This window comes from Mesocricetus auratus, unplaced genomic scaffold (genome assembly GCF_017639785.1).
Source record: "Mesocricetus auratus isolate SY011 unplaced genomic scaffold, BCM_Maur_2.0 Super-Scaffold_100030, whole genome shotgun sequence".
Classification (NCBI taxonomy): Eukaryota; Metazoa; Chordata; class Mammalia; order Rodentia; family Cricetidae; genus Mesocricetus; species Mesocricetus auratus.
In genome coordinates this window covers 3260726-3332814 of record NW_024429211.1, presented here as the reverse complement: position 1 = coordinate 3332814, position 72089 = coordinate 3260726, and the positions used below count along the sequence as shown (strand labels likewise).

General features: G+C 36.6%; 2 long non-coding RNA genes across 2 annotated transcripts; one reads left to right on the top strand and one right to left on the bottom strand.

Moving 5' to 3' along the window:
• Positions 1–7610: 7610 nt before the first annotated feature.
• Positions 7611–14450, bottom strand: LOC101834952. Its single transcript, XR_005871901.1, has 2 exons — positions 13848–14450; positions 7611–13272 (listed from the first exon to the last, which is right to left on the bottom strand). It is a non-coding gene; the product is annotated as an uncharacterized LOC101834952 (long non-coding RNA).
• Positions 14451–50338: 35888 nt separating this feature from the next.
• LOC101835475 lies at positions 50339–57937 on the top strand. Its single transcript, XR_001197538.3, has 2 exons — positions 50339–50923; positions 51531–57937. It is a non-coding gene; the product is annotated as an uncharacterized LOC101835475 (long non-coding RNA).
• The last annotated feature ends 14152 nt before the right edge of the window (positions 57938–72089 follow it).

The window sequence follows — 72089 nt, the reverse complement described above, 5'->3', positions numbered from 1 at the left end:
ACTAGCTTGTTTCAGATGTCAGTCCCAGCTCCCTCTCTCTCCCAACCACCCATGCCCCTCACTCCAGAAACCACCCTAGCCCCCGGCCAAATCCCCACTCTGTTCCCCCGGGAGGGGGCTTTTGGCCTCCTTCAGACCCTGGGTCCTTTTTTTGGGTAGTCTTTTCTGCCTTGGCTTGACTCTCTGGCTGACGAGTTCTGAAGTGCTGATCTCACCATTTTTTTCTTTCTTTCGACCTGGCTCATGGGTAACAAACTGACAAAGGAAATTGACCCATCCTGTCCTCTGGGATGCCTCTTGGAGAACCCAAAACCCTTTCATTTAATGCCTCTCGTTAAGGCATCCAGACTCACTTATCTCAGTCCAAAGTACCTATTAGATAACAAATCCCACTGGTCAACTAATGGCTTTCTAGATCCAGATATTTTATGTTATCTTTCTAATCACTGCCAGCGATCTCATTGATGGAAGGAGTTATCTTATGTTCAACCTTTTCTCTATCTCTCTACTAAACATTCTCTTCAACATTCTTTCTTCCTCTAAATCTTATTCTTCTAGCTTTAAAAAGCTAAACCTAGAAAAATTCCTGCCGGTAAAAAGGCTTCCCACAACATCCCATCATGGCTAAACCTGTTTCAGGGCAGCAGCATCCTTCCAACTGGGAGTGTCCTACTTTGTCTCTCCTGTTCATTCAGCTTGAAATGACAAATTCCTCTTTTCTATCCAGCTTTGCGTCCACTGTATTTATTATCCATATAGATGCCAGAAGCTTACAAAGGCCTGACTTGGGTTAGAGTCTGCACAAGATACTCTAAGAGTTTTTCATTTTTTCCCCAAGAGTGAGGTTTGAGGTTTCCTGCACAGACCCATGAGGGGTTTCTCGAGTTTTGGATATACGGTGGTCACATATCTTTCTTCCTCACTCGTGGAGAAAAAAGATGCTTCTGCCAACAAATGGGAATGTGTTATGGAGGCTGCCATTTTGACCATGTGACCTAACCTGGGAGCAGCTATCTTGGCAAGTAACCTAGCTGTAGGCACATCCACTTTGTCTAGCCAACTTCTGCAAGCAAAGCCTGCTGACAGATACAATTCATTTACTTTTTGTCTCTTTTGTGCTCTTATTTTTGTCTCTAATTTCATCTTTCCCTTGCCCTCTTACGCATAGCTTGTTTATATATTATTGTACCTTTCCTGGGTACCCTGTTCTATCTGCAGCAAATCCTCCTTTCTTGTCACTGACTATCTCTTTAAATCTGTCTGTTTGCTACAAGTGTGGATCAAACATTTTTACCCAATCATGTTTAATATATCTATTCGTATGTGTAAAATATAAGGTAACAGTGTATACAATTTAAATTCAACTATGTAAATACCAAATATTTCTAAATTGTTATATCTTTAAGAGATGTTAAACATTTAAAGTTATAAGGGTCTATTTCAAATGACCAAATTATAATACCCAGTCCTTCTTGTAAGCTGTTTAGAAAGGTAAAGCTACTGTTACCTCTATTCTCTAGCAACATATGTGCTTTAGGCAAGTCACTAAAGATGCATTTTGTTTACTGAGATATGCTAAACAGACAGATTTACTTCAAGTGCTCAGAGATCTAGAGAACATGACATTTAAAAGTTTTATTTAAATGCTTTTTATAACAGAGAGACAGGCCAGTTTCTGGCACCACCCCATTTCCTCCAAGAAGACTGGTGGACACTAAAGAAACTCTGCCCACAAAAGTGACAATGCTGGCCACTAAGCAACCCTGCCCTTCACCTCACCTGCTTCAAAGGAATCTTTAGGCCAATAACAAGAGGACAATGGAATCGACTTTTTCCACATTGCTTGGGTCAGTGGTAGGAATTCCTTCCTATAAGTTCCCAGTCCACAGGTCTCACTCTCAGTAAAAGGCAGGTGTCTTAGGAAACTAGGGCTTCAGCAACTGTGGAGATCCTTGGGCATGGTTATCCATGCAGTCAGATACTAAGTCTCTCATTTTCCAATCTCATGTGAAACGTTATCCTGATCAACAATTCTGATGCTTTAGGCAGTTAGTAGGTTTGTCAGCTTAAAGTAATACACAAGGCAAGGCTCTGTCATAAAACAGATTTCAGGAGCAGGTATTGTAAGTTTTATCTATATAAGATGGTAACAAAATAAAGTAAGTTGTTACATTAAAAAATAAAATATTTCCCTGGTTTCTCTCTTACATTATACTACTGTTCATAGTCTTACCATTAATCAATAAAGTTCTGATAAGCTACTAATCTCACTCCAACAGAGTATTAAACAAATATACCGCTATAAGATCATAACTAGAAGCTCAAACTTAAGGTGTTTTTCATTGTGCTAAAAAATCTGTCAATTTTTAAAATGTTAATGCTTTCATCCATATGTTTTCTAACACATATATGCTACTGATATATCTAATAGTTAAGTTTTCACAAACTCAAAGATTCATGTAAGTTCCAAAAGGCAAATTGGACCCATCCAAAAAGGTCAGACTCACTCCAGATATTATTCAACTTCTTGTGGCCCTGGGACATCTTTCCCTCATAATGGGTCTCCTTGAGAACCCCTCCCTCATCTTACAATCTTCCCCTCAAATACCAGGACCCAAGAAAAAAATGTAACCAACCTTGTCCTCTACTCTGCTAACATCTTGCCATATCTTCAAAGGCACCAGAAGGTTCCATACAGCCTGGACTGCGATGGAGTAACCACCTACCCCATAGCATGGAAACACCCTAGCTTTCTCTAGTTCACCTAAAGATGCTCAACCCAACCCAGGTCAGCAGGAAGCAGTCTTAAGAACTCAATGTCCTTATTCCCTCACCTGCCACATCTAACACCCTCATCTCTTTTTAATCATAAATAAAGGTGGGAATGAAAGGTTCAGGCATTATTCTGGCCTGTACTTTTCCCTGGCAGGATGCAGGATGCAGTCAGGAAGCACTTTGTGCAGCCCAGAGTTCTGTGAGAAACACTCATATGCCAAGGACCCCTTTAATGGGTCCTGCCTACTTATGCTCTCTTTTACTCTCATTATCTCATCCTCTCTTTTTACTCTTGACTTCCTCTCTTATTTTTCTCTCTTACCTCCACCCCCTCTCTCTCTGTATCTCTCTCTCTCTCAGCTCTGCACATGTTGGTTACTGCTCACCCCCTTTTTCCTCCCCTGTCCACCAATAAAACTCCAAGTGGGTCCTTTGACTCATGGATTGTGTCCCGTTACTAGGTAAAGATAGACATTTTAACAACAGTATCATCCTTGTGGATCGCTGTAAATCTATCTAGAGCGGGACCTCACCTCAAATGTAAAATGACTCCCTCTATTCGGGTATCTCTCATCCTGCTCTTGTCTATTCTTCCCCTGTCTCAACATTGCTGCTCCCCCAAGTCCTCTCCCCTACTCTTCCCACTGTTTCTTTTTCTTGGCTCCCTCTCTTCTCCCCACCGTGCTTGCAACCTGCTCAGGAGATCTTGCCTCATTCCACCTTCTCTGGTGTACCCTGCATAATTCTTTCTACTGTAATTTCTAAAATATCAAAATTGCTGAAAATCCAATGCACAAAGTTCATTTACAAAATACAAAGCAGATTGATTCAGGAATTAACACAGGAGTAACAAAGCAAAATTCTCTTCAGGATTTATGTATAAAGCCACATCTACACACAAAAAAAGCTTAACAGAAAAACTCCTGTCTTGTAAATTATGTTCAGTCTTTAGTTAACAATGAAATCCTTAAACTGAAAATGTAAGAAGAAAGGAACTCAGTGCCCCTGCCCTGCCACCTGTGTTTGCTTCTTGGGAGAAATGGAAAACAAACAGAAACAGCCATTTAATCAAAGAAATCCTGCTCTCAAGTCACTCTGCTGCAACCCGGGACCGCGACTGTTTTCGGTACTCCGGGGAAATCGCAAATAATCAGATACCATTTACAAAATGAAATTCCGTTTTCTAAGCTATTCCTGTCCAACTTGGAAGTGCGACTGTGTTTGCTTATTGGGCAAAATCTCAAATAAAGAGAAGATTTCATTTAAACTATTAAACCAATGCTCCAAGTTTGTCTGCTATAGCCTGGAAGTGCGACTGTGTTTACTGCTCTGAAGGAAATCGCAAACAAAGAGAAACTTTGGTTCCTTTGGTTTCCATGGCAGCCAGGTCCGACCCCTGAATGGGATTCTGAGGCACTTCCTGTAGTGGTTCCTAAGGCAGGGTCGGGGGAGGGGCAACGCAATAATTCTTTAGCTTTAATGTGCGTTTTACAGTTGGTAATGCCCAGAAGGGTTTTTCACGAATGCTGTGTTTCTAAATCCATTCCTCAAGTAGTGTAGAATTGTGTTTTAAAAATAATTTTACAAACGAAAGAACACATCGCAATAAAGCACTTCACAATCTTTTATGGTGCACCCTAAGAGGCTGCAGAGTTAAGAGGACACACGTTAGGGACTGGTTTCACCTTGATGATTTCCCGAGCATCACTCTCTCAAGATATGGTTTATCCAGGAATAATTAAGTTATCAATGAATAAAAATTATTACACGTAAAATAAAACATTTTAATTTCCAAAGAAGTTTACTTATTTTGATAATGTAATGAAAATTTAAGACTTTTTAAGGCAAATTTAAAAAAGCACATACTTCTCACTTTAACAAATACTTTAACACGATTTAACCCTGTAAAGGTTGAACATTCTACACAGTAATTCAGAAAAATACATGGAATCTAAGGAAAAAAAGAAACACAGATACCTGTCTCCTGGTAAATTTGAATCATATCTTCACTCAAACTAAGGAACTAGTCTATGACTGAATTATATTTCCATACACTTTGGTATAAATTTTAGATTTGGATATGATCTGAGATATTATATATTACTAAGTAGTAAGTATATGGATAAGCAAGCTTTGGATAGTCCTCATAAGAATTAATTTATTATTATTTTTGTGGAAAGAGTAGTCTGTTTGTCCCAAGACTAACAATACATTGTAAGTGTTAGTGTATGAGTGTGCCTAAAACAGACAGAATATCATTAGAATCTCCCTAAAGTTATCACGAGATTTTAGATTTTAGTTCTTCTTTCCAGGGACTTAAAGGAGGACATGACATGTACTTGTCACGTTTTCTTTCCTTTAGGCTACATGTCCCATGTATCAGAAAGAGCTTAATGATATTTCTTCATATTCTTTATCGTTACAGCTTCTAAAAGATCTACTATTCCATGCTCTATGATGATTGCCTACAATTTTTAAAGATAAATTGTCAGAGGTATCAGATAATGTAGGTTTGCAATCTTAGGTTCTTTGGGAGGGTATGAAAATTACAACCCATATATTAGACTAGTCTGAAACCACAGATAAAATTCAAGGCTAGTCCCTGAAAGTTGGTTAACTTCATAGTTAAAACTGACAATTGATTTTCAGATATGTGTGTTCTACTTGTAGTAATTAGATAGACCAGAAAACAAGTAAAGGACCATCAGGGTGTATTTAAAGAGAACATAAATTTGGGAACAATTGTATAATGGACAAAGAGAAAATCATGTTACATGCAGGGTTAAATGTTGAGAAGAATGGAAGAGGTAGGAACAGGAAGGGATATGATGGAGGATAAATAGCACTGAACTCATTTTGCATAATACATATAGGAACCTTCTACTATAAACATGTCTTTTATGTGTAGATATATGTATCAGCATGTAAAAATAGGGTCAACAGACAATAGGACAACAGTTTCTCTACTGATATTATAGACTACCAAATACAAAGGTCAATGCAAGAAATGTGTTATCTCCTTGTTGTTGGTTCAAGGGATGGGACATTCATTACAGATTATTGGTAATATTCTCGGTTAAACTCTAGAATTTCACAGTAAATTGCTATTGCTGAAAACACCAAACACTTAAATCATAGGACAGTGAGAAATCAACATATATTGAACTGAAAGTCTGATCCCTACTAGATCGGTTTGGAAATGCTGGGAGGTTTCCTACATGCTATCAGAGATAAAATAAATTACCAATACTCTTGAACTTTGAATACAATGTATTAAAATGACTGATCTGTGAAAAACTGCCATGTGATAAAACAATGGCAAGAATAAAACTGGAATAAACTGAAGTTTCCTAATAGCATTTAAAGTCCATTCCACAAGATGAAACCAATACATGGTACTGTTACTAGGGCCAGGAGCACGTGACCAGGCAGGCCCTAAGTCCTAGGAGGAATTCACTACCAGCATTGCGGTAATAGCATTTAACTAGCTCCTAAAAATTAATATTCATTGTCATAGATAGTACATCATTCAGTCTCCCTCAGAGAGGAGAAATTACATAAAAACATACATCAAGTGGTTAGGCCTAATTACTTTCCCAGAATGGAGGCAAAAGTATTTTCAGTTCATATTATTCAGATTAATATATGTTAATTTTGACATTATGTTGCATAAATTTTCGTGTGTCAAATGTTATATGATAAACAAGGAACAGCTTTTATGTTCTAAATACCTCTGAGGTCCATCTTCCATGCATTTATATTTTATAGTATTTCAGAAAAACCTTCATTGTGTTTTGAGATGGGCTTGTGAGAACTAAGGATTTTATTTATTACTCAACAAATTCACATGCATATAGAGTTATCTGGGTCTTCTCAAACTCATTTTCCTGAGTTTTCTCAACACTGCCTTTTAACTTGGGCATATTTTATATATTTCATAAACAACTAAATATTATCATATCTATCCCTACCTACATGACACAATGCATCCTGTGTTTGCACCAACATGATGCTTTCCCAGTTATTTTTGATGCATTTATCTGAGAGTAGCATTATATGTATTTAATTAAATTTCTGATTACTGTCTATGAACAGAGCACTTGTAAAGACGAGGTTGAAACATGTTTGTGAAATTACAAGTCACCATGTCCTACCAATTGAGTACTAAATCTGGCTGGGTCCCAAAGTTAGACTATAGCTTAAAATATACAAAGGAAAATACAGGAAAGAAACAAAATCACAACTCAGTATTCTTCAAAAACAAAGGATTTTTAGAACTTTTCTGGAAACAATACTGAATGGCTGACGTGGTATTACTTAGGTCTCTCGTGTTGCTGAATTCAGTCAACTCTCAAATCAGCCTTCCGTGTGCATTTACTCAAACACTGTATAAATGACCTATCTATGAGTACATATGAATATGCAAATATGTTTACATTTGACTTACATGAATACTGACTTCTAAAATTTATTATATGGACAAATCAAGCACTAAGTTAATTGTTCCACATTTTAATTTTCAGTAACATTTCATAGCACTTGTATGAAATTTGGCTGCATTAAAAATTATGTGTGACAAAAATATGTTGAAAGCTGTAACAAAATCATTCTTTATGGGAACAAGGAAACATTTCTATTAAGTGAAAAAAGAGTAATAACATATCTAGTTCTAATTTTGTATGATTCCTAATGTATTATTTAAAATTCCAGTTCAGGTCCTTACTCCCTATACATGACTTCAGTGATAATCTATGATTTTACTTATACATCCACACATACCCAGACAGTCACACTGCCTCATCTGATTGCCTTACTGCAACCAACAAAACGACTGATTTTTGAAAATGCATGCTCACATAATTTATTCATTTTTTTATAAATTTCTCTAAGACTTTTGGGTCTAATAGTACAATGCACAACGTTTAAGGCAAAATTCATGAAGGAATACGTAGTTAATATAAGATCATAATTTTTCATGTCCTTTGGGAAAGGAGGCACATGAATTTGAATGGTTTAAACATTATTCTTAGAATATTTGCCATTGCAACATAGCATAACTTGATACAATAGGACTATATCTTTTCCAAATAACAAATTTGAATACTGATTTTTATTTGAGAGTTACATTGTAATAACATTTACACTTATACAGCCATGTGCAACAATAAGATTTTAGGTTCTGAAAAATAAAGAAGTCAGAGCATACATAACAATTTAACCAAAATAAAAGTAACATTTCTTCAGCCACATTTGTTGGTACTTAACTGCCAAATCATGAAAGTCTAAGACTGGTTATGTAGAAATTCTTCCCCATTGTGTTGTTGCTAGCAAACAACAATTGGGAACAGGATGCAAATAAGAAAACCTCAATGCAAGTTTGCATATGACATTTAGAATGTGACAATTGGGGTCAGCACTGATTCTCAGGAACACATTTCTAACCATGTGAACTATGAGAATAGGAATTCTCTACCATCCATGTTCACAAAACAAAGCAACTCAGTAATTTATCCAGTAAAAGCAATGTGTAGGCAGAAGTTAGTGTTTATCTTGATTCTGCCACACTATAGTGACAAATAAACACACAGAGGGTTACATAAATCATCAACTATTTGCCTTTTAGCAAAGGCTACTCATTGGCTCGCTCCCTCTAATTACTAACCCTTTTGTATTAGTCAGTGAATCTCAAGAAAATGACCAGGTCATCTATTTTCACAGAAGCTACATAGCATCTTTCTGAAGACTTGCTCTGCATATTCCTCTCTGAGAATTTCCTACTCTGGTTGTATTACTTGTACTTTCTCCCTTGCTATATCCTGCCAGACATTTGGCCAGGACAACGTTTTTCATCAATGAAGAAGAGAAATATATACTCACATCACACAGAAGGACATCCTGCATCATCTCCTCTTTCTGTCTGGATAAGCAATGAAGTTTAAAGTTAAAATGGTACTATTAAGCTTTAGAAGACTTAATAAGCAAATATTTGAGTTAACAATATTTAGTCGATTAGCATTTGGCAAATTTAAAGAAAACATTCAATTCTCTATCCTATTTTTGGTACTTTAAAGTTATATATGCAACTTATTTACTACCATAACTAAGGGAATCCATAACCATAAATATCTCCTTAAACAACATGAAAGACTACAGAAGGTAATGTATAATCTCTAGAATTGACAGTGAGATCTTGATGCCTAGAAGGTCACTCAAGGATCATCTTCAACATTGTGGAATCCCTCTTCATCTTATAAGCCTAGAATGTCTGGCAGACTTTTTGATAAAGCAGGTTAATGAAGAATCATTCTGTCCCTTGAAAGTTCAGCAGTCATTTTTCTTTGTAACCTGCTGGTCCAGTTTTGACAACTTGCTGTGAAGTCATCCAAGAAGTGAAGTTTCTTGACCAAAAAGCTAGTCCTGCCATGTCAAAGGCAAACTCCACAATGACTTTCCTTGATGCCCATCTTCCTCTTTGATGTAATATGCTGTTTTAAGAAGATGATCATATATAGAGATGACCAATTCCTGTCTTATCAAGTAATGTCTATAGTCAGTTCCTTTTTTAAAATGAAAAGTGTGAAAAGGAAGAAAAAAATTTGGCAATCATTGGTAGCTTAGGTAAATGTTAATGCCAAACTGGATAAAAAAGAAAAAAAACAACAACAAAAGAAGTAGAAAATATACTAGGGAAGATATCAATGTTATGCATACAATATGGCTTTCTCAACATTTATAACACCCTGGATCTGTCTGCATAATCACCATTTCTGGCAAAACATCTGATTTGGCTCATGATTTACATACTTTTAACCATAAGCAAAATAAGCCACAATAAACACTTTGTTGAAAGACCACTACATCAAATACTTATATGCCATGGCCTGTAATATCTACATTTATGAAAGAAGAAACAGTACACCTATTTCCAGGATGTTGGAAAGGGTATGTGTGGTGAAATGCTCTACTTACAAGGCCATTTACACTTAATTCCTAAAAGACTATTCACGTTATTACTTAGATCAGGAAGATTATCAATCAAGAAAATACAGGATTTAATCCAGGAGTGTACAGCCCCATCATTCTGAATATTTTCCAAGAAAACATTCTATGATGCTTAACTAAAGTCATCTAATTACAAAATATTTACAGTTTGATACGTGGGAACCCGTCAAGTCATCTGTGCCTTTCCTAATTATGGAATAGGCAGCTTAATGTTGCTCAGTGTGAAAAAAACCTTTATATCTACTATCATAAAATTACATTCGTAGTAGAAACATCACTTTTATAAACACAGAAAAAAATCCCTAAAGAAAAGTAAAAATGATCTTACTACACTATTCTGAGGAAAAGGTAAGGGGACTCACTATAGCAGCGTTTCACAACTGCAGTCATGAAACTCCTGTTTCATGAAATAACACAAAACACACACAAAACCTGAATTACCATATAGTCTACTAATAAAATCTCGTAAAATAAGGAACTAAAATAAAAATTATATACACATAATAAACCTAACATACATACCTTCTCAGCATATAACTGGATTCTAACAAAGCATTCTTTAAAGGATCACCTGATGACCTATACATATACTTTTATTGGTAACCTTGTATCTACAGGTACTCATACTGAAAATTGAAGATTAACCTTGTATTATGTATGTAATAGGCTACTACAGCAATTTAATGTGTAATTTTTTAAAGGCAACCAAAAGGTACACTAATGCTATGCTGCTATATTATGAACGAGGCCAAAAAAATACTTTCCAATAGGAACTCTGGGAAGAGCAAGATTGAAAGAAAGCCTATAGCTGGCTTGCTCTTCTTTGTAGGGAGCAATGGAATAGCAGAGATGACTCAATAATGTAAAGCAAGCTATTTAAAATGGAAATAATAATAATAATAAAACATAAAATGAAATTAATAAACTTATTGATAAGTTTTCCAGATAGTAGTAGTAGGAAATTTGGTAAATCAACTTAAGATAATTTTTTATTACTGTACAGGGCTTTACTAGATCATTGGATTACCTGGCAAATGACTTCTATTATTCTCTGCTGCCTTTAATGATTTATTTTAATTAACATTCCAGCAAACAGCCTCTATTTGAGTCTTCATTTTTACCCTATATTTCCAGTTTGTTGAAGCCACTCTGCAATAAGGTCTTGTCTTAATGAGGACTAACTGTATTCTTTATTGTTATTTATAATACCCAAATTTCTCATATTTAAAATAAATTTGCAATATATAAATTTTTTGGAAAGGTTAATTTAGAAATCAATACTTTTAGCAACAGGTACCTTTGGTACATTTCCTAAAAGGCTATTTAGCTGGGTTAATGGTTTACACTTGTGATTCCAATGGTTGGGAAGTCCACGCAAAAGCATTCCAAACATGACAGAATTGTGTACATGTCCAGTTCAAGGCTAGCACTGCTCTGTCACAGAAAATAAAATAAATAACTGTATTATGAAAACTACCATTTGGTGATTGTGAAACTCTAAAGATTTCTTTGTTGGATAAACATGGGATTTGTAACTAGCCAGACACACTGAAACTTAAAATACAATACATTCTGTTTACTTCGGATGTCTAATTCCTATCTCTCCAAGTTAATGTATATAGTCAATTTTAAAAAATAGAAAAAGTATGGAAAAGAAAAAAAACTAGCAAACAATGGCAGCTTTTGTAAAAGATATGGCCACAGTTGGGTTAAAAAGATAAAACCAAACCAAAAAATAAAGGAGAGGTAAAACAACTAACAATGATGATTACACTAAGAAAAAATTCTATGCTATGTTCTTGGACTATAGTTTGCTCTGGAGTTACAAGGTACTGCATCTGTCCTTATAATACATATCTCTGCCTAAACTACTGATTTGTCACGCTATTTACAGATTTTAATTACAAAACATGTAAAAAAAACACAATAAACACTTTGGGAAAGACCACCATAGGATACATTTGCATGTCACAGGCTGGAATATACACATTTACGAAAGAAGTAACAGTACACCTCTTTCTATGAGGCTGAAAAGTGTATGTATGGTTGGTTGATAGTGTATGTATGGTGAGATGCTCTATTCACAAGGTTATTCACAAGTAATTTCTAAAAGACTACTCACCTTATGATTTAGGTCAGGATATTAATTAATCAAGAAACTACAGGATTTAATCCAGGAGTGTACGGCCCCATCATTTTGAATGTTTTCAACAATAACATTCTATGTTGCTTAACTAAAATAATCTAATTACAAACTATGTACAGTTTGATACGTGGGAATCCACCAAGTCAACTGTGCCTTTCCTAATTTTGGAATAGGCGGCTTAATGTTGCTCACTGTGCGGAAATGAAAGACTATATAACTAATATCATAAAATTATATTAACAGAAAAAACATCACTTTCATAAACATAGAAAAAATCTCTAAAAAAAGAAAAGTAAAAATGATCTTATTACACTATTCTGAGGAAAAGGTAAGGGGACACACTATAGCAGCGTTTCACAACTGCAGTCATGAAACTCCTGTTTCATGACATAACAGAAACACACACAAAACATGAATTAACATATAGACTACTAATATAATCTCCTAAAATAAAATAATATATGAAAGCAAACATGCAAATATCCTCAGCATACAACTTAATTTTAACAAAGTACCCTTTAAATGCTTGTGCAGTGCAAACTAAAGCTTCCTTTATTTCTTTACCAACCAGTCTTAATGTTATTACTGTTCTGTTATTTAATCTTCAGCACTGAGAGATAAGTATTTATTTCTTAATGCCAAGTTATAGTTTTAATATTAGTTTTTGTTGCATAATCCATTAGTATAAATAGTTAATATTCCATATTAATACTTTGTGCTACTGTTATTCTCCTACACTTTAAGGATACAGCATTTTAGTATTTTCATTCCAGTTTTATCAATACTACTTTCTCAATGTTCATTGGTTAAAACAATCCATTCAACCCCAACTCACCCCTACTTTGACACAAGTTTTCAGGTATATATTCCTGGATGGCATCAATTATACTGTGATATCTATGCTAATTTTGAACTCCTGATCTTCTGCCTCTACTTCCCAAGTGCTTGTATGTATGAGTGCACAATCATGTCCAACTTTCCCTCATTTAGTTCAAAGTGATGAACCAGCCAAATTTTGAACTGCTATTTGGAATGAATTATAGTCAAAATAATCTAAACAGGAAACTAGAATCAATCATGCTGAACAGACACATGAAATGCAAAACCTTTGAAATCTTTGCAACTGTTACGTAGACCTTCAAGCTGAAACCACTGAGCTTTATCATCAAACTCAAGCTCCATTTTCCTTTATAGTCATCTTTGCTTAGTTTTCGTTTATGCACCCAAAGCTGTCAAACGAGAAGAACATTCTGCATTCTGTGTGCACGATCACTGGTTTCATCTTCTGAGTCAGAAAAATTCTGGGATATTGAGGTGTGCGAGGCAGAGCTGCAGCGGGCAAGAGCATTCTGGAAAACACAAACAATGGGTTAGCAGGAGGTGATATTTTCAACAGAAATCCACAGACTGAATCACTCTGACACAGCAGCAAAAATACACTCTGTCATACTTTGGGTTTGGGCAATTGATGCCTGAACACAAATATCTTAGCAGATTACCAGAATATAAAAATGAGCTTCAGAAGTACTTCTGGATCTTAATGGTCTTTTTTTTTATTATTCCAGAAGAGTTGGAGTGTCTATGCTAAATCGCTAACAAAATGAACTAACAATGGGTTTCCTAGAAATCTCAACTCTTGCAGTTGAATAGGAGTGAAAGGCTCTCGAGGTAGGTATGTCAGCAAGTTACTGAGGCAAGTGAGGAAATCAATGCAACTGTGAAAGCTGACGAGGACCACTTTGGATTTTGTTGCTAATTCTGGTGGGATTTCTTCAAAGGTATATGCATTCTAAATTATCTAAGGCGTCCCTCTCTGCGGGCATACTGTGGAGCCTGTTACAGCCCAGGTTAAGGGTGGGCAGGTCTCCCCCTCCCACAGCTAATCAAGCCCCTCCTGGAAGAAGTTGCCTGTGAGGCAATGTACCTGGAGTCTGAGACAGAGTGGAGACTGGTCGAGTCCCTCCAGCAGCAAGGCTGTGTTGTCAAGCCTGTTGTTCCTGTCCATCAGCATGCTCAGGCTGCTCTGAGTCAGCAGCTGGGGTACCAGGGCCATTAGCTGCTCCCTGCTCTTGTCCAGGAGCTGGAGGTGGGGGAGGCTGCTGCTCACCTCCCTGGCAGGGATGTCAGATGGTTGGCTGCAGGGCAGCAGGAGCCACAGGAGCTCGGGTTCCAGCCCCATGAGCGGGTCCCTGCTCATGTCCAGGAGCTGGAGGTGGGGGAGGCAGCTCCTCAGAGCCCTGGAAGCATTGTCTGATGGTTTTAGAGCAGCAGCAGCCACAGCAGGGCCACCGGCGATCACAGCAGCTCCTCTGCTCTCCTCTCCAGCTCCCACTCCAAAATCAGGCCTACATGCTGAGCATGGAGCAGCTGAGTTCGGTGTCTCCAACTCTGGCCTCACCCAACTGTCTGAATTCCCAGCCTGCTTCAAGCTGACACCGTGGCACCTCCTGGAACCGGAAGTGACCTCTGTGTGGGAAGTGACTGGGCTAGGAGGCGTTCTGCTGCTGACTCACCCCTTTCTCTAAATTAATAAAATCTAGCTGTGTCATCTGATGAACTGAAAATGTGTTCAAACAATCTCTAATACAGAGCAAATGTAGCTGAGATCTTTGACAGATGATTAATTCACGTGTGAGATGTAATATGTGTGAGAGTCCTCTGTGCATCTCATTTTCCACTGCATGTGTTAGGATCACAGACTGGGTTCAGCACAGACACTTTTTTGTCTCCTCAGATTTCCGTGTAGCAACCAGAAAAGTTAAGTTGATCCTTGAGAGTGAACTCAGAGGACAGCATCAGAAAAAGTGACGAAGGAAAATTGGAAGGTTTCATAATGTTTGTTGTAGCTTGTTTCCTTGGTTATAGTAAAGCGATTTTTATATGAAGTCACATTTTTAATAGCTGTGCACACAGTCATTCCGCAATAGTCTTGTATTACATGTATGAACCGCTGAGTTTTCTCTCTCCAGTAAGCATAAGAATTGGTCTGGCAATCCCAGGACTTGTGAAGCAGAAATTGACAGATATCTTTATGCTGACTGTCTAGGTGAAATTAAAAGATGACTTTCTTGTACTGAAAACAGTGACACAGATAAGTCCAGAAGTAGCAGTAATTTGTGCTGATAAAGTATTTATATTCTTGCTGTTATTGCTTTTCAAGGTAAGGTATAAACAGGTCTACTACATTTATCTAATGGGGTTCACATAACAAACCAGCACAGTTTCAATAAATTTGAAATTTAGGAATAATTGAGTTTACTGAGATTCCTTAAGAATGGAGATATGAGAGGTGTTACTTATATGTATATGGGTGTTCCTCCATCTTAACATCCACACCTGGGAAGTCTTTACCCAAAGACCTAAGGGGAAAAAAGGAAGGAACATTTGTTATTGCTGCATAAATGTAGATTTTGCTATACTGAACCAAGGTCCACACTCGTATGTATATGCTCATGTATATATGTATGTTTGTGTCTATCTTTGTATGTATGCATTATATATAACGGACTTTCCTCCTGCAAATAACAGCAGAAATTCTTTAAGCAGGTAGTATCAGGTGAACATTTCTGAGTTTTGTGCTGTATCCTTTTTATATAATATTCATGATATAATAGATAATATTTTATATTTAATAAAGTATATTAAATAATATGTGTAAGTTTTAACATATTTTGACTAAAATATTTCTTACAATTTTTGATATTATAATAAACTTAAGTAGTTCCTCCTTTCCACTAGACGTGTGTCAACTTTGTTTGCTATGAAAGTCATGCCATCTTTTTATTAATAATTATTACAAGCATATATGTTTATGCATAAACATATATTCTCTTAACATTATACATATATGTATATATATATATGTATAACTTGTATCATCATTAATATGTTAAATGTATGTGTGATTTCATGGCTGACCCTTTGATATTGAATATGCACTAGTACTTCCATGTGAAGGGTTGAGACCTCATCTAATTTTCTTATGTTTCAAATGATTTTTTCTCTTTTGGCATTTGACTATTTTCAGGAAAGGGGCACCACCACTCTCCCGATTAAATCACACAATGTGTGTCTCCTATTTTTACTAATGAGTGCCCAGCATTATGTGGTTTGTTTCTAGCCAGCTTTTCTGAACTTAAATTAATCCCTCTACATCTTCTCTTACTATACTGCCTCTTCTACTCCTTTATCATCTTTATACTCTCTTCTGGACCGTCTTGCATATCCTTGTTCATGCATCATTATTGCCCATGCAGCTCTTCACTTGACCACCAGGAATTATAGAAAGGTACATGTAAACCACTTCACAGAGTGACAACAAAGGTCACATGCATTACAATAATATTCTAACACAGTTTTCTCTTCCATGATAATATGTCTATTACTGATGTCCTTGTTCACCTCATGTTTAGGTTCTCACCTTTTTGAAACATGATGTGTTCATATTCTTACATCCCTAGAAGATATATTCTTATATATTAGTCTCCCAGAATCCTCTGTCTCTTCTACACCACTCCTCCAAAATGATCCCTGAGTCTTAGGATCAAATATTGTATTGTAGCTGTGTCCATTGGCATTCCATTCAACATCTATGCATATCGTCTAGTATTCCGTCTAGGAACTCTTCTCTGTTGCAAACATAAGTATCCTGGCTGAGGGGTTGCGTATAAACATTTATGTGATTATAAATACAGATATTTAGAACGTTTGACATTCTTTTGGTTTATTAAATTACCATTACTTGATTCTCCTTCAAGATTGATAATGTCCGTATACCTAAATATCTTGGAAGGGTTCCAGCTCTCGTCATGATTTTTCCCTTATTGAGTAGCCTTTAGTTAGAGTTATTTGTTATCCTCAAAGTATGTTTGACATCTGTATTCTCTTAAGTTCATTTTGCCATGATGGTCATAATTATGTTTCACAGGAATCATAGCACAGTGATTGCTTCCTACCTTTGAAAGCTTTCATAATGACTTCAGGCACAGTAGAAGCTATTCCTCAGGTTGGGAGATTTCAAATTAGGTACAGTTCAAGAGCATCTGAATCCTGCCTCTGAATACAGTACATAGGCCTATAAGAAAATAACACGCAGGCAAATACACACACACACACACACACACACACACACACACAAGCACATATACACATAGGTGGGATAGTGTACTTTGAACTCACAGTTGGAACACCCACAACATTACAGTAGTCCCAAATGTTTCTGAATTACAATTGAACAAGCATATGGAATCATTGTATAGAGATAAGAAGGAGGCAGGTTTATTATATGCATTGAACATGGAAGCACATCTAACTAAACTGGTAACAGGTATGTTTGAAAGTGAGCAATATTAAGGCAGTAAAAACATGGTGATAAAATCTATGATTCATGTTTTGTGCATAGTGTCAACACTTGCAATTGTAGTACCTGAGAAACATTTGACATCCCTATGATGATCATCATATGAAGTTTTGCCGCTCCAATGGGGAAGATGTCATATCTTTACCATATCTGTAACGTATATTCCCTTAGATTATCACTTCTCCTATGTATCAGACTTAGAGAATACATCATTATAACCATACTCAGTGAAGAGTCTGTAACTTAGAAATTTATAACAAGAAGGGAAAGAATCACATGTAACTTGCAGAAGAAATTCTGTGTCTCCAATGCATCAGATTTGGTTTCATATGCATTCTGTTGAATTTTACTTCTTTATATGTTGCATGATTTCTAAATTTCCATATTAGACCTGCGTATATTTTTTGTATTGAGTGATATTCTGTATACATAGTTATGTCCTTCTCAAAAGGTATATATTACCTTCCCTACATTAAGCATAATATATAAATGCAGAAATGCCTGGAAAATGAATACTCGTCAGGAGAATATTGAATGTACATGACCAGTTTGTTTAATATTCTAATATGAGTAAAATTCTGTCTTTGGGCATTCAATTTTCAAAATTTTCATTTCCAAAAGTAATACCTGAGCACTTGTCCTCATATTCTGAGTGACATAGTCTGTAAATATTTTTCTTTGTGTATCTTAAGGTGACTTGTAGACTTGTCTACTCTTATATTAATGTAGTAGTTTATATTTAAGGTATTGTGTGTTAAAGTGAATTGAACATGTGTCCTTTTCTGTCTGTGTATTTTTCTCAAGTATTTGCTAGTAGTAGGGAGTTTGCTTCATTTCTGTTTTTTTTCTTTTGTTTTAAGTTTTCCAAGACAGTGTTTTTCTGTCTGTTAGCTGTCAGCTCATTTTGCTCTCTCTGTGAACACAGCAATCTGTAGACTAGGTTTAACTCCAACTCGTTGAGATCTAATTCATTCAGTGTTTATCATTAAGTTTCATTCAGTACACAAAACATCCTAGGTGATTTCCAGGAAACTTGTGTTAGCACATACCATAAGATCTTTAGAGGGCATAATGATTACATGAGTCCACAACTTTCCTGTCCCCTGTCGGTTACACAATCTTCATTTATGACAGGTGAGATGGTCCCAAATAACCACAGTGTGGATTTTAGTCATCAAGCACATGCTAAGTATTTATGGAAACATACATAATGGTTACAAGTACAATGTGACATTCTTGTAAAAGCTAAATTTGGTGAAAGGTTGACCCAAGAAAAAGTTGAAATGGGTAGATATAATGAGTTTCATTATATGGAATAATAGCACTCTCAATGGCTGTGTTTACATGACTGTAGAATATTGTTAAGAAGGCTTCATATTAAAGAGAATTATCTTTGTACCTCTCTGTACTAATTCTCCATAAAATAACATCAAAATATTATTGTATAAAACAGATGACATTTGGTGGAATCTGTATCCACAAATACATGATGAATACTAAATAGATATACTGAAAAAACAAAACTGCATCTCCTTCATAATTATTCATCCTTTCAAATGCAGATGCACTTGCTCAGGACATTGTTAGCCATATAGAACTCTTGCCCTTATTCATCTTCTCCCTCATACACTTAATTTGTCAATGGTTAATAAAAGCCATTAATGTTAATACATTAGAATATTTATAGATCTAAACAAATAACAATTTGGAATTTGTTTCATGTAAAATGGAATATTCTGCAGAATGAGAAGGCAGATAGACAATACCAGCGTAGTAATCTACTATGGACACAGGAGAATGAGTATTGTGTACATTTCCTTCATAAACACAATATCACACTGCTAGAAGTAATTGTCTTCCTGACTAAACTCATTGGGTTGATTGGTTTCTCTATGTGTGCATTGCTCCCAAAGCCATTGTGATTTTTTTTACTCCTTAGTCATTCACAAAACCATTACATTTGGGTTGATAATGTTAAATTACAGACATCTTTCTCCGTAGCATATTTGTATCATGAATTGCAAAACTAGTGTCTATGTTGTTGACTGTGGAATAATAGAAAAAAGACCTAGACCAACTTTCTTACTTACATCATAACTATAGTGGATATTATTAGCTCCCATTTTGTGAATTTGTAATACAAAGGATGTCGCAAGTCTTCAAGGTTCCTCTGACAAATACTTTCAAACTCCAACGTAGCAAAGGTTAATATTTTATTTTTGATGTCATTTTCATTTTTGTCCCATAACAACAATATGATTATATTCATCAGTACTTTTTGATTGCTATTTGTGACTTATCATATAATGTTGTAGATAAAGAATATTTTTGCTTATATAATTGCAACTTTACATATACACATCATGTTTCCTGCCTGAAAGAATGAAAAAGACATAAATAGAGATAAAGTTGAAGGCAGATATTAGGCAAAAATCTTCCCTACAACAATGTGCACAAAGAATGCAGCTTGGTTGCCCAAAAGATACCATGACAAATTGATAGTATGTAATGTACCATTTGCCATAAACAAGCAAACTCCTGTTGAGACAGATTTTTAAATGTTTTAGATGTTTACATTTTAAAGAGACAATTATAGTAATTCATTGAAAGCACATCATGAGCAAGGACCTCGAAGCATATATGTACAGTTATCTGATTAGATGAAGTGTCCAGTAAGATACGTATCAAAATAATAAAGCTAAACTTGAATTTTAACTGGATTTGTGAACACAAAGAAATGGTGGAAATGGGTGTAAATTTTATATATTTTTGTTAATAAAATATACTTCTGATATTATTGATTTACAGCCATGTTACCATTAGGAACGTCAGGCTGGTTGGGTTCATTGCTTACTATATAATATGAGTAGTAGTTTACTTTGTTGTTATTGTATGTATGTTTGCTGGTCTATCAGATATAGCAAAATGATCCAGTGTCAATGTCTAGTTTGTTGGGGACTGTGGGTAAGTTCTCTCGAAAGCAGGACAGACAGAATGCAGAGTAGAAACAACTGTGTGTCAAACTTTACTTTTGCATAACTTTTATACATAAACTCATGCAAGATATCTCTCTCACAATCTTTAAACCCACAATACCACACAAGGCATTAGGAATGTCTCCTCCTGTGAAATAACGTCTTTGCTATATTTAAACTACTGTGTATCAACAAGCACATCCCTGTATCTACAGAATAGTGGAGTACAGTACACTGACTCAGAGAGCCACTTCCTTATCTTGTGTAACAAACTCTAACAGTTTATTCAAATCATGTTTGTAGGAGAGATCTTACCTACCTATAGATCTGACCACACCCAGGTGGGTGTGTTCACAGGTAGGTAAATTTACAGGGGATAAAAAGCGATAGGGAAGGAGACACTTTCTCTTTTGTTTCTGGTTGCTACCTGGAAAGCAGCTTGTGAACCTTTGATTTTTGGCTTGTTTGGCTTTTTATGTAAGTGATTTTTCCCTCTTTTGTGTAGTTTAATATTTCTGCATTACATGTTAACAGAATTATGTTTCCAGCTACACTTTGCAAACCAAGTCTCATGCTTCAAACTTCACTGCATTTGATCCAAGAGGAGCCTGAACCTCACTAAGCCAGCTCTGTATTTCCACAATCCAGTGTATTGGATCATCACATGTAATTTATTGAATAAACTGACACAGGAGTATTGGAATGTTTCTGCCCCAGCCTGCCTTTTTAATGCATAGATTCAATGAGAGAAGTCCAGAAATAATTGGGGTCTTTCTCATAAAGATCTAAGATGAGTTCCTTAAACTCAGACATGGGCTTATATTTCCTGCCAACACTGGGGATTTTCCTCTGTTGTCAATAAGAGCCACGTTTCCAGAGATAATTTAATATGTATGGCTTCCTTCTTTCAATTTCCTCAGTTTTAGTGCAGCACACAGGGAGGAGAAAAAAATAGGCGAGACAGCACTTAAAATCATTCTGAATCCTTCTCCCCAGCGATCACTGAGGCTTTAATTTAGGGAGTTGAATTTTACCAGAAATTCGAAGAAGATCTAATATCAGTGCTACACAAATTTTACAACAAAAAGAAACCAAAGGGTTAATGCCCGTCTCTTTTTATGAGGCTAAAATAACTTGATTTCCACCCCTTTTTTTTCTTTTGGCTATCGGTTAGGTGGGATTATCTAATGCCTATGTTTTTCTGGTTGTAGTTAACTTTCAAGGGTTAGAGATTTCCTTCCAGAACTTTCTTTTAGGCTGGGTTTCTGGATATGGATTGTTTGAATATAGTTTTGTTATGGAATATCTTGTTTTCTCCACCTATATTGACTGAAAGTTTTGCTGGGTATAGTAGTCTGGGCTGGCATCCATGGTCTCTTAGTGTTGGTAGAATATCTATCCAGGACCTTCTTCCCTTCAGAATTTCTATGGAAAAGTCAGGTGTAATTCTGATAAATTTGACTTTATATGTTACTTGACAGTTTTCTTTAGCTGCTCTTAATATTCTTTCTTTATTCTGTATATTTGGGGTCTTGATTATTATGTGGCAAGGAGGCTTTTTTTGTGGTCCACTCTATTTGGTGTTCTGTAAGCTTTTTGTACCTTCACTGGCACGTCTTTCTTTAGGTTGGATAGTTTTTTTCTTTGATTTTGTTGAAGATATTTTCTGCTCATTTGAGGTGGTTTTCTTTACCTTCTTCCATACCTATTATTTTTGGGTTTGGTCTTTTCATGGTGATCCATGTTTCCTGGTTATTTTGCGTTAAAGACTTGTTGGACTTAAGACTTTCTTTGGTCAATAAATCAATTTCCCCTAGTGTATCTTCAACACCTGTGATTCTCTCTATCATCTCTTGTATTCTATTGGTTATGCTTGCATCTGTATTACTTGACCATTTGTGCAGCTTTTCTATTTCCAGTCTTCCTTCAGATTGTGATTTTTTATTGTCTCTATTTCAGTTTTCAACCCTTTCACTGCTTGAATTGTTTCTTGAAAAATTTCCTTTGTCTTTTCATCCATTTGTTGCATTTTTGAATTTTTTTAGTTTGCTTTTTCTTCCATTTCTTGTAGTTTTTGGTTTGTTTTTTCTTCCATTTCTTGCATTTTTTGGTTTGCTTTTTCTACCATTTCTTGAATTGCTCAGTTTTTTTCTTCCATTTCTTGGATGTTTTGGTTTGCTTTTTCTTACATTTCTTGCAGTTTTTGGTTTGTTTGTTCTTCCATATTTTTGAGGGATTTTCCTATATACTCTTTGAGGACCTCTATCATTTTTATGAATTTGTTTTTAAGGTCATTCTCTTCTGTTTCTTTTGCATTGGAATATTGGAGTCTTGCTGGTGTGGAATCTCTTGAATCTGGTGGTGCCTTAATTTTTTTCTGTTGCTGAGTGCGTTTCCGTGTTGTTTCTTTTCCATACCTTCTTCTAGTGGGCACATAAAGAGCCTCTTACTGGCCTGGTGATTAGGGGACCAGAGTTCCCTTTTGGTGAGTGCAAGGAAGTCAAATGCTCTGATAGTTATCCTCTTCCTTGTCCTAGTCCTGGTCCTGTGGGTGGAGAAGACCAGAGATCTAGGGTGCATAGGCTCCCACCTGGTGGAAGACTCAGTGTCAGACTCCAGGCACTGGAGTATGGACCCAGAATCAGACGCCGAATTGCCTTGTCCCATGGGTGGAAAAGAAGACCAGGTAACTGGAGTACATAGTCTCCTGCTGGGAGGGAAGTCTTACTGGTGGTCTGCAGGCATTTGTCCAGAGGGTAGAGAAAAAGACAAGGAAATTGTAAGAAATATTTTAGTCAAAATGTGTTAAAAGTTACACATTATTTAATATTATTTTAACATACTTTATTTGATATATAGTATTATATATTATATCTTGTATATTATATAAAAAAGATACGGCACAAAATTCAGAATGTTCAGCTGATACTACCTGCTTCAAGAATTTCTGCTGTCACTTGCAGGAGGAATGGCCTTTATATAATGCATACATACATACTTACACACGAGTGTGAGCCTTGGTTCAATATAGCAGGGTCTATATTTATGCAGCTATAACAAATGTTCCTTTCATTTTTTCCCCTTAGGTCTTTGGGTAAAGACTTACCAGGTGTGGCATGCTTGGATGGAGAAACACCCATACACATATAAGTAACACCTCACATACCTCCATTCTTAATGAATCTCAATAAACTCAATTATTCCTAAATTTCAAATGTATTGAAACCATGCTGGTTTGTTATGTGAACCCCATTAGACATAAGTAGTAGACCTGTTTATACCTTACCCTGGAAAGCAATAGCAGCAAGAACATAAATACTGTATAAGCTTAAATTACTACTACTTTGGGACTTATCTGATTCACTGTTTTCAGTAAAAGAAATTGATCTTGTAATTTCAACGGGACAGTGAGCAAACACAGATATCTGACAATTTCTGTTTTTCAAGTCCTGGGATTGCTAAACCGATTCTTATGCTTACTAGAGAGATAAAACTCCGGGGTTCATTTGTGTAATACAGGTCTATTGCTGAATGACCATATACACAGCTAATAATAATTTGACTTTATGTAAAAAATCACTTTACTATAACCAAATAAACAAACTACAACAAACTTTATGAAACCTTCTAGTTTTCCTCAGTCCCATCTGTGATGCTGTCCTCTGAGTTCCCTCTCAAGAGTCAATTTAATATTTCTGAATGCTGCACTGAAATCTGAGGAAGTGTCTGTGCTGAACCCTGTCAGTGATCCTAACACATGCAGTGGAAAATGAGAAGCACAAAGGACTCTCCCACTTAATACATCTCACATGTGAATTAATCATCTATAATATATCTCTGCTATATTCGATCTGTATTACAGAATGTTTGAACACATTTTCAGTTCAGGTCGCATTTCATTAAATTAGAGAAAGGGGTGAGTCAGCAGCAGAACGCCCCCTAGTCCACTCCCTTCCCACACAGAGGTCACTTCCAGTTCCAGGAGGTGCCACGGTGTCAGCTAAGAGCAGCCCAGGAATTCCAACAGATGGGTGAGGCCACTATTGGAGACACTGAACTCAGCTTCGCCCTCCTCAGCACGTAGACCTGGTTTTGGAGTGGGAGATGGAGAGGAGAGCAGAGGAGCTGCTGGGATCGCGGGTGGCGCTGCTGTGGCTGCTGCTGCTCTAAAATCAGCTGACAATGCTTCCAGGGCTCTGAGGAGCTGCCTCCCCCTCCTCCAGCTCCCAGACATGAGCGACATGAGCAGGGACCCGCTCATGGGGCTGGGGCCCGAGCTCCTGTGGCTCCTGCTGCCCCACAGCCAACCATCTGACATCCTTGCCAGGGGGGTTAGCAGCAGCCACCCCCACCTCCAGCTCCTGGATAAGAGCAGGGAGCAGCTAATGGCCCTGGGACCCCAGCAGCTGACTCTGAGCAGCCTGAGCATGCTGATGGGCAGGAACAACAGGCTTGACAACACAGGCTTGCTGCTGGAGGGACTTGTCCAGTCTCCACTCTGTCTCAGACTCCAGGTACTTAGCCTCACAGGCAACTGCTTCCAGGAGGGGCTTGATTAGCTGTGGGAGGGGGAGACCTGCACAAGCTTAATCTGAACTGTAACAGGATCCACAGCTTCCCAGATGAGTTGGAGGCCTTTGAGATTTAAAATGCTTATACCTTTGAGCATACTATTAAAGAAAGCCCGCCATAATTAGCAAATCTCCATTGTGTCAATTACTTGGTGTTATGTGACAACAAAACCCAAAGTGTTTCTCCTCAGCTTTCACAGTTGCATTGATTTCCCGACTCTCTTCAAAACTTGCTGATGTACTTGCCTCTAGACCTCCTCAAAGCTGTTCAACTGCAAGAGTTGAGATTTTTCAGGAAATCCATTGTTAGTTCGTTTTGTTAGCAATTTAGCATAGATCTTGCAATTCATATGGGATCACCAGCAAACACGATTATGATCCAGAAGTAGTTCTGATACTCACTCTTATTTTCTGGGAATTGTGTTCAGTCATCAATTGCCCAAACCCAAAGTATGACTAAGTATGACAGAGTCTATTTTGGCTGCCGTGTCAGTGTAATTATGTCTGGAATATTGTGGGAATTATCACCTTCCACTGATGCATTGTTTGTGTTTTCCAGAATAATCTTCCCCCTGAGACTCTGTCTTGTATGGCTGTACATCTGAGAGTTTGTCTGATTTAGAAGATGAAGCCAGTGATCCTGTACACAGAATGCAGAAAGTTCTTCTCGTTTGAACACTCTGGGTGCACCAAAGTAAATCTAAGCAAAGATGATCATAAAAGAAAATGGAGCTTTAATTTGATTATAAAGCTTAGTGGTTTCAGCTTGAATGTCCATGCAAGAGTTATAAAGATGTAAAAGTTTTTGCATTTCATGTATCTGTTCTGCATGATTGAATCCAGTTTCCTGCTTAGATTTTTGAGTATAAGTTATTCTAAATAGCAGTTCAAAATTTGGCTGCTTGGTCACAATTTCATCTTCAGTCTTGATGAGACACTAACAGAACGGTATATTTACAGGAACAGTCATAATCAGCCTGGAGTGTGATGTCTGAGACAGTTGGGTTGACTAAAGTATGACATCATTGCAGTTGTACTACCAGAGTTGTCCTGTGTTGCCTGAAATGTATGCCATAAATAGAATGAGCCTTCTCCTTGGGTCACCCCTGGACTTCAGCTTCTGACTAACAGTATAAAATGATTATCACTTTTAAATGGAATATTTTAACATCCAGCTCTTGTTTTGTGTTATTTTAGTAACTTTATGTGATCTATCTGTAATTTGTTACAGTCCCTTACTACTAGTAGAGATATGGAGGCTTATTTTAGACATGGTTTTAGAACAAACCACAACCTGACACAATGCAAAACACTTGGCAATATACTTTAGCAAATTAGGTACTCAACTGAATATATAATCCATGAATCCCACAGACTTAGAACCATTTCTCTAGAATGTGCTGACCAGGAACTCTAAGAAACATCTGGCTCTATCTCCTGGTGCTGGAGTTACAGATGGGAACGACCACATACTTATATGAGGCAAAGTTGGATATGATGTGTACACATACAAATAATCACTTGGGAGGTAGAGGCAGAAGATCAGAAGTTCAATGTTAGCATAGGCATCATAGCATTGTTGAAGCCATCTGGGAATATATACCTGAAAAATTGTCTCAAAGTGGGAATGATTTTGGGTGGGATGGATTGTTTTAACCACTGAACACTAAGAAAGTAGTATTGATAAAACAGTAATGAAAATACCAAAATGCAATATCCTTAAAATGTAGGCAAAAAACCGTTGCAGAAACTATTGACTTTGAAGCTTAACACATTATACTAATGGATTATACAATAAAAACTAATGTTAAAAGTATAATTTGACATTAGGAAATAAAGACATAACTTTCACTGCTGAGGAATAAATAACAGAACTATAAAACATTAAGACTGGTTGGTAAGAACCAAAGGAAGCTTTGCTTTGCATTAGGCAGTCAGGTGAGGATTTAAATGGTGCTTTGTTAGAATCTAGTTGTATGCTGAGAATATTTGCATGCTTGTTTTCTTGTATATATACATAATTTTATTTTAGGAGATTATATTAGTAGCCTATAATGTTAATTCAGGTTTTGTGTGTGTTTGTGTTATGTCATGAAACAGGAGTTTCATGACTGCAGTTGTGAAATGCTGCTATAGTGTGTCCCTTTACCTTTTCCTTATAATAGTGTGGTAAGATCATTTTTACTATTCTTTTTTAAGAGATTTTTTCTGTGTTTCTAAAAGTGATGTTTCTTCTACTAATGTAATTTTATGATTGTTATAAAGTCTTTCATTTTCTCACAGTGAGGAACATTAAGCTGCCTATTCCAAAATTAGGAAAGGCACAGATGACTTGGCCGGTTCCCCCGTATCAAATTGTAAATAACTTGTAATTAGATGACTTTACTTAAGCAACATAGGATGTTTCTATTGAAAACATTCAAAATGATGGGGCCACACAATCCTGGTTTAAATCCTGTAGTTTCTTCATTATTAAATATCCTGACCTAAGTAATAAGGTGAGTAGTCTTTTAGGAATTACTTGTGAACAGCCTTGTCAATAGAGCATCTAACCATACATACACTAGTATCCAACCATAGTACACTTTCCAGCCTCATAGAAAGAGGTGTACTGTTTCTTCTTTCATAAATGTATATATACCAGCCCGTTACATGTAAATATATCCTATGGTGTTTTTTCACAAAGTTTTTATTGTATTTTTTATTTGTTTTATAATTAAACTCTGAAAATAGCATGACAAATCAGTAGTTTTGGCACAGATGTGGATTATAGGGACAGATGCAGTACCTTGTTCCTCCTAAGTAAGCTATAGTCCAAGCTTATAGCATAGATTTTCTTTTGTGCAATCTTCATTGGTAATCGTTTTATTTCTCTTTTTGTTTTTGTTTTGGTTTTACCTTTTTAACCCATCTGTAGCCTTATCTTTAACAAAAGCTGCCAATGATTGCTAATTTTTTGTCTTTTCTTACTTTTTCTATTTTTACAAACTGACTATAGACATTAACTTGTAGAGAAAGGAATTAGACATCCGAAGTAAACAGAATGTATTTTAAGTTGCAGTGTGTGTCGATACTTACAAATCCCATGTTTATCCACCAAAGAAATCTTGGCGTTTCAGAATCAGCAAGGGGGCACTTTTCATAATATGGCTATTTTATTTTCTGAGAAATGGCAGTGCTATCCTTGAACTGGACATGTGGAAAACTCTGTCCTATTTGTAATGCTATTTCCTTGGCTTCTCAACCATTGGAATCACATGTGTAAAACCATTAGTCTGGCTACATATTTTACTTATAAATGTACCAAAAGTACCTCATGATAAAATTTTAATTTCTAAATTATGCTTTCCAAAATTAAAATAAATGTATATTTTAAATTGGCTTCAAATATGAGAAATTTGGGTAACATAAATAATAATAAACTTAGCCCTCATTACGACAACACCTTATTGCAGAGCAGTTTCTACAAACAGTGGATACACAGGGTTAAAATGAAAACTCAAAAAGAGGCTGTTTACTGGAATGATCATTAAAACAGCAAAGAATAATAGAGGTTATTTGCCAGGAAATCCAATGATCTTATAAAGCTCTGTAGAGTAATAAAGAGTCATTTTAAATTGAGTCACCAAAATCCTACTACTAATATCTGAAAAACTTATCAATAATTTTATTACTGCCATTTTTATTACTGAGTCCTCCCTGCTATTCTGTTGCTCCCTACAAAGCAGAGCAAGTTAGCTGTAGGCTTTCTTGAAGTCTTGCTCTTCCCAGAGTTCCTATTGGAAAGAAGTTCTTTTTGGCCTGGTTTATAATAACGCAGGGTAGCCTTAGTATACCTTTTGGTTGCCTTTTTAAGAAAATTACAAATTTAATTTTAGTTGTAGATATTGACATAAAAATGTAAGGTTAATCTTTAAGTTTCCAATTGAGTGCTTGTAACTACAACATTACCAATAAAAGTATATGTATAGTTCATTAGGTGATCATTTCAAGGATAATTTGTTAGAATCCAGTTGTATGCTGAGAATATTTGCATGTTACGTTTCTTATATGTATGTATTTTTATTTTAATTCCTTATGTTAGTTGATTTTATTAGTAGAATATGGAAATTCAGGTTTGGTGTGTGTTTGTGTTATATCATGAAACAGGAGTTTCATGACTGCAGTTGTGAAACGCTGGTATAGTGAGTCCCCTTACCTTTTCCTCAGAGTATTTTAGTAAGATCATTTTTATTATTTTTAGAGATTTTTTTCTGTGTTTATAAAAGTGATGTTTCTACTGCTAATGTAATTTTGTGATAGTAGTTATAAAATGATTTTTTTCACACTGAGCAACATTAAGTCACCTATTCCAAAATTAGGAAAGGCACAGATGATATGGTGGTTTCCCACATATCAAACTGTAAATATTTTGTAATTAGATTACTTTAGTTAAGCAACACAGAATGTTTTTGTGGAAAACATTCAAAATGATGGGGCCATACACTCTTGGATTAAATCCTGTACTTTCTTGATTGATAATCATCCTGACCTATAAAATAAGGTGAGTAGTCTTTTAGGAATTACTTTTAAATAGCCTTGTAAATAGAGCATTTAATCATACATACCTTTTCCAGGCTCCTAGAAATAGGTGCACTGTTTCTTTTTTTCATAAAGGTAGATATTCTGGTCTAGGGCATATAAATATTTGATATAATGCTCATTCAACAATGTGTTTATTGTGGCTTTTTATGCTTATAATTAGAAGTATGTTAACAGTGAGCCAAATCAGACGTTTTGCCAGAAATGGTGATTATAGAGACAGATTAAGGGTGTTATACATGTTGAGAAAGCCATATTCTATGCCTAACATTGATAGCTTTAATGAAAACTTCATTGGTAGCTTTTTTACTTTTGTTGGTTATTGTTGTTTTTCTTTTTTTTTTTGTACATTTTGGGATTAACATTTACCAGAGATGCCACGATTGCTAAGTTTTTTCTCCTTTTTCACACTTTTCATTTAAAAATAACCTACTATACACATTACTTGTTGAGACAGGAATTGGTCATCTTGATACAGGATAATCTTCTTAAGACTTTATATTACATCAAAGAGGAAGATGGGCATCAAAGAATGTCATTGTGGAGTGTGCCTTTGACAAGACAGGAATAGCCATCTGGACTTCTTGACAGCAAGTTGTCAAAACTGCACAAGCAGGTTACAAAAAAGTGACTGCCGAACTTTCCAAGGGACAGGATGATTCTTCATTAACCTGCTTTATCAAAAAGTCTGCCAGACATCTGGGCCTATACAATGAAGAGGGATTCCACAATGTTGCAGAGGCTCATTGGGTGACTTTCTAGGCATGGAGATCTCTCTGTCAATTCTTGAAATTACATATTACCTTTTAGAGATTTTCATGGTATTTAAGACTGATATATATGGTTACAGATTTCCTAAGTTATGGTAATAAATAAGTTGCATATAAAGCTATAAAGTACCAAAGATAGGATAGATGATTGAATGTTTTCTTTTAATTTGCCCAATGCTTGTGGAGTAAATATTGTTTACTATAATTTTTGATTATTAAATCTTCTAATGCATAATTGTACAATTTAAATTTAAACTTCCTTGTTTTTTCCAGACAGAAAGAGGAAATGATGCCTTATTACCTTCTGTGTGATGTGACTATATGTTTCATTTTACAACGATGAAAAAAGCTGACCAAATGCCAGGCAGGATAAAGCAAGGGAGAAGGTATAGGCAATATAACCATAGTAGGAAATTCTGAGAGAGGAATACATACAGCAAGTCTTCAGACAGATGCTATGTTGCTGTTGGGAGGATAGGTTGCCTGGTCATTTTCTGGTTAGCCAAAACAACCTTGATATTCACTGATTGCTACAAAAGGTTAGTAATTAGAGGGAGCTAGACAATTGGAGCCTGTGCTAAAGGACAAGTAGTTTACATTTTATATAACCCTCTGTGTGTTTATTTGGGACTGTAGTGTGGCAGAATCAAGATGAACACTAACTTCTGCCTACACATTGCTGTTAGTGGAAAAATTACTGAGTTGCTTGTTTTGTTAACAGGGATGGTAGAGAATTCTTTTTCTCACCAGATCACATGGACAGCAATGTGATCCTGAGAAACTGTGCTGACCTCAATAGTCACCTTCTAAATGCTATATGTAAACTTGCATTGAGGATTTTTTGCATCCTGTGACCAATTGTTGTTTGTTAGCAACAACACAATGGGGAAGAATTTTACATAGCCAGTCTTAGATTTTCATAAATTTTGGGTTAATTACCCATAAATGTGGTTGAAGAAATGTTACTTTTATTTTGGTCAAATTATTATGTATGTTTTGACTTCTTTAACTTACAGGATCTAAAATCTTATGGATTACACGTGGCTTTGTAAGTGTATACGTTAATGAAATGTAACTCTGAAATGTAAATCAGTATTGGAATTGGCTATTTGGAAAAATATGTCGTCCTATTGTATCAAGTTATGTTACATTGTAATGGCAAATATTCTAAGAAAAATTTTAAATTATTCAAATTCTTGTGCATCCTTACCCAAAGGACATGGAAAATATGATCTTATATTAACTGTTTATACCCTCATGAATTTTGACTTAAACATTTTGTATTGTACTATTAGACTCAAAAATCTAAGAGAAATTAAAAAAAAATAATAAATTATGTGAGCATACATTTTCAAAAATGAGCAGTTTTGTTTGTTGCAATAAGGCAATCAGATGAGGAAGTGTGAGTGTCTGGGTGTCTCTTTCTTTGTGGATGAATAAGTACAATCATATGAAGAACATCACTGAAGTCAGGTATGGGGAGTAAGGGCCTCAACTGGAACTTTAACCAAATACATTACGAACCGAAAAAATGAGAACTAGAAATGTTATAACTCTTTTTTAAACTTAGTAGAAAAATTTCCTTGTTCCCATAAAGAATGACTTTGCTACTGCAAATATAATAAATATTAGAAGTCAGTATTCATGTTAATCAATTGTAAATATATTTGCATATTCATATACACTCATAGATAGGTCCTTTATACAGTGTATCAGTAAATGCACACAGAATGCTGATTTGACAGTTCACTGGATTCAGCATGCTGAGAGCCCTAAGTAATACCAAGGCAATCATCGAATGTTGTTTCCAGAAAAATTCTAAACATACTTGTTTTTTGAAAATACTGAGTTGTGTTTTTGTTTCTGTCCTGTATTTTCCTTTGTATATTTTAAGCTATAGTCTAACTTTGGGACCCAGCCAGATTTAGTTCTCAGTTTGTAGGACATGGTGACTTGTAATTTCACAACCATGTTTCAACCTCATCTTTACAAGTGCTCTGTTCATAAATAATAATCAGAAATTTAATTAATAATTACATATAATGCTACTCCCAGGTAAAAGCATCAAAAATAACTGGGAAAGAATCATGTTGGTGCAAACACAGGATGCATTGTATCATGTAGGTAGGAATAGATATGATAATTTTTTATTGTTCATGAAATATATAAAATATGCTCAAGTTAAAATCAAATGTTAAAAGGCAATGCTTAAAAACCTCAGGAAAATGAGATTGAGAAATTCAGATATATTCCATATGCATGTGAATATGTTGAGTAATATATAAAATCCTTAGTTCTCACAATCCCTTCTCAAAACACAATGAATGTTTTTCTGAAATACTATAAATAATTATTTTGAAAGAAATACTACTCAGTTCACTTTTTCAGTGACCCTCAGAGAAGCTTCTTTTAGATGGCAATTAGAACAGAGAATCACATCAGGGCAATATTCAGAGAGACTCTGAAGTACTCATGTCTAAATGGGATGCTTTCATAACCCCTCTCACTTCAGGTTCATGGCTCCATGAGGAGGACTTGGAATAAAGATAGTCAGACTGATGCAGCAAGTGCGGATACAATTCTTGGAACATAGACATGGAATTTTTCTCTCAGAAAGATGACATGCTCAAACATGTGAAAGGATCACCCATGGAAACAGGCTAATAAAATCTGCAAATTTCAATTAGACTCTTTCCTGATATTCACTGGATAAGCACACACACGGCCAAATTCACAGAGACTCAAATAACAACAGCAACATCAACTTTTCAACTTTTCAATGTGTATGTTTGCAAGTCAGTCTCAAAAAACAGATTTTAATTTGTGTATTAAAAATTAATTTAGATTATTCAGGGAAATGAGAATAACACAAGCATCTTGTCTCCTTTGTTCATTGAATGAAGCAACAAAGGATAAGTCCAGAAATCTAATCACATATCAACAGAAATTAACCACTAATTATTTACAATTTCACTAAGAAATGCATCATGTGTATCAACACCCATCTTCCATTTCTTAAAACAAAAGCCATTGTCATTAAATATGTAATGATTTCAATACTGAAAACATCCTATAAGTATTTCTTGTATCCCCTTCCTATCCATTTCCCTATCCCTCTTCCAATCCCCTTGATTCATCCAATCTACCTGTGAACACATCTATTTTTATTATTATGGAGCAGTTCAAAATCACCCTATGTACCTATGTTTTGAGCATTTTTTGAGCATAAATAACCAAACAATGGTGGTTGTCTACTACAAAATGAATATTAATAATCAGAATCTTCACAAATTTTAGTTTGTATACTTTAATTCCATTAAATGAAAATTATCAGGTTTAAAATAAGCCTTCTCCTTTCTAAATAGCTTTCATAATACTGGGACTTATTTCACAAGTTTCTGAAGGAAAGCAGTTATTATTCTAAAGAGCAATGGCTCATGGATTCCAAAGCAAGTATAAGTAAATACTTGGACATAAGCTTCATGTGTTTGCCAATAGTTGTACTGTGGCCTTCCACATAATTTCCCCCACCATTTAAGTTGTCTGTTTAGCTTGACTGTGAATGTTGAGCTTTCTCTTTGTTAAGGTTTTTTAACATCTTGTAGTATATTCTGTTCATAGACCAAAAATGGATTCTTTTTGTATACTCACATAAGATGTAGCAAAATCTGTAATTATGAAATCTTTTCTTGAATACTAGTGTGTTTCTCTACTGTTATCTTACATTTTATTAAGATTGTCTCATATTTTTCATTTGTTTTAATCACTAATGTCCTTATATTTCTTATAATTCTGCTTTAGTTGTTCTGGATTTTTCAAAATATTTTTATAGATTGAACACAGCATTTACAACAAAGGGTTAAGAGATTTATTTGTTTTGGAACTACATATGGTTGCCATGTGCTGGAAATGACCACATTTCAAATGTGGAACCACTTTCATGGAGTTAGTGTTCTAACACAGTAAACAACACCATATATCAGGAAGCTCATCATAAACCCTGCTTGAATCATCACGATGGTACTTAGGGGAATAAAGATTATGCATAATAAATTGTAAAAATGTGTAGTACCAGCAGCATTTCCATGCCTGTATGTTTCTGAGATTATAATCATTCAGAATTTTCAGGAAGACCCTTTTCATTAGGAATTCATGGTTTCATATTTATCAGGACTTGCTGCCAATTGTTATCATACAACAAATCTGAAATTTAAATTTGCTATTTTTGGAAAAATTTCCATTCTTCCCAACAAATAATTTTTTTCGTATATAAAAATTCCCAAATAAACTGCTGTATGCACCATTTAATAGTTTCATAAAAGGGTCAAATAACTGGGGAGAACTTATGATGTGGAAAGGTAGGCTTGCCTTATTTTTAAAGGAATATACAAAGGAGATAAAAGAAAGTAAGAATGAAAACAGAAATTCCATATTGTACATTGATTTTAGCAATAAGAAATGCTGATGTGTCACCCACATTCTCATTACAACTCGTTCTGCACAAAGGTTCATATAAGTCATTAATTTTTATCAGTGTGGTTGTTGCTTTGTGCATTGTTTTAATTTCTTAGTGATTGTAAATGCATGGAAGATGTGCCTCGGAGGTATATAGAACCTATCATCTGTTCCTTGTTTATCATACAACATTTGACACACAAAGTTTATGCAACAGAGTATCAAAAGTTAACATATACTTATCTGTATAATATGAACTGAAAATACTTTTTCCTAGATTCTGTGAAAGTAATTAGGCCTACTCACTTAATGTATGTTTCTATGTAATTTCTGCTCTATGAGAGAGACTGAATGATGTACTAACTCTAACAATGAATATTAATTATTAGGAGTTTGTTAAATGCTATTATTACAATGCTGGTAGTGAATTCCTCCTAGGACTTAGGGCCTGTGTAGCCACATGCTCCTGGCCCTAGAAACAGTACCATGTATTTGTTTCATCTTGTGGAATGGACCTTAAAAGCTATTAGGAAACTTCAGTTTATTCCATCTATATTCTTGTCATTGTTTTATCACATGGCAGTTTTTCACAGATCAGTAATTTCAATACATTGTATTGAAAATTTAAGTGGATTGCTAATTTATTTTCATCTACGATAGCATGTAGGAAACCTCCCGGTATTTCCAAACTGATCCAGTAGGGATCAAACTTACAGTTCAATATATGTTGATTTCTCACTGTCCTATGATTTAAGTGTTTGGTGTCTTCAGCAATAGCAATTTACCATGAAATTATAGAGTTTAACCAAGAATATTACCAATAACCTGTAATGAATGTCACATCCCTTGAACCAACTACAAAGAGATAACACATTTCTGGCATTGACCTTTGTATTTGGTAGTCTATAATGTGAGTAGAGAAATTGTTGTCCTGTCATCTATTGACCCTATTTTAAAATGCTGATACATATATCTACACATAAAAGACATTTTTATAGTAGTAGGTTCCTATATGCAGTATACAAAATGAGTTCAGTGCCATTTATCCTCCACCACATTCCCTCCTGTTCCTACCTCTTCCATTGTTCTGAACATTTATCCCTGTGTGTAACATGTTTTTCTCTTTGTCCATTATACAATTGTTCTCAAAATTATTTGTTCTCTTAAAATACACCCTGATGCTCCCTTACTAGTTTCCTGTTCTATCTAATTATTCCAAGTAGAACACATATATCTGAATATTACTTGTCAGATTTAACTAGAGTTAACAAAATTTCAGCAAATAGCCTTGAATTTTATCTGTGGTTTCAGACCAGTTTATTATTTGGTTGTAATTTTCTCACACACCCAAGTACCTAAGATTGCAATCCTACCTTATCTGATAACTCTTATAGTTTATCTTTAAAATCATGATAGAGTATGGAATAATAGAATTTTTAGAAGCTGTCAAGATAAAGAATATGAAGAAATGTCATTAAGCTCTTTCTGATTCAGGGGATATGTAGCCTAAATGAAAGAAAAAGTGACAAGTACATGCCATGTCCTCCTTTAAGTCCCTGGAAAGAAGAAGTAAAAGCTAAAATCTGAAAAATTTAGGGAGATTCTAATGATATTCTGTCTGTTTTAGGCACACTCATACACTAACATTAATAATGTATTGGTAGTCTTGGGATAAACAGACTACTATTTCCATGAAAAAAATAAATTAATTCTTAATGAGGACTACCCAATGCTTGCTTATACTTGTACTTACTACTTAGTAATATATAATATCTCAGATCATATCAAAATCTGAAATTTATACCAAAGTGTATGGAAATATAGTTCAGCCGTAGACCAGTTCCTTATTTTGAGTGAATCCATGATTTAAATGTACCGAGAGATAAGCATCTGTGCTTCTTTCTCATTTTTTCCTTACCTTCCATGTATTTTTTCTGCATTAATGTGTAGAATGAGCAACCTTTACATTATTAATAGAGTTAAAGTATTTGTTAAAGTGAGACGCATGTTCTTTTTGAATTTGGCTTTAAAATTCTTAAATTTTCATTACATTTTCAAAATAAGTGAACTTCCTTGGAAAGTAGAATGTTATATTTTAGGTGTAATAATTTTTATTTATTGATAACTTAATTACTCCTGTATAAACCATATCTCGAGAGAGCGATGCTCGGGAAATCATGAAGAAAGTTGAAACCAGTCCCTAAGATTTGTCCTCTTAACTCTGCAGCCTCTTAGTGTGCACCATAAAAGACTGTGAAGTGCTTTATGGCGATGTGTTCTTTCCTTTGTACAATTATTTTTAAAACACAATTCTACACTATTCTGAGGAATGGATTTAGAAACACAGAATTCGTGAAAAACCCCTCTGGGCATTACCAACTGTAAAATCCACACTAAAGCTACAGACTTATTGCATTGCCCCTCCCCAGACCCTGCCTTGGGAAAGGCTACAGGAAGTGCTTCAGAATCCTATTCAGGGGTCGGACCAGGCTGCCATGGAAACCAAAGGAACCAAAGTTTCTCTTTGTTGGCTATTTCCTTCAGAGCAGTAAACACAGTCGCACTCCCATGCAATAGGAGACAAACTTTGAGCTATGGTTTAATTGTTTAACTGAAATCTTCTCTTTATTTGAGATTTTGCCCAATAAACAAACACAGTCACACTTCCAGGTTGGACACAGAATTTTATTTTTTAAATTGTGTCTGTTTATTTGCGATTTCACCGCAGTACCAAAGCGAGTCGCAGGTCTGGGTTGCAGCAGAGTGACTTGAGAGCAGGATTTATTTGATTAAATGGGTGATTCTGTTTGTTTTCCATTTCTCCCAAGAAACAAACACAGGTGGCAGGGCAGGGGCACTGAGTTCCTTTCTTCTTACATTTTCAGTTTAAGGATTTCATTGTTTAAATACTAAATCATGACTTAAGACTGTAAATAGTTTACAAGACAGGAGTTTTTCTGTAAAGCTTTTTTTTCTATAGATATGGATTTATAAATAAATCCTTATGAGAGTTTTCCGTTTTCCCTCCTGATTAATTCCTGAATCAATCTGCTTTGTATTTCGTAAATGAACTTTTTGCTTTGGATTTTCAGCAAGTTTGAGACTTTAAAAATTACTTTAGAAAGTATTATGCATGGTACATCAGAGAAGGTGGAATGAGGCAAGATCTCCCAAGCAGGTTGGGATCACAGTGGGGAGGGGAGAGGAAGACAGGAAAAGAAATAGTGGGAAGAGGAGGGGAGAGGAGGACTTGGCAGAGGAGAGAGGTTGAGTAAGCAGAAGAATAGAGTAGGTCAGGATGAGAGATATCAAAATACAGGGAATCATGTTACCTTTGAGGGGAGATCTGGCTCTAGAGAGATTTCCAGAGATCTACAAGGATGATATTGTTGTTAAAAATGTCTAGGATTACTCAATAACGAGACACAAGCCATGAATCCAAGGTGCATCATGTGGTTTTATTGGTGGACAGGGAAGGAAAAAGGGGGTGAGGGGTAAATAACCTGTGCAGAGCTGAGATACACACACACACACACACACACACACACACACACACACACACACACACACAGAGACAGACAGACAGACAGACAGACAGACAGACAGACAGAGACAGAGAGACAGAGCGCGAGTGAGAAGGAGAGACAGACAGACAGACAGAGAGACAGAGAGTGAGCGAGGAGAGAGAGAGAGGGAGAGAGGGAGAGAGGGAGAGAGAGAGAGAGAGAGAGAGAGAGAGAGAGAGAGAGAGAGAGAGAGAGAGAGGGAGGGAGAGAGAGAGATCGAGGATGAGATGATGAGAGTAAGAGAGAAAAGGTAAAAGAAAGAGTAAGCAGGCAGATGTCAATCCTTTAAAGGGGTTCTTTGCACATGTGTGGGTCTCACAGAACGCTGGGCTGGCCAGAGTGCTTCCTGAGTGCATCCTGCCAGGTAAAAGGGCAGGCCAGCATAATGCCTGAACCTTTCATTCCCATTTTTATGTATGATTAAAAAGAGGTGGTGGTGTTAGATGTGGCAGGTTAGGGAATAAGGACATTGAGTTCTTAAGATTGCTTCCTACTGACCTGGGTTCCTTTGACCATCTTTGGGTGAACTAGAAAAAGCTTGGGTGTTTCCATGCCCTGGGGTAGCTGGTTGTTCCATCTCAGTCCAGGCTGTATGGAACTCTCTGTTGCTTGTGTAGATTTGGCAAGATGTTAGCAGAGTAGAGGACAAGGTAGGTTAAAATTTTTTTCTGGGGTCCTCGTATTTGAGGGGAAGATTGTAAGATGAAGGAGGGGTTCTTCAGGGGTCCAACTGTGAGGGAAAGGTGTTCCAGGACCAGGGAGAAGTTGAATAATATCTGGAGTGATTCTGCCCTGTTTGGATGGGTTCAATTTGGCTTTTTGGGAGTTATAATAATCTTTGACTTTGTGAAAACTTAAGTGGTAGACATATCAACAGCATATGCATGTTAGAAAAGTCTTGGCTGAAAGAATTAACATTTTTAAAACTGACAAATATTTTTAGCATAATGAAAAGCACCTTAAGTTTGAGCTTGTATTTATGATCATATGGCGGTATACTTGTTTAGTACTAGATTATTAGCTTATTAGAAATTTGTGGATTAATCTTAAGACTAAAAACTAGTATAATGTAAGAGAGAAACCTGGAACATATTTTATTTTTTAATGTCTCAACTCATGTTATTACATTACCCTCTTATATATATAAAACTTAGAATACCAGCTCCTGAAACCTGTTTTATGACTGAGACTTGCCTTGTGTTTTACTTTAAGCTGACAAACCTATTAGCTGTCAAAATCATCAGAGTTGTTGAGAAGGATAAGATTTTACATAAGATTGGAGAATGAGAGACTTAGTACCTGACTGTATGGACAACAACCTCCACAGTTGTTGAAGTCCGAGGCTCCTAAGACGCCTGCCTTTTGCTGATAGTGAGACCTGTTGATTTGGGACTTTTAGGAAGGCTTACCTACCACTTATTCGAGAAACATGGATAAAGTAGATTTCCTTGTCCTCTTGTTCATGGCCTGAAGTGTCCTTTGAAGCAGTTGAGGTGAAAGGCAGGGTTACATAGTGGCCAGCATTGTCAGTTTTGTGAGCAGAGTTTCTCTAGTGTCCATCAGTCTTCCTGGAGGAAATGGGGTGGTGCCATCAACTGGCCGGTCTCTCTGTTATAAAAAGCTTTTAAATAAAACATTTAAATGTCATATTCTCTAGATATCTGAGCATTTGAAGGCTGTCTGTCTGTTAAGCATGTTGCAGCAGACAAATTTTATCTTAAGTGACATGCCTTAAGCACATAGATGGCTAGAGAATAGAGGTAACAGTAGCTTTACCTTTGTAAACAGCTTACAAGAAGGACTGGTTGTTATAATTTGTTCATTTGAAATAGACCCTTATAACTTTAAATGTTTACCATCTCTTAAAGATATAACAATTTAGAAATATTTGGTATTTATATAGTTGAATTTAAATTGTATATAATGTTACCTTATATTTTTACACATACATATATATATATATACATTAAACATGATTGGGTAAATGTGTTTGACCCACACTTGTAGCAAACAGACACATTTAAAGGAAGATTTGTTGCAGTTAGAACAGGGGACTCTGAAAAGGTACAGTATTCTATAAACAAGCCATGTGTAAGATGACCAGTGAAAGAAGAAATTAGAGAAAAAAATAAAAACGCAAAAGAGACTAAAAGTAAATGAAATGTATCAGTCAGCAGGCTTTGCCTGCAAAAGCTGGCTAGACTAAGTGTGTGTGTGTTAAGAGAAGCTTTTTCCTTGAGCAGGAGCCGTTCCGCCAGCATGGTTCCAGAGCCGCTTTCCCCCCGCCAGCCTGGTTCTAGAGCCGTATCAGTCCCAAATAGACACACAGGAGGCTATATTAATTATGAAGCTGTTGGCCTTGCTTGTTTCTTACTAGCTAGCTCTGACTTAAGTAATTACCCCATAATTGTTTATCTAAGTATGTTTCTTACCGGAGAGGTTTCCGGGCTTCCTACCCCAATGGCGTTACATCTCGAACTCTCTCTGTTTCTCCTTCCCAGAATCCTCCTGGACTCCTAGCCCCTCCTATCTAGATTCCCTATTGGCCAGACAGTGCTTTATTGGCATAAGACTTCCCCAACTTCTCCTCTTTTCTGTTTAAACAAAAAGAAAGGTCTTAACTTTAACACAGTCAAATTGTATATAACAGAACAGTTATCAAGTAAGAACACAGTTACAGCATTTTGTCTATTAACATTTAGCAAGATTTAAAGAAAATATCATCCATCCCATCCTTGTGAGTCTAAAGTTCTATATGTAGCTTATCTCTTATCATAACTAAGGAAAACTATAATTATAACTATCTGTCTTCATCTCCATCAAAGACCACAGAAGGATAATATATAAACACTAGGATTGACAAAGATATCTTGCTACCTGGAGAGTCACCTAAAGTTCCTCTGTAATGTTGGGGCATCACAAAATTGACCTTGATTTTGTCTCAATAAATGAAAAACAATACCCATACCATAGGTGTGTCTACAACTAGGTTAGTTGCCAAGATGGTGCCTCCCAGGTTAGGTCACATGGTCAAAATGGCAGCCTCCATAACACATTCCCATTTGTTGGCACAAGTGTCTTTTTTCTCCACGAGTGTGGAAGAAAGATATGTGACCACTGTAGGTCTAAAACTGAGAGACCCCTTGTGAGTATGAGCAGGAAAACATAAACCTCTTAGAGTGTCCGGAGTAGACACTAACCCAATTCAGGCCATTGTAAGCTGCTGGCATCTGTATGGAGAAGAAATACAGTGGAAGCAAAGTTGGATAGAAAAGAGGAATTTGTCATTCCAAGCTGAATGAACAGGAGAGACAAAATAGGACACTCCCAGGTGGAAGTCCAGTTGCAGCCCAGAAAAAGGTTTAGCCATGATGGGCAGTCGTGTGCTGCCTCTTTGACTGGAAGGAGTTTTTCTAGGTTTAGCTTTTAAAGCCAGAAGAATAAGATTTAGAGAACAAAAGAATGTTGAAGATAATGTTTAGCAGAGAGATAGAGAAAAGCTTGAACATAAGGTAACTCCTTCCATCAAAGAGATCGATGGCAGTGATTAGAAAGATAACTTAAAATATTTGGATTTACACAGCCATTTTTGGGGGGCAATGCGATTTGTTATCTAATAGGTACTTTGGACTGAGATAAGTGAGTCTGGGTGCCTTAACGAGAGCCCTTAAATGAAAGGGTTTTAGGTTCTCCAAGAGGCATCCCAGAGGATGGGCCAATTTCCTTTGTTGGTTTGTTTCCCATGAGACAGGTCTAAAGAAAGAAAAAGTGGTGAGATCAACTCTTCATAACTCCTTCAGCCTGAGAGTCTATTCATGGCAGAAAGATTATCTGAAAACAAGGACCTAGAGTCTGAAGGAGGCAAAAAGCTTCCGAAGGCTCAGAAAGGAGCTGGAAAAATTACCAATAGGCCCTGACCGTTGAAAGCAAACTGTAAATGATCATCAGACGATGGGTGTCAACCGTGACCTTGAAGGTCTTGGTTGGCTGTGGCCCCCCCATGATAAGGTTGCCAGGCACTCAATGGAAAGTCCTTAGTGTTCAGGGAAACATTTACACCAACTACAGGGGGGTCCTTACCAAATTGTATCCACTTTTGGATAGAAAAATGCAGTCTTTCAGTTGATGGGACATGGCCCCTTTGTCTGAAATTGCAGGTTACCTGCATGCTCACCTGCCACACCAGCATGCAGCAAAGAATCTCAAGGAGAGACTGTCCCAGTAAGGGAACCAATGATGTTAAAATGTCTAGGTTTACCAATAACAATACAAAAACCTTGCGTCAAAGGTCCCAGGTGGAGATTTATTGGTGGGCAGGGAAGGAAAAGGGGAATGAGGGGTTACCAACTCATGCATAGCTGAGAGAGAGAGAGGTAAGATAGAGAAAAGTAAGAGAGGAAGATGAGAGTAAAAAGAGAAGATGAAATGATGAAAGCAAGAGAGAGCATAAGCAGGTAGTGGTCAATCCTTTAAAGGGGTCCTTTGCACATGTGTGGTTCTCACAGAAATCTGGGCTGGCCAGAGTGCTTCCTGACTGTATCCTGCCAGGTAACAGGGCAGCCCAGTGTAATGCCTGAACCTTTCAAATACTAGCTGGCAAACTAAGCAATGGTGAAGAGAATACCTTACAAGCCCCTCTCAGATAATTAGTTTGACTACAATCATTTATGCCATCCTAAAATCTCCATTCAGTGACAGATAGAAACAGAGGCAGACACCCACAGCTAAGCACTGACCTGAACTCTTGGAACCAAGTGACAGACAGGGAGTGGTGAGCAATGGGGTCAAGACTGGGCTGGTGAAAACCACAGAATCAACTGAGCTGAACAAGGGGAAGATTTGGAACCTTGACTGATGAGAAGCCAGCTAGTGATGATCAAGACACTGAGTGTGGGTGTCAATGAGTAAGTCTAGGCAATCTATGGAGCTTTGGGTAGTAGATCAGTATATTTCCCTGCATCATTAATGGACTTTGCATGCACATCCCACAATGAGGTATGCTTTCTCAACCTGGACACTTGGGGGAACACCTAGGTCCTGACCTGAACAAAATAACTGACTCTGGAGATCCCCCATGGAGGGCGTTACCATCCCTGGGGAAAAATGGGGATTGGGTGGGGGGCTAGTGTGGTTGCTGGGGTGAGGGGTATGATGAGGGGGAGGGAGAGGTTGTTGGGTTTGACATGTGAAACAAGCTAGCTTCAAATTAAAATATAAAATTAAAAATTAATTTAGATTTTAATTCTTCAATAAAATGTTGATGTCTAACTCACATTTTGGTTGTAACTGTACCATTATTTTTCTCTACAAATATAACTCAAAACTGGAAAATCAGAGGAAAAGTTTTATAGGAGATTTAAGTTACAGAGCCACATAATTTACTGTCAAGTGTCATGGCACATAATATATCGTAAGTTATATTCTAAGAAAAAAACCTGTGTGTGTGTTTGTGTATGTGTGTGTGCTTGTCATTGTGTGTGTGTGTTTGTGTGCTTATGTATTTTGAGCATTTATGTGGTTTATTTTTTAATTATTTGGTACTATTGTTAAATCAGGAAGTAAAGGTGAATTCTATTATAAGAACTCATATACACTCTTCTTGTTGGGGGAACTGGGGTTATATCAGAGTATATCAGAGTACGTCCTATGTTCTTAAGAATTTATTTATAGCCAAGGAGCCTGTGAAGGACAAGTGTAAGGAAAATTATTAAACACTGAGTGAGACTCTGGCTCCAGATAGGTCAAGGGTGATAAAATATCACCTTGCAAATGATAAGGGATGAGGAAAATGCTCCAATTACAAGGAAGTAAATTCTTCCTCACTTAAATTCGTTCTTCTTAAAATAAAATTTTATATGGGAGAGTGCAGTTATCATGAACACTTTATATGGAAAAACAAAGACCCAGGATAGCTGAAACAAGCCTGTTAAGCAAGCAACTTCAGGAGGCATCACAATCCCTGCCTTCAAGTCCTGCAAACAGCTTGGTATTGGCACAAAAAAGACAGATAGACCAATAGAATTGAATTGCCCACCCCGACATTAACCCATACACATGTGAATACCTGATCTTTGACAAAGAATCTAAGATTATACAGCGGATAAAAGAAAGCATCTTCCACAAATGGTGCTCGCATAACTGGACGCTGACATGTAGAAGACTGCAGATAGACCCCTGTCTATCACCATGCACAAAACTTTAGTCCAAATGGATTAAAGACCTCAAAATAATTCCAGCCACACTGAACAACTTACGCGGAGGTACCTGTAAATGAATTGCTACAGAGTCTGTTTCCTGAGCTTAACCTCAGTAGCTCAGACACTGAGATCAACAATTAATAAATGGGACCTCCTGAAACTGACAAGCTTATGTAAGGCAAAGGACCCAGTCAGCATGACCAAAAAGGCCACCCATGGATTGGGAAAATATTCAATAATCCCACATCTGAAAGAGGGATGATCTCCAAAACTTACAAGTACTTAAAGAAGCAAGTCTCCAAAAACACCAAAGTATCCAATTAAATGTGGGTTACATATATAAATATAGAAGTATTAGTAGAGGAGTCTGAAATGACAGAGAGAAATTTTAGAAACCACTCAAAATCCCTAGTCTTCCAGGAAATACAAGTCAAAACAGCTCTGAGATACCAACTTACTCCTGACAGAATGACTAAAGTAAAAAACATCAATGACAGTATATGCTGGATAAGGTGTGGAGAAAGGGGAAACTTCTTCACTGCTGGTGGGACAACATTTTGCATCCACTTTGGAAATCAGTATGGAGATTCCTCACGGAAATGGAAACCAATCTACCACATGACCTAGCAATTTCACCCTTAGCATATACCCAAAAGATGACCATTCATACAACAAAGATTTCTGTTCCAGTATGTTCATTATTTATAATAGTCAGAACCTGGAAGCAACCTAGATGTCACTCACCTGAAGAGTGTATAGAGAAAATGTGGTACATTTCCGCAATGAAGTAATATTCAGTGGACGAAATCAATGGATTCTTGAAAATTGCAGGAAAATGGATGGCACTATAAGAAACTATCCTGAGTGATGTAACCCAGTCACAAAAAGAAAAACATGATATGTACTCATTCATTTATGGATTTTCAACATGAATCAGGGTTGTTCTAGTATACATTTCCATTGTCAGATGATCTGGGAAACAAAACCTTCCTCCAGAGACTGATAGAAGCAGAGGCAGACACCCACAGGTAAATAATGAACTAACCTCCTGGAATCCAGTGACAGTTTCTAACTTAAATAATAAAATGAGTAAAATAAAATTATACATTGGAAAATGAAAGCCTCTTCAACAAATGATGCTGCCATAACTGGATACTGACACGTAGAAGACTGCAGATTGATCCATGTCTATCGCCATGAACAAAACTTAAGTCCAAATGGATCAAAGACCTCAACATAAATCCAGCTCCTCTGAACCACTTAGAAGAGAAAATGGGAAGTACCCATGAATGAATTGGTATAGGAGACTGCTTCCTGAATATAACACCAGTAGCACAGATGCTGAAATCAACAATTAATAAATGGGACCACCTGAAACTGAGAAGCTTCTGTAAGGCAAAGGACACAGGCAACAGGATAAAAAGGAAGCCCACAGAATGGGAAAATTATTCACTAATCCCACATCTGGTGGACGTTTCTTCTCCAAAAATTACAAAAACCCAAGAAGCATGTCTCCAAAACACCAACGGATTCAATTGAAAAGTGGGGTAGAGAATTAAATAGATGATTCTTAATACAGGAGTTTAAAATGACTGAAACTTAAGAAAGTGCTCAACATCCCTAATCAAATCAAATGCAAATCAAAACAACTTATAATACTGTTAGAATGGGTAAAATAAAAAACATCAAAGATAGTTTATGCTGGAGAGGAGGTGGTGATAATGGAAATCTCCTTCACTGCTGGTGGGAGTGTCAAGTCATACAGCCACTTTGGAAATGAGTATGGAGATTCATCAGGAAAATGGGAATCAGTCTACCAGAAGACCCAGCAATTCCACTCTTAGGCGTATAGCCAAAAGACACAAATTCCTACAGGAACAATCTGTTCAAATATGTTCATGGCAGCATTATTTGTAATAGCCAGAACCTGGAAGCAACTGAAGACTGGATGCCACTCAACTGAAGACTGAAAACAGAAACTGTTGTACATTTTTACAATGGAGTACTACTCACTGGGGGAAAAATTGGTATCTTGAAGCAAGCAAATGAATGGAAGTAGAGGAAACCATCCTGAGTGAGGCAACCTAGTTAAAAAGATACCAAAATGGTAAACACTCAATCATATATGGATTTTCGACATAGAACAAATGATTACCACCCTAAAATCCACACTGCCAGAGAAATTAGGAAACAAGGAGTACCCTAAGAAAGACATATATGCATGGGTCCCTGCAGAAAGGGAAAGGGACAAGATGTCCTATGCTAATTGGTAGAATGGGTGAAGGACTTAGGAGAAAGATAAGGGGAGAGGAGGACATGAGCGAGCAGGAAGATTGACTCAGGGGAAGAAAAGAGCAGTCCAAGAAAACATATACCATAAGAGAGGGAGCCATTATAGGTTTAAAGATAAATCTTGAACTAGGAAAATGTCCAGGGATCTGCAAGGATAATCCCAACTATCAATCTAAGCAATAGTTGAGAAACAACCTTGAATGGCCTTCCCTGATAATGAGATTGATTACTATCTAATATGCCATTCTAGAGCTGATGGAAGCAGAAGCAGAAGCAGACACCCAGAGGACAACACTGAGCTGAAATCCTAGAATCCATTTGCAGGGAGGGAGGAGTGATGAGCAATGATGTTAAGACCAGGCTGCAGAAAGACACAGAATCATTTAATCTGAACAAGTGAGAGCTTGTTCAGGATACCAGGCTGGCATCTGGGAAACTATTACAGGACTGATGCAGAATCTCTGAATTTGGGTGTCAGGAAGGAGGCCTCGGCAATCTATAGGGTATCTGGTAGTGGATCACTATTTATTCCTAGTATATGAATGGGATTTATGAGGCATTTCCACATAGAGGGATATTCTCTCAGCCTGGACACATGGGTGAGGTTCTATGCCCTGCTCCAAATGATATGACAGACTTTTTAGATCAATCATGGAATGCCTCTACTTCTGGGAGTGCAGAAATTGAAAGTGATAGGGTGTTTCTTGGGGGTCAGGGGGGGACAGGAGCGAAAGGGAACTGGATTGACATGTAAAAAAGCTTGTTTCTTACTTACATAAAAATAAATAAAAAATTAAAAAAGAAGAAAATCATCCTCTGTCCCTTTTGCAGGAAGGTCATGTGCCAAGAATAGCAGAAAGCTAAATGAAAGAAGGCTAGCAAAGAGAACACAGGATACCTTAGACACAGCTGCCTTCACACAGATGACCTTGTCATGGGGATAAACAAAAGTTGTCTGGACTCAGAACCTTGAGAAATAGAGACTATAATCAGTTTCATACTGCTTATTGCCATGTGTCTTTCTGGACAATTATATACAATTAACGTTATGTTTTTGTTTGCATCAGGGCCTCTGAGAAATTTTGCATCGATATGATTACCACAAACCAACACTGGCTCTCCTGGACTGTCAATTCACTCTTGGCCTAATGGATTTACAGCAGCATTCTCCAGGCATTTGTGAGATCAGAGGGGTTCCAAGATTAATACTTCTGAATACAGGGTGTAAGTTCAAAATGTTTACGTAGTTGCGGGTTCTTTTAATTGCATTTCCCATGACTGGGAGAATGCAACATATCAGGTCATTATTTCATCTCTATAGTAGATCTTGAAGTCAGGGTGGATGATGCCTCAAGAAGCTTCTTTATTGTACATGACTTTTTGGCCATCCCGTGTGTTTTGTTTTCCACATAAAGTTGAGAGTTGTTTTTGCAAGGTCTGTGAAGAGTTATACTGGGATTTCAATGGGGACAGTAATGAATCTGTTGATTGCTTTGGTAAGGTTGTCATTTTTATTGTGTTGATCCTACCTATCTGAGAGCAAGGGAGATCTTTCCATTTTCTGTTATCTTTTTAATTTCTTTCTTTAAAGACATAAAGATTTTATCATAGAGTACTTTCATTTGTTTGGTTAGAGTTATACCATGATGTGTTTTGTTGTTTGTGGCTACTGTGAGGGGTGATGTTTCTGATTTCCTTTCCCAGTAATTTGTCATCTACTTATAGGAGATGTACAGTTTTACTTTTTACTTAATATTGTATTCTGCAATTTAAATGGAGGTGTTTATCAGTTCTAGGAATTCCTGATAGACTTATTTAGGTCCCTTAGATATACTATCATATCTTTTGCAAATAGCTGAAGTTTAATTTCTTCCTTTGTAATTTGTATCTGGTTGATATTCTTTTTTTTCTTAATACTCAACTAGAACCTCAAGAAAAATATTAAATTGGTATGTAGACAGTAGACAGCCTTGTCTTGTTCCTGATATTAGAGTATTCACACTGAGATTCTTTTCATTTATTTTGATGTTGGTTATTGGTTTGCTGTATATTACCTTTATTAAATTATGCATGTTCTTTTTGTTGCTGATCAGTAATAGATATGCTATCATGGAAGAGAAAATTGTACTAGAATATTATTGCAATGTGTGTGACTTTTGTTTATGCTACATTTGTTTAACTCTGTGAAGTGGTTTACCTGTAGTTTTCTAAAATACATGGTGGTCTAATAAATAGCTGAGTGGCAAATAATGAGGCATGAACAATGATAAGCAGAGCAAGCCAGCAGAGAGTATAAAGAAGAGAAAGGACAGCTAAAAGAGTTTACAATAAGAGAAGAGGAAAATATCATGTGCCAGGCAACCAGCCACACAGATAGCCAGAGATTAAGAATGGAAGTAAAGTATACAGAATTATGAGAGATAAAAGCACAGAAGGAAAAGATAGAAGCATTGACTAATGTTCAGAAAAGCTGGATAGAAACGAACCAAATAATACTGGGCATTTGTTAGTAAGAATAAGCTACCTAATGTGTGTGATGTACTTGGGAGCTGGGTGGTGTGCCTCCCTCAAATGAGTCAAAGGTCAAAAGAGTAAAAATAATTTGAAAGATTAGAAAATCCAAGGAGTCTCTACCATTCACATGGAATTATAATTAATTAATAGTGAGAGTGAGAACAACAGGGCAGCTACGGCATATTCAATATCTATGATCAGTCATGAAATCACAATACATTTTACATATTAATTTTGGTAAAAGTTATACTTAAATATTTAGGTGTATATATGTTTACACATATATAGGTATACTTGTAAAACTAGTTGATAAAAAAGAGGCCTTGTCTTTGAAAGTGAGCAAGGGTGACTAACCTATAAGGGAAAGGAGGGATTAAAATAGAATATTATAATTTCAAAAAGTATAAGAGATATGTTAGATGAAATGTGTTAAAAGTTAGACATATTATTTAATATATTTAAATATATATATGATGGAACATATGTAATATAAAAGATATGGCACAAAGTCCCGAAGAGTATTCAACCAATACTACTTGCTTCAAGAATTTCTGCTGTCACTTGTCAGAGAGTTTCACTGTATACATAAACTTGCGGCAAATTTTGAAGTATCTGAGTCACCGTTTCCCTTAAATAAATTCACCATTTATTTTTCAGCAGGATGGCTAGCAAAAACAGATATCTGACAAGTCCTGGGAATGCTAGACCATTTCTCAGTCATATTGGAGACATAAGCCTATTGTTGAATGACCATCTACACAGTTATCAATGTCTTGGCTTTAGGAAAAAATAATCACATTACTATAACACAAGGAATGTATTATAACAAAAATTTTGAAACGTCCGTCCAATCGCTGGTGCTATCCTCTGAGTTCACTCTCAAGGAACATCTCAACGTTTCTGGAAGCTGAATTGAAATCTGAGGACACAGAAAAGTGTCTGTGTTGAACCCTGTCTGCGATCCTAACACATGCAGTGTAAAATGAGAAGCACAGAGGACTCTCTCACATATTACATCTCACATGTGAACTAATCATCTGTCAAAGATCTCAGCTACATTCGATCTGTATTACAGAATGTTTGAACACATTTTCAGATGAAAAAAGCTCGCATTTCATTAACATAAAGGGGCGAGTAAGCAGCAGAACGGCCCCTAGTCCAGTCACTTCCCACACAGAGGTCACTTCCGGTTCCGGGAGGTGCCATGGTGTCAGCTGGGAGCAGCCTGGGAGTCCGGACAGATGGGTGAGGCCACGACTGGAGACTCTGAACTCAGCTGCTCCCTCCTCAGCATGTAGGCCTAGATTCTGGTGTGGGAGCTGGAGAGGAGAGCAGAGGAGCTGCTGGGATCGCGGGTGGCGCTGCTGTGGCTGCTGCTGCTCTAAAATCATCAGACAATGCTTCCAGGGCACTGAGGAGCTGCCTCCCCCACCTCCAGCTACTGGACATGAGCAGGGAACCGATCATTGGGATGGAACCCGAGCTCCTGTGGCTGCTGCTGCCCCACAGCCAAGCATCTGACATCCCTGCCAGGGAGGTGAGCAGCAGCCTCCCCCACCTCCAGCTCCTGGACAAGAGCAGGGAGCAGCTCATGGCCCTGGGACCCCAGCTGCTGACTCAGAGCATCCTGAGCATGCTGATGGACAGGAACAACAGGCTTGACAACACAGGCTTGCTGCTGGAGGGACTTGCCCTGTCTCTACTCTGTCTCAGACTCCAGGTACTCAGCCTCACAGGCAACTGCTTCCAGGAGGGGCTTGACTAGCTGTGGGAGGGGGAGCCCTGCACACCCTTAACCTGGGCTGCAACAGGCTCCACAGTATGCCCGCTGAAAGGAGACCTTGGAGAATTTAGAATGTTTATGAGGAAACTATTAATGAAATCCCACCAGAATTAGCAAATCTCCCTTCTCTCAGCTATTTGGTGTTAGGTGACAAAAAAATCCAGTGTTCCTCCTCAGCTTTCACAGTTGCTTTTATTTCTCCAGTCTCCTCATTAGCTTTGTGACATAACTGCCTCTAGAGCTCCTCAATCCTATTCAACTGCCAGAGGTGAGATTTCCAGGAAATCCATTGTTAGTTCGTTTTGTAAGCGGTTTAGCATAGATCTTCCAAATCTTCTGTAATTACCAAAAAAGACTATTAAGATCCAGAAGTAGTTCTGGCACACACTCTTCTATTCTGGGAATCTGCTAAGATACTTGTGTTCAGCCCACAATGGCCCAAATCCAAAGTATGACAGATTGTGTTTTGGATGCTGTGTCATTCAGTCTGTGGAATTCTGTTGAATATATCACGTCCCGCTAATGCATTGTTTGTGTTTTTCAGAATGCTCTCCCCCCACTGCCCCCGCAGCTGTGCTCACACAGCTCCACATCCCAGAGTTTGTCTGAATCAGAAGATGAAGCCAGTGATCCTGTACAGAGAATGCAAAATGTTCTTCTTGGTTGACAACTTTGGGTTTACACAAACGAAAGCAAAGCAAAGATGTATAAATGAAAATGGAGCTTGAATTTGATTATAAAGCTCAGTGGTTTCAGCTTGAATGTCCATGTAAGACTTACAAAGATTTGAAAGGTTTTGCATTTCATGTATTTGTTCAGTATGATTGAATTCAGTTTCGTGTTTAGATTCTTTGAATATAATTTATTGTAAATAGCAGTTCAAAATTTAGCTGGTTAGTCACAATTTTCACTTAAGTCTTTGATGTGAAGCTAATAGAATGGTATGTTTGCTTGACAAGTCATAATCAGCCTGGTGTGGTGTCATCTGACACACTTGGGTTGAGGAAAGTAAGACATCATGACACTTGTACTACCAGAGTTGTTCTGTTTTGCCTGAAATATTTGTCATAAATAGAATGATCCTTTGCCATGGGTCACCCCTGGGCTTCAGCCAATGACTAACAGTATATAAATGATTATCACTTCTAAATGGTGTATTTAACCTTCAGTTCTTGTTTTGTTTTATTTTACTAACTTTATGCAATCTATGTGTGACTAGTTACAGTCCCTTCTAGCAGGGATATAGAGGCTTATTCTAGCGATGATTTTAGAACAAACTACAACCTTGGGAACATACTTTTGCAGACTAGGTAATCAACTGTATATATAATCCCTGAATCCCACAGGCCTGAAACTCTTCATGTAGAATTTGCTGACCATGAACTCTGAGAAAGACCTTTCTGTACCTCCTGGTGATGGCATTACAGACATGCAAGACAACCTACTTACATTTTATTTTAACTTCATTTTGTTAACTGCAATGATCTCTTGTAATCATGCCCTTGGGATTTCTGGGAGGCTAGAGTCATGATACATCAACTTCCCAGTGGACAGAAAACTGTTATTGCCAGAAAAATCTAATGTCGAGTAATCTAAGAGAGTTTGGTTCCTAATAGTCAACTAAATGAGGGAAAGGTGGATATGATTGAGCACACATACAAACAAGCACTTGGGAGGTAGAGGCAGAATATGAGGAGTTCAAAATTAGCATAGGCATTATAGTACAGTTGAAGCCAGCCAGATATATGTCCCTGAAACCTTGTCTAAAAGTCGGGGTAAGTTTGGGTGGGATGGATTATAACTTCCAAATGTGTTTGCTTGTGTTGTATACTAAATGCAAAGTTTCTCTGCACTTGATAGAGTAACTACAACTAGACATCATTACAGTTGAAGGTAGTCAGAAGTAAAGCTTCTTGTATCCATTCACAATATGGTTTAACTACTGAACATTAAGAAAGTAGTATTGATAAATGAAAATACTAATGCAATATATCCTTAAAGTATGCAGAAAAATGGTAGCACAAATATTGTCATTGAAGATTAACAAATTATACTATTGGATTATGCAATAAAAAACTAATACTAATAATTTAATTGGGGATTAATAAATAAATATTTAACTCTCAATGCTGAGGATTATAAAACAGAACTGTAGTAAGATTAAGACTGGTTGGTAAGAACTAAAGGAAGCTTTAGTTTGCATTAGGTTGTTAGGTGAGCATTTAGAAGCATGCTTTGTTAGAATCCAGTTATATGCTGAGAATATTTGCATGTTTGTTTTCAGATATATATATATATATATATATAATTTTATTTTATTTATTTGCTGATCTTAGGAGTTTTTATTAGTAGTCTATGTGGTAATTCAGGTTTTGTGTGTGTATGTGTTATGTCATGAAACAGGAGTTTCATGACTGCAGTTGTGAAACGCTGCTATAGTGTGTCCCCTTACCTTTTCCTCATAATAGTGTAGTAAGATCATTTTTATTTTTCTTTTTTTGAGATTTTCTTCTGTGTTTACAGAAGTAATGTTTCTTCTGCAAATGTATTTTATGATAGTAGTTATAAAGTTGTTTTTCTTCACAGTGAGCAACATTAAGCTGCCTATTCCAAAATTAGGAGAGGCAGATATGAATTCACGGGTTCCCATGTATAAAACTGTCAATATTTCATAGTTAGATGACTTTAGTTATGCAACATAGAATATTTACATGTGAAACATTCAGAATGATGGGGCCATCCACTCCTGGATTAAATCCTGTAGTTTCTTGATTGATAAATATCCTAACCTACGTGTACGTAATAACGTGAGTAATCTTTTAGGACTTAATTGTAAATAGAGCATCTAACACTTTCAGCCTCATAGAAAGAGTTGTACTGTTTCCTCATTCATAAATGTATATATTCCAGCCTGTGACATATAAAAGTATCCTTTAGTTGTCTTTCACAAAATGTTCATTGTGCTTTCTTTTATGTGTATGATTAAACTCTGTGAATAGCATGACAAATCAGTAGTTTCGGCAGAGATGTGGATTATAAGGACAGATGCAGTACCTTGTACCTCTTGAGTGAACAATTGTCCAAGCCTATAGCATAGATTTTCATTAGTGCAATTTCATTGTTAGTTATTTTATCTTTATTTTTTATTTTTTTATCCATTTAATACTTCTGTGGCCCTATCTGTAACAAATGCTGCCAACGATTCCTATTTTTTTATTTTACATGCTTTTTCTATTTTTAAAAACTGACTATAGATATTAATTTGGAGAGAAAGGAATTAGATCCCATGTAAATAAAATTTATTTTAAGATGCAGGCTTTCTTGCTAGTTACAAATACTATATTTATCCACCAATGAAATCTTGGAGTTTCAGATTCAGCAAGTGGGCAATTTTCATAATATGGCTATTTTATTTTCTGAGACAGGGGAGTACTAACCTTGAACTAGACATGTAGGCAACTCTGTCCTTTTTGTAATACTTGTGCCTGGAATTCTCAGACATGGGGATCACATGTATAAACCATTAGCCTGGCTAAATATTTTACTTAGAAATGTACCAAAGCTGCCTCTTGCTAAAAATTTTGATTTATAAATGATCCTTTCCAAAATAAAAAAGTATACTATAAATTGATTTCAATTTTGAGAAATTTGGGTAGTATAAAAAAATAAAGGTAGTCCTCATTAGGACAAGCCTTTATTGCGGAGTAGTTTCAACACAGAGTGGAAATAGAGGGTTAAAATGAAGACTCATGAAGAGACTGTTTGCAGGAATGTTAATTAAAATATATCATTAAAGGCAGCAAAGTAGAATAGAAGTCATTTTCCAGGGAATCCAATGATCTAATACAGCTCTGTAGAGTAATAAGGAGTTACCTTAAATTGATTCTTCAAATTTCCTACAACTAATATCTAAAACACTTATCAATAAGTTTATGACTACCATTTTTTTATTGAGTCCTCCCTGCTATTCCGTTGCTCCCTACACAGCAGAACAATTTAGCTGTAGGCTTTCTTTAAGTCTTGCTCTTTCAGAGTTACTATTGGAAAGTAGTTCTTTTTGGCCTGGTTCATAATACAGCAGGGAAGCCTTAGTTAATGTTTACCTTTTGGTTGCCTTTTTAAAAAATTGCACATTAAATTTTAGTCATTCATATTTACCTAAAAACGTATGATTAACCTTTACGTTTTCATGTGAGTGCCTGCAGATACAATGTTACAAATAAAAGTATATGTATAGGTCATCAGGTGATCATTTAAAGGGTGCTTTGTTAGAATCCAGTTGTATGCTAAAAATATTTGAATGTTAGGTTTCTTATATGTATGTAATTTTTATTTAAGTTTCTTGTTTTAGGAGATTATATTAGTAGACTGTATGGTAATTTAGGATTTGTGTGTCCTTATGTTATTTCATGAAACAGGAGTTTCATGACTGCAGTTGTGAAATGCTGCTATAGTGAGTCCCCTTACCTTTTCCTCAGAATAGTTTAGTAAGATCATTTTTACTTTTTTTAAGAGATTTTTTTCTGTGTTTATAAAATGATGTTTCTACTGCTAATGTAATTTTATGATAGTAGTTATAAAGTTTTTTTTTCACACTGAGCATCATTAAGCTGCCTATTCCAAGCTTAGGAAAGGCATAGATGACTTCACGGGTTCCCACGTATCAAACTGTAAATAGTTTGTAATTATATGACTTTAGTTAAGCAACATAGAATGTTTTCAAAGAAAACATTCAGAATGATGGGGCCGTACACTCCTGGATTAAATCCTGTAGTGTCTTGATTGATAATCATCCTTACCTAAGTAATAACATGTGTGGTCTTATAGGAATTACTTGTAAATAGCCTTGTAAATAGAGCATCTAACCATACATATCCTTTCTACGCTCCTAGACATAGGTATACTGTTTTTTTCTTTCATAAAAGTAGATATTCTATCCTATGTCATACAAATATTTGATATAGTGTGCTTTCAACAAAGTGTTTATTGTGAATTTTTATGCTTCTAGTTTAAACTGTGTAAATAGTGTGCCAAATAAGACTTTTTGCCAGAAATGGTGATTATAGAGATAGATCCAGGGTGTTGTATTTGTTGAGAAAGCTACCATTTATGCCTAATATTGATAGTTTTTAGTGAAATCATCATTTTTAGCTCTTTAATTTTTTGTTATTTTTTATCTTTTTATTCATTTTGGCATTAACATTCTGCAAATGATTGCTAAGTTTTTTTCTTTTTCAAACAGTATTCGTTTAAAAAAGAACTGAGTATAGACATTATGTGATGAGATGGGAATTGGTCACCTCGATATATGATTGTCTTCTTAAGACATCATTTTATATCAAAGTGGAAGATAGGTATCAAAGAAAGTCATTGTGGATTGTGCCTTTGACATGGGAGGACTAGCAATTTGGACAAGAAACTTGCCTTAATGGATTGCTGACAGCAAGTTCTCAAAACTGAACAAGAATTTTACAATGAAAAGTGACTGCTGAACTTTCCAAATTTCATGACTATTCTTCATTAACCTGTTTTATCAAAAAGTCTGTCAGACATCTGGGACTATAAGCTGAAGAGGGATTCCACAAATTTGCAGAGGATCCTTGGATGACTTTCTAGGCATCAATATCTCTTTGTAAAATCTAGAGCTTATATATGATCTTCTGGATTCTTTCGTGTTGTTGAAGACAGATAGTTATGGTTATGAATTTCCTTAGTTATGTAATAAATAAGTTGCATATAAAGCTTTAAAGTAACAAAGATAGGAACTATGTAGAATGGTTTCTTTAAATTTGCAAAATACTATTGATCTAAATATTGTTAACTGTACTTTTTTGCTTATTAAGTTTTCTAATGCATAATTGTACCATTTTAAATTTAAACTTCCTTGTTTTTCCAGACACAAAGAGCACATGATGTGGGATTTCCTTCTGTATGATGTGACTATATGTTTCTCTTCCTTGTGGAGGAAAAATGTGAGGCAGGATATAGCAAGGGAGAATGTATAGGCAATATAAACTGAGAAGGGAATTCAGAGAATAACACGTATTGTAAGTCTTGAGACAGCTCTAATTAATGTAGCTGCTGGAAAGTTAGATTGTCTGGTCATTTTCTAGTAAGACAAAACAACTTGGAGATTCACTGATTAGTTCAAATGGTTAGTAATTACAGGGAACTAGCCAATGTATCCTGTGCCAAAGAATAAATAGAATATATTTTATATAACCCTCTGTGTGTTTATTTGGGACTGTAGTGTGACAGAATCAAGATGAACACTAACTTCTGCCTACGCATTGTTGTTAGTGGAAAATATTATTGATTTGATTTGTTTTGTGAACATGGATGGTAGAGAATTCTTTTTCTCACAGTTCACATAGTCGGCATTGTGTTCCTGAGTAACAGTGCTGACCTCAATAATCACTTTCAAAATTATATGCATACTTGCATTGTGGATTTTTTGTATCCTTTCCCTAATTATTTTTTGCTAGCAACAACAAAATGGGCTACATAAACAGCCTTAGCTTTTATAAATTTGGGCGTTCAGTACCAACAAATGTGGCTGAAAACATTACTTTAATTTGGTCAAATTATTATGTATGCTCTGACTTATTTAATTTTCGGGACCTAAAATCATATGTGTTTCACAAGGCTATGTAAGTGTATATGAAATTAAAATGTAACTATGAAATATAAATCAGTGATGGAATTTGCTATTTTGAAAAAATATATTCCTATTGTATCAAGTTATGTTATGTTGTAATGGCAAATATTCTAAGAATCATTTTTAAACTATTGAAGTTCTTGTTCCTCATTATCAAAATGACATGAAAAACCATGGTCTTATATTAGCTATGTATACCCAAAGAATTTTGCCTTAAATGTTGTACATTGTCTTATTAGACTCAAAAAATCTTACAGAAATTTACTGAAAACGTAATAAATTATGTGAGCATACAATTTTCAAAAATGAGTAGTTTTGTTGTTCCCAATAATGCAATCAGATAAGGAAGTGTGAGTATCTGGATATCTCTGTGTGTGTGGTTGTATAAGTACAATCAAATAAGTAACATCACTGAATTCAGTTATCAGGAGTATGAACCTGAACTTGAACATTAAATTGAACATTTAGAAATAAAAAAAATGGGAATACATGTGTTATAACTCTTTTTGACTTTTGTAATTAAAACATATTTCCTTGTTCCCAAAAAGGAATGAATCTGTAGCCACTTTGAACATAACAAATGATGGTGTTAATGCAGCCAAATATCATACAAATGTTATGAAAAGTAACTGAAAATTAATATCTGGAACAATTAACTTACTACTTGACTTTTTAATATAATAAATGTTAGAAGTCAGCTTTCATGTAAGTCAAATGTAAGTGTATGTAGATGCTCATATACACTCATAGTCATGTGCATTCATACAGTGAGTAGGTAATTGCTCACAGAACGCCGATCTGACAGTTGACTTGATTCAGCATCATGAGAGACCTAAGTAGTACCAAGGCAACGAGCCAATGTTGTTTCCAGATAAATTCTACAGGACCTAGTTTTTGAGGCATACTGTGTTGAATTTTTGTTTCTGTCCTGTATTTTCCTTTATATATTTTTAGCCGTAATCTACATTGGAACCCAGGCAAACTTAGAACTTATTTGGTAGTTCAGGATGACTTGTACTTTCTCAATCATGTTCTAGCCTCATCTTTACAAGTGCTCAGGATATGGACAGTAACCAGAAACTTAATTACAAATTACATGTAATGCCACTCTCTGAAAAAGCATCAAAAATGACTGTGCAGATTTTAAACAGGATGCATTTTATGAAGTAAGTAGTGGTTAACAGAGAATCACATCAGGGCAATATTCAATTCATGGGACATATATATGCAATTTTTCTCTCAGCTAGATGACATAATCCAATATGTGCAAAGAATGCCCATGGAAACAGGATAAGAAAATCCACTGATTTTATTTGCATCCTTTCTAGATATTCACTGATACACACACACACACATACATAGTTACACATACACACAGACTTAATTCACACAGACTCAGACAATAACAACACAACTTTTCATATTTATATGTTGGCAAATCAATCTCAAAATGCACAGTATAAATTGATTATTAAAAATTATTTTAAATTATTGCCATTGCACCCAGATTCAGGTGAGCTTGGGTCCTCCTGGGGACCCTTTCCCTGCTCATTACTTGCTCCCTCAATCTTCCTGGTGCTGCTCCTGGCATTGAGAGGACCTGCCCACACATGAAACTTGTTAGTCTTCACAGACCCAACACACAGCTCTCCCCACATATGCGTTCCCAATTCCAGGTGACCTTGGGTCCTCCCAGGAACCCTTCCCTGCCCATTACCCACTCCCTCAGTCTTCCAGGGATCCACTCATGGCATCGAGAGAACCTGCCCACACAGGAAAGATGTGAACCCTTTCAGACCCCATCACTGGCACGTCCAGCTTCAGGAATGTAGGAGACCAGTGGAGACAGGGATACCCTACCTACACTCACTGCAGTTATACATGGGAAGTAGACAGTGTAAGAACAAAATCAGTAATAGAATGCCTAATATCACTCCACCAGAATCTAGAGACCCCACACTAGCAAGACTTGAAAAGCACAACATAGATAAAGCAGAAGAGACAGACCTTAAAAATTATTTTGTGAAGATGATAGAGACCCTAAAAGAGGAAACAAGGAAATCCTTTTAAGAAATATAAGATAAAAACAAACAAAAAATATATGAAATGGAGGAAAAATGCAAACCAAATAATTCAAGAAATAAACAAATATCTTAATATAAAGTGTGCCAAGAAAAAAACAACCAAACAAATGATGGAAACAACTCAAACTGTTGAAGGATTGAAAGCTGATATAGAAACAATAAAGAAAACCCAGAATGAGGGAGCGCTGGAAATATAAAAGCTGAGTAAACAATCAGGATGCAAGTATCACCAATAGAATATAAGAGATAGAAGAGAGAATTTCAAGTATTGAAAACACATTAGAGGGTATACATTCATCAACCAAAGAAAATCTGAAGTCCAACAAATCTTTAACACAAAATATCCAGGAAATTTGGGACACAGTGAAGATGTCAATCCTGAGAATAATAGGTATAGAAGAACGTGAAGAAATACAACTCAAAGGTACAGAAAACATATTCAATAAAATCATAGAACAAAACTTCCCTAACCTAAAGAATGATATGCCTATGACAATAAAAGAATCTTACAGAACACCAACTAAGCTGCACCAGAAAAGGAAGTCCCTTCACTGCATAATACTGAAAACACCAAACCTACAGAATAAAGAGAAAAATACTAAGAGCAGCTAAAGAATAAGGTCAAGTAACATATAAAGGCAGATCTATCTGAATTACGCCTTACTTCTTAATGGAAACTTTGAAAGCCTGAAGATCATGGACAGTTGTCCTGCAAGTGCTGAGGGAACAAAGTTTACAGCCCAGACTATTGTATCCAGCAAAGCTTTCAATTACCATAGATGGAGAAAACAAAATATTCCATTACAAAGCCATATTTAAACAATACATATCCACAAATCCAGCCCTACTGAAAGCGGTGGAAGTAAAACTTGAATCTAATGAAGATAACTATGCTGAAAGAGTCATAGGCAATAGATAATCCCACTTTACCAATGACCAAAAGAAAAAGGGAGGAAAACCTATACACAATAACACCACTTCCAATAATTCAAAAATAAACAAGAATCAACAATAAATGGTTATTAATATCCCTCAGTGGTTACAAATTGCCTATAAAAATACACAGACCAGCAGAATACATATGACCAAAGAACCCATCCTTATGCTACATACCAAAAACTCATCACAACATCAACTACAGACATTACCTCAGAGTAAAGGGATTGGAAAATATTTTCCAATCAAACTGACACAAGAAACAAGCTGTGTAGCAATCCTAATGTCTAAAAAATTAAACATCAAATTAAATTCAATCAAAAGAGGTGAAAAACGATATTTCATATTCATTAAAGGAAAAGTCCATCAAGATGAAGTCTCTGCTCTGAATATCAATCTATACCTCAAATACAAAGGCACCTACATTCATGAAAGGAATATTACTAAAGCTCAAAACCCACATAAAATTTCAAACACTAGTATTAGGATACTTCAACACTCCACTCTCATCACTAGACAGGACCTCCAGACAAAAACTTAACAAAGAGACAAACATCTGTAGAACATTTCATCCAAACACAAAGGGATATATCTTCTTCTCAATGCCACATGAAATATTATCTAAAATTGACCACGGCGAAGGGGAGGGAGGAGTGGGACCTGGGAAGAATAGAGGGGGTAAAGAGGAAGGGAGTTGGTCATGGGGGAACAGGAAGTTGAGGGGGTGGGGGTAGAATAGGGGGAAGAGGGAATCATAGGATCGAAGACAGATCAGGCACCAGAGTGACCTCGAGTGATCTAAAGGTATAACATCAATTGGCAAGCTAAGCAATAGTGGAGGGACCGCCTCGAATGCCCATTCCTGATAATGAACTTGATGTCTATAACCATCCGGGAGCCTTCATCCTGTGACTGATGGAAGCAGAGGCAAACACACAACTAATCACTGAACTGAACCCAAGGAACCCAGTGACAGAGAGGAGTGATGAGCAAATTGGCAAAGAATGGGCTGGCAAAACCAGCAGAGACAGCTGATCTGAACAGGGGAGTGCTCTTGGACCCCAGACCGATAGTGGGGAGGCCAGCATGGGACTGATCTGGACCCCCCAAATGTGAGTGTCAGTGAGAAGGCCTGGGCAACCTATGGGGCCCTGAGCTGTGGATCAGTGTCTATCCCTGGTATACAAACTGTCTTCATGTGCCTATAGCACAAAGAGAGATGCTCTCTTAGCCTGGACTCTTAGGGGAGTGCCTTGACCCTACCAAGAGTAAAATGACAGACTCTAGATATCCCCTATGTGGAAGGATTTGGCAATAGGGTGGGAGGGAGGGGGAAAGGGGAGTGCGGGAAGAGGGGAGGGAGAGGGAACTGGGATTGACATGTAAAACAAGCTATTTAAAATTAAAATAAAAAATGATTTAAAAAAATTGACCACATAATAGGAAACATAGCAAACCTCCACAGATACAAAAAACTGGAGTAATCCCCTGTATCTTATCAGACCACCATGCATTAAAATTAGAATTCAACAATAACACAAATCACTGAATCCCTACAAACTCGTGGAAATTGAACAAGGCACAATTGCACCATCCGTGGGTAAAGGAAGAAATAAAAATAAAAATTAAAGATTTCCTGGAATTCAATGTGAATGAACACACAACATACCCAAACTTATGGAACACTGAAAGCAGTGCTGAGAGGAAAGTTCATAGCATTAAGACTAAGTAAACATATGAAGAAACTGGAAAACAGTCACACTAGAGAATTAATAGCACAACTTAATGCTCTGGAACATAAAGAACCAAACTCACCCAGGAGGAGTAGACTCCAGGAAATAATTAAAATGAGGGCTGAAATCTGTCAAGTAAAAACCATGAAACCATCACAAAGAATCAATGAAGTAAAGAGTTTGTTCTTTGAGAAAAACAACAAGATAGACAAACATTTGTCCAACTTAACCAAAAGGCTGAGAGAGAGAATGTTAATTAACAAAATCAGAAATGAAAAGAGGGACATAACAATGGACACTGAGGAAATTCAGAGAATCATCAGGGCATACTTTGAAAACATGTACTCCACACAATTTGAAAATTGAAAGGAAATGGACAATTTTCTGGATAGATATCACTTGCCAAAACTAAATCAAGTACAAATAAACAAATCAAACCAACTCTGAGATACCACCTCACCCCTGTCAGAATGACTAAAATCAAAAACTCCAATGACAATTTATGATGTCGAGGATGTGGAGGGAGGTGAACTCTCCTTCACTGCTGCTGGCAGTGCCAACTTGTGCACACACTTTGGAAATCAGTATGGAGATTCCTTAGAAAAATGTGAATCAGTCTACCCCAAGACCCAGAAATTCCACTCTTAGGCATATATACAAAAACATGCAAATTCATACAAGGACGTCTGCTCCATTATGTTCATAGCAGCATTATTTGTAATAGCCAGAACTTGGAAGCAACCTAGATGCCCCTCAACTGAAGAATGAATAGAGAATATGTGGTACATTTACACAATAGAGTACTATTCAGTGGAAAAATAACAATGGAATCTTGAAATTTGCAGGCAAACGGATGGCACTAGAGGAAACCATCCTAAGTGAGGTAACCCAGACACACAAAAAAAGAGGATTGGTATGTTCACACTCATTTGTGGATTTTCTACATGAATCAGGGGAGTGCCAGCATACAGTCCCACTGCCAGATAGTCTGGGAACTAGCATCCAGTGATTGCTGTAGGTAGAGGCAGATTCCATTCTTAGAGAAGTAACCCAATCTCAAAAAGAAAAAAACATGGTATGTACTCACTCATATATGGATTTTAGACGTGGATCAGGGGAGTACCACTCTGTAATTCCACTGACAGAGAGTCTGAGAAACAGGAAAGTACCTAAGAGAGATATTCATGGTACCCCAGTGATGAGTAATGTGAACCTCCATCCAATGACTGATGTAAGCAGAGGCAAACACCCACAGGTAAACACTGTTCTGAAACCCTGGAACCCAGTGACAGAGAACAAGGAGCGATGAGCAAATGTGTAAAGAATTGGCTGGCCATATGCTGATTGGAGAAAGGCGATGAACAAATTAGTCATTGGTAATTTTGTGTTTGTAAGATTTAGTATGAGATCATCTCTTGCAAATTTTTAGATCTTTATCTTGCCCATTTTATGGTATTTCTTTTATGATGTTAGAGTTTTAAAGGGTTTTCTATCCACTGACAATTTCAATAATATAACATTTTGTCAAGGGTTTTTTGTTTTGTTTTGTTTTGCTTTTGTGATTGTTACTTGGTGCTAGCTGGAATTCAAGAAATGTCAAATGACCTTTTTCAAATAAAAGAAATATTTTATTAAAAAAAAGATTTGGCTGGGGAAAACAGCAGAAACAGCTGACCTGAACAAGTGGGTTCTATTGGACCCCAGACCGACAGCAATAAGGACAGCATGGGACTGATCCAGACCCCCCTGAATGTGAGTATCAGTGAAGAGCCCTGGGCAACCTATGAGGCCCTGGGCAGTAGATCACTATTTATCCCTGGCAAACAAGTGGAACTTGTGTATTCAGAATACAATTAGGGAAGGTCTCTCAACCTGGACACTTGGGGGAGGGCCTGGACCCTGCCCTGAAATAAATGACAGACTCTGGATATCACCTATGTGGAAGGGAGTGGGGATAGGGTGTGAGGCTGGGGGATGGTGGGGGATGAGGGAGGATGGGAGGGAGAGGGAGCTGGGATTGACATGTGAAGCAAAATCTTTTCTAAAATAAATAAAGCAAAAATGAAAAAAAAACATTTGAACATCAAAATTTGCAAATACAATAGTATTTAAACATGCACTGCACTAAAATGAATATAAACATCTACATAATTTATACATTTGTGTGTATATGTATATGTATATATTTTCATTTTTGTAGCATTTTTGTTTAACAATTAATCTCAGTTACATTTCAATGTTGTCATACATCTCCATTATTATGTTAAATGATTTTATCTTATGAATAACATAAAAACTGACATGTGATTGGACATTTAATTTGATTCTCATGTTTCAGAATTACAAGCAGCACTGAAAGAAATGATGCTGTAATTGCTTTAAATTACTATTATATTATTGGTCTAAGTTCCCTGGATTTCCCACTCCTTCCATTTGTAATGAATTTCTTTCTGTGTTTGACATTCATTTTGCATGTTGTTTTATATGTGGTATCAGTACAGACTTTTGTTGAGGATACCAAACAGATCCTAAAATATGAGGACAATGTAACCTAGAGTTCTCTATCTTCGACATTTTCAATATTGTTGTAGTTATTTTTTATGAATTTCAGTATCCCCTCCTGGGAGAGGAGAAGGCTCTTATGTACAAAGTTACTTTTAGTAGAAAAGAAAACTAACTCTCAAGACAAATTTTTAATGAAAGAAAGACAAAATAAAGAATATTAAATACAAACAAATTTGGTATTTAAACTACTTTTCAATTAAAAATTTTTGTAATTTCAGATCCTATTTTACTAAATGTGTATAATTTTTCATACCTTCCTTATTTCTTTAAACCCTCCCTTGTCTTGCCTACATTGCCTTTCCAAACTCATGACGTCTTTGATTACTATTATTGGTGTACAGACACACACACACACACACACACACACACACACACACACACAGAGAGAGAGAGAGAGAGAGAGAGAGAGAGAGAGAGATTGATGTAATCAACTTCTTGAGGCCAATTAGTGTTGTCCATGTGAACATGTGTTTAAATCTCATCCCATAGAATGAGGAAATTTACCAATGAGCTCATCACTGAAGAAATCTAATTCTCTATTTCCCGGTATCCATTGACTGCTTATAGCTCTGTATCTACAGATTTGCCACTGTTAAGTTTCCCTCCATCCACATTTATCTGATGTAGTGTGTTGTTATGCAGGTCTTATTTGAGCAATCACTTTGTTTACAGTTTATAAGTAGAGTGTCATGTCAAGAATACACTATCTTGCAACAAGGACCCCCCAAAATTGCTTTATATTAATCTGGGAAATGAGAATAACACAAGCATTGTAAGCTATGTATTCCTAGTTAATTGATATTTCCCTCTGAGTATGTGCCTCCTGTGTTCTTGACTCATTTTGTGTTAGAATTTGCCAACTGTATACAACACCATCAGTAACACTTATTTCCTTCCTCACATACATGTAATTATTTTGTTTGTGTATTCACCAGTGCAGATAATGACTCCTATTGTTTAGCATTCTGCAGTGCACTGTGTGGTATAATTTTAATATGTGAGTGAAAATGGAAAACATGCTTATAGAAAATACCCAATGGGGAATACTGAACAGAAACAATTTCTCTATGAGATTATCTTCTTTAGTAACTATAGATCTGTCTTCTGGAAAATTAAAGAAAGATTCATGTCTGAAGATAACACTCATCACAAAATAGAATAATGACTGCTGTTTCCTGTTATTGTCTGAGGTAAATGTGTCAAAATATTTTAAAAATTGAATATGCAACACGAATGCATGTTTCTAAGATGTTTTATTTGTCATCATTTTTGGGAAATGATAAAATTTAAAAAATACTGTGACATGTGGGAAATTTAAGTCATTGGGAGTATAATTCTGCCACATATTATCTTCAGTTTTTGTCATGTATCTCTTTTACTGATAAGTCATTAGGTCCTATCATTTTTGGTAGGTATAGAAGAAGGCGAAGAAATACAGCTCGAAGGTACAGAAAACATATTCAACAAAATCATAGAAGAAAACTTCCCTAACCTAAAGAAGGATATGTCTATGATAATACAAGAATCTTACAGAACACCAAATAAGCTGAACCAGAAAAAGAAGTCTCCTTGCCACATAATCATGAAAACATCAAACCTACAGAATAAAGAGAAAATATTAAGAGCAGCTAAAGCGAAAGGCCAACTAACATATAAAGGCAGACCTATCTGAATTACACCTGATTTCTCAATGGAAACTATGAAAGCCAGAAGATCCTGGACAGATGTCCTACAAACGCTAAGGGAACAAGGATGCTAGCCCATACTACCATATCCAGGAAAGCTTTCAATTACCATATATGGAGAAAACAAGAAATATTCCATGACAAAGCCAGATTTAAACAATACATATCCACGAATCCAGCTCTACGGAGAGTGCTGGAAGGAAAACCTAGATCCAACAAGGTAACTACAATCACAAAGAAACAGGCAATAGATAATCCCACTTTACCAAACACCAAAAGAAAAAGGGAGGAGAACCTACACACACTAACTCCATTACCAATAAGTCAAGCACAAACTAGAATAATCAATCAATGGTCATTAATGTCCCTCAATGTCAATGGTATCAACTTGCCTATGAAAAGACAGACTAGCAGAATGTATATGAAGACAGAACCCATCCTTATGCTGCATATAAGTAACACATCTCAACGTCAAAGACAGACTACAAGGTTGGGAAAAGATTTTCCAATCAAACAGACACAAGAAACAAGCGGGTGTAGCAATCCTAATATCTAACAAACTATACTTCATATTAAAATCAATCAAAAGAGATGAAGAAGGACATTTTAGATTCATCAAAGGAAAAGTCCATCAAGATGAAGTCTCAATTTTGAAGATTTATGCCCCAAATACAAAAAAATCAAGTGTTCATAGGTGTGTGAATTAAAATCAGGGTTTTCAATTCGGTTCCGTTGGTCTACCTGTCTATTTTTGTGCCAATGCCAAGCTGTTTTCAGGACTATAGCTCAGGACTATAGCTCTATAGTAGAGCTTAAAGTCAGGTATGGTGATGCCTCCTGAAGTTCCTTTATTGTATAGCGTGGTTTTGGGTATCCTGGGCATTTTTTTCCATATAAAGTTGATTATTGTTCTTCCAAGGTCTGTGAAGAATTGTGCCGGAATTTTGATAGCAATTGCATTGAATCTCTAGACTGTGTTTGGCAAAATTGCCACTTTTTATGTTGATCCTACCAATCTAAGAGCATGGGAGATCTTTCTACTTTCTGGTATCCTCTTTGATTTCATTATTTCTAGTTCCATTAGGCGGAGCGTATGAAGATCTCTATGTTTTTTATTTGTTTTGTAAATATTATTTTTAAATTTAAACAAGAAACAAGTTTGCTTCAAATGTCAACCCCAGGTCCTTCTCACATTCCCTCGGCTCCTCCCATGCCTTCCCACAAACTCCCCCGTTCCCCCCTCATTTCCTCAGGGAGGGTGAGGCTCTCCATGGTGTGTCCATAGTCTGTTATTTCATCCAGGGCATGGCCTAGAGCCTCTCCCAAGAGTCCAGTGTGAGAGTGCATCTCTCATTGTGGGATGGAAACCCAAAGTCCATTTGTATGCCAGGGATAAATACTGATCTACCCAAAGCCCAATAGATTGCCTAGGTCTCCTCACTGATGCTCAAATTTAGGTGGGCCTGATCATCCCCATGCTGGATTCCCAGCCATCAGTCTGGATTTGAGAGCTAACCCTTGTTAGGTCAGCCATATCTGGGGGTTAAAGCATCCCAGTCTTAACGACTTTGCTCAATAGTCCTCCCTCTCTGTCACTAGATTCCTTGAGTACAGCTCAGTGTTAAGCTGTAGGAGACTGCCTCTGCTTCCATCAGCCATTGAATGAAGGTTTTATTTCCAAGACTCTATGGCAGTTGGATTGTAGGCTGGCATTCCCCAGATCTATGTCCAAAATTCATACATGAGAGAGTACATACCATGTTTCTCTTTTTGTGACTGGGTTACTTCACTCCGCATGGTTTCTTCTAGTGTCATCCATTTGCCCCCAAATTTCAGGATTCCATTGTTTTTTCTGCTGAATAGTACTTCATTGTGTAAATGCACCATGTTTTGTCTATCCACTCTTCATATGAGGGATATCTAGGTTGCTTCCAAGTTGTGACTATTACAAATAATGCTGCTATGAACATAGTGTAACAGAAAATCTTGTTGTATGAATGTGCATCTTTTGTGACTAAGAGTGGGATTGCTGGGTCTTGTGGTAGGCTTAGTCCCATGTTTTTGAGAAACTACATACTGATTTCTAAAATGGCTGTACGAGTTGGAACTCCTGCCAGAAGTGGAGGAATGTTCCCATTTCTCCACAACCCCTCCAGCATAAACTGTCATTGCTGTTTTTGATTTTAGCCATTCTGACAGGAGTAAGACGGTATCTCACAATTGTTTTGATTTGCATTTCCCTGATGGCTAAGGATGTTGAGCACTTTATCAAGTGCCTCTCAGCAATTTTAGACACCTCTATTGAAAATTCTTTATGTAGATCTGTAGCCCACTTTTTAATTGGATCCTTTGGAGTTTTGAGACTGGTTCTTGACTTCTTTGTAGAATTTGGAGATCAGCCCTCTGTCAGAGGTGGTGTTAGCCCATTCTGTGGGCTACGTTTTTGTGTTGTTGACTGTGTCCTTTGCCTTACAGAAGCTTCTCAGTTTCAGGAGGTCCCATGTATTAATTGTTGACCTCAGTGTCTGTGCTATTGGTGTTATGTTCAGAAAGCAGTCTCCTATACCAATTCATTCAAGGGTACCACCAACTTTCTCTTCTAAGAGCTTCAGTGTGGCTGGATTTATGTTGAGGTTTTTGATACATTTGGACTTAAGTTTTGTGCATGGTGATAGACACAGTTCTATCTGCATTCTTTTACTTGCCAGCATCCAGTTATGCCAGCCATATTTGGTGAGGATAGTTTCTTGTTTATCATTGTATATTTTTAGCTTCTTTGTCAAATATCAGATATTCATACATGTATGCGTTAATATCAGAGTGTTCAATTTGATTCCATTTGTTTGCCTGTCTATTTTTGTGCCAATACCAAGCTCTTTTCAGGGCGGCAGCTCTATAATAGATGTTGAAATCTGGGATGGTGTTGCCTCCAGATGTAGACTTGTTGTGTAAGGTTGTTTTGGCTATCCTGGATCTTTTGTTTTTCCATACAAAATTGTTTATTGTTCTGTCAAGGTGTTTGAATAACTTTGCTGGTATTTTCATGGGGATTGCATTGAATCTATAGAATGCTTTTGGCAGGACGCCATGTTTACTACATTGATCCTACATATCCAAGAACATAGGAGTCCATTCCATTTTCTGATGTCTACATATATGTATATATATACATATATATACATGTATATATATATTTAAAATTAAATTTAAATTTGAAACAAGGTTGCTTCACATGTCGATTCCAGGTCCCTCTCCTTTCCCTCCCCTCCTCCCGTGCCCTCCCACCAATGCCCCCAATATCCCCATTTCCCAAGGGAGGTTGAGGCCCTCCATGGGGTGTCCATAGTCTATCATTTCAATCAGGGTAGGGCCTAGACCATCCCCAAAGAGTTCAGGGTGAGAGTGCATATCTCATTGTTGGATGGCAGCCCAAAGTCCATTTGTATACCCAGGATAAATACTGATCTACTACCAAAGGCTCAATAGATTACCTAGGCCTCCTCACTTACACCCCCATTCAGGGGGTCTTCATCAGTCCCATGATGGATTCCTAGGCATCAGTCTGGGATTAAAGAGCTAACCCTTGTCAGGTCAGCTATGTCTGGGGGTTAAACCAGTCCAGTCTTAATCCCTTTGGTCATGAGTCCTCCATCTCTATCACTAGATTTCTTGAGTTCATCGCAGTGTTTAGCTGTGGGAGTCAGCCTCTTCTTCCATCAGCCACTGAATGAAGGTTCTTTTTCCCAGAGGCTCTGGACATGGGATTATAGGCTGGCACTCCTCAGATCTATGTCTAAAATCCATATATTAGAGACTACATGCTATGTTTCTCTTTTATTGACCAGGTTACCTCACTCAGGATGGTTTCTTCTAGTGCCATCCATTTGCCTGCAAATTTCAGGATTCCATTGGTTTTTTTTTTTTTTGCTGAATAGTACTCAATTATGTAAATGTACCACATTTTCTCTATTCATTCTTCGGTTAAGGGGCATCTAGGTTGTTTCCAAGTTCTGGCTATTACAAATAATGCTGCTATGAACATAGTAGAACAGACATCCTTGTTGTATGAATGGGCATCATTTGGATATATGCATAATAGTGGAGTTGCTGGGTCTTGTGGTAGGTTTATTTCCATTTTTCTGAGGAATATCCATAGTGATTTCCAAAGTGGCTGTACAAGTTGGCACTCCCACCAGCAGTGGAGGAGTATTCCCCTTACACCACATCCTCTCCAGCATAAATTTTCGTTGGTGTTTTTGATTTTAGCCATTCTGACAGGACTGAGATGGTATCTCAGAATTATTTTGATTTGTATTTCCTGGATTGCTTTGGGATGTTGAGCACTTTCTCAAGTGCCTCTTAGCCATTTTAGACTCCTCTATTGAAAATTCTCTATTTAGTTCTGTAGCCCACTTTTTAATTGGATCCTTTGGTGTTTTGGAGACTTGCTTCTTGAGTTCTTTGTTAATTTTGGAGATCAACCCTCTGTCAGATGTAGGGTTAGTGAATATTTTTTCCAATATGTGGGCTGCCTTTTTGTCTTGCTGACTGTGTCCTTTGCCTTACAGAAGCTTCTCAGTTTCAGGAGGTTCCATGTATTAATTGTAGACCTCAGTGTCTGTGCTATTGGTGTTATGTTCAGAAAGCAGTCTTCTATAGAAATTTGTTCAATGGTACCATCCACTTTCTCTTCTAAGAGGTTCAGTGTGGCTGGATTTATGTTGAGGCCTTTGATCCATTTGGACTTCAGTTTTGTGCATGGTGATAGACATGGATTCTACTACATGCCAGCATCCAGTTATGCCAGCACCATTTGGTGAAGATGATTTCTTTTTTCCATTGTACATTTTTAGCTTCTTTGTCAAATATCAGATTTTCATACGTGTGTGGGTTAATATCAGGTTTTTCAATTCAATTCCTTTGTTCTACCTGTCTATATTGTGCCAATACCAAGCTGTTTTCAGGCCTATGACTGTATAATAGAACTTGAAGTCAGGGATGGTGATGTCTCCGGACGTTGCCTTGTAGAACAGGGTTGTTTTGGCTATCCTGGGTCCTTTGTTTTTCCATACAAAATTGATGATTGTTCTTTCAAGGTCTGTGAAGAATTGTGCTGGGATTTTAATGGGGATTGCATTGAATCTGTATATTGCTTTTGGCAGGATTGCCATTTTTACTACATTGATACTACATATCCAAGAGCATGGGAGATATTTCCGTTTTCTGAGGGCTTCTTTAATTTCTTTCATTAAAGACTCACAGTTCTAGTGATGCAGGTTTTTCACTTGTTTGTTTAGCATTACCCCAAGGCATTTTATGTTGTTTGTGGCAATTGTAAAAGGTGATGTTTCTTTGATTTCTTTCTCATCTCTTTTATCTTCTGTATATAGTAGGGCTACTGATTTTCTTGAATTGATCTTGTAGGCTGCCACTTTGCTGAAG